Below are 72,089 nucleotides of genomic sequence, written 5' to 3'. Positions count from 1 at the left end.
CTGGTCAGTCTTAGAATGGAGCACACCGAGTTTTGTTTGTTTTTGAGTAGCCATACCCAGCAGTGCTCAGGAGTTAACCCTGGCTCTGTGCTCAGGAGTCCCCCAGGCCATGTTGCAGGGCACCATGTTGGGGTCGACCACATGCAAGACAAAGGCCTTTCCCCTGCCCTCTGTCTCTGGCCCAGAGACAGAGCATTCTGCATGGAGAGACACCTGCTACACTTTGGAAAGGAACCTCTCAAGGCGCTGTCTCGTGGCAAAGCAGGGCAGGAGTCAGTCAGGACGCCGCAGCTGGAACGAGATTGCAGTTCCTCATGCCCGAGCGGAGGCTGTGCAGACAGAAGTGGACGGCTTTGGTGTTTGTTCTCAAGGCAGACCCAGGAAGGCTCACTTGGAACGAAGCACAATGGGGAAGGAGAGAAGTGAACAGTGCAGTTACGGTAAGAGCTCCTTGGTGTTGAGTACGTACTTCAGGATACCACTGCTCTGGGGACTCTGGAAGAATTAAACCTCGGAATTATCCTGAGAGTCCCCAAAGGTAGTCGCCTTCATCCCAATAACAAACTGGAGTTGGAGAGGTTAAGCAGCTCGCTCAGCCGAAGAGCTGGTAAGAGGCAGTGCTGGAAGCTGGCGGGTGTAGCCAGGCAGGCAGTGGGCTCCAGGGCGCACACTCGCTTCCCTCGCTGTCCTCCCTCCCCTTGGGGGGCAGTCAAGAGGAAACAGACTCAGTCACTTAAGCCATTTGTTTGACCACACAACCTCCCTTTTTTCTTCCTTCCTTCCTTCACCTCTTTCCTCTCACAGCTGAGTATGGAACTTTCTAGAATGTACTAGCCACCCTCTCCCTTGAGTCAGCTGGGCTAGTACCTCCAGGTGAAGACAAACCTGTCATCTCTGCCCTCTCACTGCAAGCCTCTGGAATTTTCTGTGGAGACACTTGATTCTCCTTCTGTGTCGGGTTCCCCCTCTGTGAAGGCAGGTCTTTGATGCCTCAGACTGGAGGAAGAAGCTGAGCCTCATAGCGTGCTCTCCCGGGGCCAACCTCACCCCTGCTTCTAAGCAGCCAGAAAGGTGGCAGAAAGACACCACCTGGGAATCACCCGGACACAAAGGCCCGAAAGTGTGATAGCAACAGCTGGTTACAGGGCCCTGCAATGGCGACAAGGAGCCTGGCCTGAGGGTTGATTCTCTGGGGGTGGGGGAAATGTGGCATTTGTTCCCACAGCCGCTCCTGAAGACACGTCTGGCCGAATCCCAACTTTCCCCCTTGCCTGCCTTATTCAGAGTGAAAGGCAATGTCCAAGGGGCTCGCGGGGTGGAGTCTCACAGTTTTCTGCCCAGTTTTTATATTTTCTTACCTCTGAAGGGTCCAGAACCTTAAAACAGGCTTGAAGATAGTACTTACTGTGCTGAGTTGTTGTCAAAGCTGAGTAAATGCAGACTTGGCACTTAAGCATGGTGGATAACCCAGCAGTATAGCACTGCTTGTTAGATCAAAGGAACCATACTCCACTGATGCTATGAAATTGGGGGAATGGGGCCAGGGCGATTTCTTGGGTGCCCTAGTATAGGTGAGATGCTGGATTCTCACCCTGATGCCACACAGCCTCCTAGCCCCACTGGATGTGACCCCACAGGAATAAAGGAAAAGAGGGGGGTATCTGTATTGCTATTTGCACGCTCCTTTTTTCTTTTCTTTTTCAGTGGGGTGACATGGTGCGTATGTTTGTGCTTCAGGCGCATAGAGTTGCCTGCGAAGAGCCCATTCCTCCACCTCTGAGCCAATGTCCTTTCTGGCCCACCCCACCCCTCCTCCGGCTCCACCCCCGCTCAATAAACCCAGTTCTAATGTCAGAGTCCAAGGGTTTGTTTTCATTGGCCACCGTCCTTCCCTTGCTTTGTTTCTTCATCTCTCAGAGGAGTGAGAGCATTCAACACTTGTCCTCCCTCTGACTATTTCGCCTCCAAATTCTAAGTTCAAGTAGAAGGCAAGATTTCAGCTCTTCTTGGGGCTGAGTAATGTTCCATAATACAGACCACACTTCCTCATCCATGCATCAGTTTTTGGGCATTTGAGTTGTTTCCAGACCTGAGCAATTGTAAATAGTGCTGCAACGAGCCTAGGTATGTATAGATCTTTGTCAATGAATATTCTTGAGGTAGGTTCCAAGGAGTGGAGCGCTGGGTCATATGAAAGTTTGTTTTTCAATTTTTTTGAGGGTCTATGTGGGTCTTAGGGACTACTCTTGGTTTAGTGCCCAAGGGTTGCTCCTAGAAGTACTTGGGGGAAACTTGTGATACCAGGGATCAAACCCAGGCCTCCATAGATGATGCTATGCTTTTGTAACATGGGAGTTAATTGACTCCAGATAATATTTACTCCTGAGCATCCATCATATTTACCTAAATTAAGCCTCAGTTGCCCTTACTTCCTAACACCCCCAACAGGAGGGTCCCAGCGAGGGACTTGGATGAACCTACAGCAAGCACAAGTTACCCTAGCCATGAGCATCAAAAAAGGACAGCTAAGCATCATAAGAGTATAAATTAAGAGCATGGCCATGGAGCAAACTCTGTCATGACCCAAAAAGAAGTAACTGAATAAGGACCCCGCTGGGGTTAACCTGGCCTGAGAACTGTGATATGGAGTATATAGCAAGATGTCCTCAGGAAGAGCCAACCTTTAAGCGTAATGTATCTCTTACTGTGTTCATACAAAATGACTAGAGATATTATAAGAAGTAAATTTATTATGATTGCTAAAATGGATTACTATCTGAGGAAAGGAGAAAACAATACACTCTAGATGGAATCCCTTCCTTGGACAGATCTCCTAGAGATCTAGAGTGCTGAACCCCCAGACAGGATCTTGTCCTTGAATTAATCTCCTAGAATAACTTCCCCTGAAGGAGGGACTTTCCATCTCTTTGTTGTGATGACAATGTTCAATCCCACCTATGTGTACCCCCACTCTTCATGGTTTCTGTACAACTATAGTGTAAGGAGAGAAGGGGAGAAGAGATTACTATGCTGTAAAGGGGGAAGAAGAAACAACTACACAGTAGGAGAACGAAACTATAAGGAAGAGGTTGAGAATGAAATAAAAGGTCCCTGGTTACCAACAGCCTGGGATCCTGTTCCTCCATTTCCCCATTCCCTGTTCCTTCATTCATCTGTCACCATCAACTGGCCTGGGGAGGCAGTTCTCGGCCACCGAACACACATGTCCCACATGCCCACACTTTTTGAACTCACATCTCCCTACTGTTTCCCATAGAGGAACCAGTCAACAATCCTACAAACAGTGAATGAAGGCCCCTTTTCCACTGCATCCTGCCCATGCTGATTTGTCTCTGGACTTGGGATATGGGCCATTCTCTCTGCTATGAGCTCATACCTCCTTGTGGTTTAGATGTATATCAACATCGAGGAACACTTTTTTGGCAGGAGGAAGGTCATCACCTGTAGTGCTCAGGACTTAGTCCTAGCTCTGTACTTAGGGATCACTCCTGGTGATGTTCAGAGGACCAAATGGGGTTCTGGGGATCGAGCTTGGGTTGTCTGCTTGCAAGGCAAGTGCCCTACCCACTCTACTATCGCTTCGGCCTGAGGAAGACATTTTTTTAATGATTTTTAAAAATTAAATCACTGAGATAAACCCTTACAAAGCTGTTTATGATTAGGTTTCAATCATGCTACAGTATTCCAACACCCATCCCTCGACCAGTGTACATTTCTCAGCACCAGTGACCTTAGTTTCTCTCCCAGCACTCCTCACCCCGCCCTCAGCCTGCCTTTACCTACTTTTAACACTCAGTTCTTGTCCAGCGTGATCATTTCCAACTATTATTGTCATATTGGCCCCTTCTTTATCTTTCCTATACTCATTCTGCCCCACACACACTGGTGATAGATTCTAACCATTGACCAGTCCTCCTAGTTCCTGTTTTCTCTGGCCTTGGATGTTAGTCTTCTGCTATATATTCTTTATTATGCCACAAATGAATGCAGCCATTCTATATCTGTCCCTCTCCTTCTGACTCACTTTACTTAGCATGATACTCTCCATGTACATCCATTTGTAGGTGAATTTCATGACTATTTTTTCCAAACAGCTGCATAGTATTCCACTATGTGGATATGCTAGATGGATGGCTCCAGTCTTCCTCATTTCCCTGACCTGTCTGCTTGCCTCAGGAGCAAGTCTTCCCCCTGCTGATGACCAAGGCTGGAACCCCCGTAGGTTGCCTCACCCTAGAGCAGGTGAACATGTGTGCATGTTGGCCAGGATACATTTAGCTGCTAGGCCGTGAGCAGATGCCAGGGGGTGACGAGAGAAGGTATCTATGTCCCAGTTTGCTCAGGAGAGTTTTGGCTTATTTATTCCTGTGGCAGGGGGGCTCTATTATTAATAATTCTCCGTCCCTCCTTTCATACTCAAAAGGGCCAAAGTTAGAAAACCTTGATCATCCTTATAATGCTTTAAGAATTTTTGGGTTTGTTTTGGGGCCATATCTGGCAGTGCTCAGGACTTACTTCCTGGCTCTAGGCTCAGGGCTCACTCCTGGCAGTCTCAGGGGGCATATGAGGTGCAAGGGATTGAACCATGCAAGGCAAACACCCTACCTGCTATACTCCTTCTCCAACCCACCCTGGTAATGCTTTAGCCCCTGGACTGGTAATGCTTTCCTAGCTCATAGGCTGTGCCTAGGATGCCTCTGACCCCTACTCCCCTACCATGGCTTTTTCCTCTCTTCAGATTCATTCCCCAATGCTGGCCTCCTCTTATACTTACAAAGGCATGTATAATCCAATGTTACAACTTCATTATAGTTTTTTTTCTCACAATATCTGGAAACTATTTTTCTTTGGTTTTAGCACCTTGTATATTTACACTTCATTTATTATTCCCATTTGTCTCATCTTCTGGATACCAAATTGTGGAGCTGGCAGTATTTCCCCTGTCAGTAAGAAAGCATGGAGGCATGTGGGTATCCTCCTTCCGGTGTGGGCCCAAAGTTAAACAGGCTGTCAGTCCTTCATAACCTTAACTCCCTGCTGCCTTATACCCTGGTGCCATGCCTTCTCTAACTTCAGACTGGATTTCTCTAGTGCCACTTGTTCTTTTGGTGCCATTTTTCTAGTAAATGTATCAATAACACATCTTTTTATCCTTATGGAAACAAGGCAGATATTAAATAGATACGTGTATCCGCTTATGCCTGTTAAACAAATACTGATTGCTGGTGGTAGAACTCAAGGGATTTGAAGTTTATTATTGTTATTAATAATAATAACCGGATTCCGAAAAGGATTCAGTACCATCGACCATATCCACACAATTACTAAGCTCATTGAGGTTTCTCAGGAGTTCAAGATGCCGCTCTGCTTAACGTTCATTGATTTAAAGAAGGCCTTTGATTCTGTTGAGACGGAAGCGGTCATAGAAGCCCTAGCCAATCAGGGCATACAAACTCAATACATCAGGATCCTTCGTGAGCTCTATTACGGATTCACTACCAGGATCTCACCATTCTACAAAGAAGTAATCATCCATGACAAGAGAGGGGTTCGGCAGGGTGATACCATTTCACCAAAACTCTTCAGTGCCACCCTCGAGAACATCATGCGACGACTGGAATGGGAAAGAATGGGAGTGAAGATAGATGGTCGGCAACTACACCACCTCTGCTTTGCTGATGACATCGTTCTAATAACACCAAACATCAGCCAAGCGGCACATATGCTGACCGTCTTCGACCGTGAGTGTGGAAAGGTCGGACTACAGCTGAATCTTACGAAGACAATGTTTATGAGAAACAGCCTCATTCCTGACACTCCATTCGCTCTCAATGGAACCACCATCTCCGAATGCAACAGTTATATATACCTAGGTCGAGAAATCAACATGATGAATGACCTGGCACCTGAGTTGCGCAGGAGGAAGAGAGCAGCTTGGAATGCCTTCAAGAGCGTTGAAGAAATAACTAAGAGGACAAAGAACCTCCAGCTACGAGCACATCTCTTCGATTCTACTGTTATTCCTGCATTAACATATGCCTCAGAGACCTGGGCCCTACGAAAACAGGATGAGAACGCTATTCGAGTCTCTCAAAGAGGAATCGAAAGAGCTATGCTTGGAATATCACGTTTCACTCAAATGAGAGATAGAATCTGGAGTTCTGATCTCCGTCAGTGCTTAAGAAACAGGGATGCTATCTCGTTTGCCAAGGCATCAAAAATCAGATGGGCTGGACACATAAAGAGGTTTACAGACAATCCCTGGACTAGAGCCGTTACTGACTGGATTCCACGGGAGGTCAAAAGATCACGTGAACGCCCACCTACAAGATGGTCAGACTTCTTTGTCAAGACCCTGAATGATCAGTTTGAGGCTCTGCATGTTCCTAGAACGAACAGATGCCATTGGGCTACGCTAGCATGCAACAGGGATGAATGGAGACGTTACTGACATCCGCTCGAGTAAATTGATGAATAACAGGGGATCAAGTGATCAAGTGATCAAGTGATTGTTATTATCATTACTGGTCTTTTGGCCACACCCTGCCATTGTCAGGAGGTTATTCCTAGCTCTGTGTTCAAAAGTGACCCCTGGCAATACTTGACTGGCCATATGCAGTGCCAGGGATTCAAACCAAGGTCAACTGCATGCAAGGCAAGTGCCTTACCCCGTGCTGTCTCTCCAGCCCTCAATATGTTCACTACTTTTCTTAGTAAATTTTCTTTATTGGCCATACCTGGGTTTGCCCAGGATTTACTCCTGGTTGGAGTCGGTGGACTGGATGGGGTACCATGGATCAAACCTGGGTGAGCTGCAATGAAGCACCTCCCCTCATCTACTGTTCCTCCCTGCCGAAAGGGATTCTTTTTAAATGTACACTAAGAATGATTTCCTTGTGTACCAAACAGAATCCTAACAAATGAGCAGCACTTTAAGTCATGCTGTATTTAGCATTATTCAGCTACGTTAGCATCTAGAAAGTGGAAAATTCCAAACAAAAAAAGCAAAGAAGAGATTAGATTAATTTCCAAGCTGAAATATTTTTAGATATGACTCAGAACTTTCAACCAAAGAATGGGATCAGGAGCCCTCTTTCCCCAACCTGAGAGGCTAGTGACACGGCCCTTAGTGTTCACCTTTATAGGAAATCCCATGTGGTCAGAGATAATAGGAAAGGGAAGGGCCTGTCCAGGTATGACGATGGAGCACAGGTATGACAATGACTGACTTATGATGAGGCATCTTTGGTCCGAATCCTGGGACTTGTCACAGTTTCTGCCCTAGATATGGGGGACTGGCACCCCCTGGTAAGACCACATAAAGACACTTACTTAAAGAGATCACTGAGGAATACATTTCACAGCTAGTGGGTTTAGGTTGCCCTGAATTTACAAGACTCAAAATGAGACAGTCATGGCATAGTATATGAAGAATATGGAGTTATGAGTAAATTGAGCAACTAGTTATAGCTATCATAAAAGTATAGCCTAAAATTATATAGATCGTGCTCTGCATAATGTTTCCTGACCTTTCTAATATAAATGAAGTGGATATCTACTTTGTACCTTTCCTCTGTAAATTTCTTTCTCCCAAGGTAACAGTTACACTGAAATCTTTTTTTTTTTAATTTTTATTTTTTATTTATTTTTACTATTTGAGTCACATCCGGTGATGACAGGGGTTACTCCTGGCTCCGCACTCAGAAATTACTCCTGGTGGTGCTCAGGGTTCCTATGGGATGCTGGGAATCGAACCCGGGTTGGCCGCATGAAAGCCAATCCCTATCTGCTATGCTATCGCTCCAGTTCCCCTACCCTGAAAGCTCTACCTTTCTTTACTGTGTGTGTGTATGCACATGTGTGTGCACACCCACAGGTGCACACACATGCACACATGTCAAGGTTGAAACTGAGGCCACATACAACAAACACAAGTTCTGTCACTGAGCTATACACTCTCAGTCTTGTTCATATTTTTATCCTTTTACTACATAAGTACCTATTCAAAAATAGCACATTCTGTTGTTTCATATTCTAAACATAGTTTAAGTACACCAAGATTTTACATAAATGATACTGTACCTAATGTATCATCTGCAGGCTTTTTTTTTCTCAGCTCAGCATGATTTTTAGCTGACTTTTTTTTCCAGAATAACATTATTTTCAGGTTGTACCCATGTTGATCCATGAAAATTAAGCTCATTCTTTCAATGGCTATCTATTAGTGCATAGAAGAGGGTTTTTCTAGGCCTAAGACATATACCTGGAAGCAGAATTACTGAAGAAATTATTTAAAACTTGAACAATGAGGGCTGGAGTGACAGTATAGTGGGCAGGGCATTTGCCTTGCACGCAACTGATGCAAGTTCAATCCCTGGCATTCATATAGTCCCCTGAGCATTGCCAAGAGTAACTCTTGAGTGCAGAGTCAGGAGTCACACCTGAGCATGGCCAGATATGGCCCCTCAAACAAACAAACAAACAAAAAAAAACCCTTGAATAATGAGGTACCACCTTACACCAATGAAAATGGCATAAATATACTAGTTCCGGCAGGGTTGCAGTGAAGGAACTCTCTGACCGTTGTTAGAACCGTTGTCTGCTTCAACTTCTATAGAAAAGAATGTGAAGACTTCTCAAAACATTAAGAATAAAAGCTCAGCAATTCTGTTACTGAGTTTCTACCCCAAGAGCATTAAAACTTTCTTCCACAGAGACAGCACACCTGAGCTTATCACGGCACTATTAATTCTAGCGAACAGCCCAAACACTCAACAACACGTGAGTAGACAGTAAAATGATAGGTTATCACTCGGCTACAAGAAAAGATGAAATCTTGCAGTTCTCTTCAACCTGAATGGACTCAGAAGACACCATGGTAAGTGTAGGGAGTCAGAGGGTGAGCTAGGGAATAGACGATCCCCAGTGGAAATCCTCAGACGGTGCCAGGAGAACAGTGAACTGAGGCCTCGGAGGGGAGAAGAAGGGACCTTGGGACTGAGATGGAAAATGATCGACACTGGTGATTGGAAGGTGAATTAGCATTGCAAGCATAAAACAGTGATGTGGGAACTGTTGTAAACCATATCACCTCAATAAAAAACATGTTGAACAATACTATGACTGTTCTGGTGACCTCTCTATTCTAATTATATTTCTTAGTGCTAATATGCAATGGATTAAAAAATGCTTATGTGCATTTGTGTTCTAATACCTCCCTGAGGAAAACATAAATTTTTTAATATAGGAGGGTGAAAATTTATAGATCGAGATCCCTCGGGCCTAGAGAGAGAACACAGGGGTGAAGGCGCTTCCCGTGTACATGACCCGGTTCTATGCCTGGGACGTTCTATGATTTGCCTGACCCCCACCCCAGGAGTGGTCCCTGAGCACAGAGCCAGGAGTAATCCCTAATACCCTGAGCAGGGCCCAGTAAATTAAAAACATAAAAAAAAGGAAGAAGAGGAAAGAAAGTCACTTGAGTTTTTGTGAGACACGGGTAAAGTAAATGAGTGTACTTAGCACAGTGCAAAGCACCCAAGAAAAGCTCAGTTTTAGCTATTTGATTTGCCTTTTGTAAGATGAATGACTGCTGGTTCTTATTGGAAGATTGTGTGTCACACAAGTGGAGAATTTTAAAGACGTTCATCCCTTCCTGTGATAACATTTTGGGACATCTTATCTTTATGTTTTTTCTTTCAAGGTCTGTTGGCTCTTTTGAGCAGAATCTCAGTGCTGAGTCAGTGTGAAGATTTGGGGAGAGAGTGGTGGGGATCAACCTTCGTGGGAACCAGTTCTGAGGGAAGCAGGCAGCCTGGTTATTCAGGGTGCCTTCTTTCACCCCTCTATACTCATGCCATTCAATGCTATTGTCTTTTGGTTTCATATACATTAAGTTAGGAAACTTGTTTCAAAGATCCAAAATCCATTGTTTTTATGGCTTCAAGTCTTAAAATCCCACTTGCCTTTGCCAGGGGAATCCCATCTGAAATGTGTTAGGAGAAAACATATTTAAACAATTATTTCTTAGCAAATGGTCTGAGTTCAAAATGGCTCATTGAAACTCAACATAAAATTAAAAAAAAAAAGAGGGGGGCAATAGATAGCATGTAGTTTATTAAACGTCTCAGCTGATATTTAGAGTTGGAGGGGAGAACTAGTTAGCTTGTCGAAATTCATACTTGGGACCTTGTAAAAACACTACAAGGTTGAAACTAGAAAGTTGGGCCAAGTTAACATTCCTATCAATGATTAAGAAGAGTTCAATTTTAAAACAGTTGGATAACCAGGAAAGGGAGAAAAAATATGTGATGTTTCAGTGCCTGAGATCTGTATTTCATTTCAAATTGGTATTTCATTTTGGGGAGTGGGGTGAGGTGGGGGTGTTGTGTCCTATAATAAAAGCAAAATCTATCAATGTCAGAGCATTGAGGGGGGAAATAGAACAATGACTATAGTGCTGTAATTTTGAGATCATTTTGTTTAAATAAAAGCTAAAATCAAATTAAATAAAATCCCCACATTCTAATGCTGTGTTGTCATTTCTTTTTCACCCAAACCCAATTTTATACAACATTGGTTCCATTCATCACTCCTTTAAATGTTCTGTTTTATGTTCCAGTATAGAGAAGGAGGAGGATTTAGAAATAAAGGGCTGGGGATTTAGAAACAATTCTTGAGACCCTATTTTGAGCAGTACAACCCACAATCCAAATTCAGACTCCAGTGACTAACACAGATGATCAATCACAGTGATATTTCTTTTGTTCTCACCTTAGTTTTATTGATTGATAGACTCAACAGGAAAACCAGCAAAAAAGTCTTCATTTAAAAACAAACAATGGTCCCTTTGATGTGGAAGAAGAGACCTGGAGGAAGGTAAAAGTTGCTTTTGTTTTCTTCTTCCCTCAATCCCCATTCCCACCTCATTCCCCAAATAATAGTGAGTCACTATTCTTTTCTCACAAAGTTTCCACTGTACCTTTGAATGGATTTTGCTCAAGTGACTTTTCAATGTAAAAAAAAAAATGAAATATATGAGAATAGGTGTTTGCAAAATTAAAAATGTGAGAATTTTTTTTATTGATACAGGGATCCCCCAAACAAGTGGTTTCTGGTACTAGGGTTCAAACCCAGGGCCTCAAGCATGCAAGGTATGTGATCTACCATTTGAGCTATCTCCCAGGCCCTGGAAAAAAAATTACACAAATTAAATGAAAGGAACCTTATAATGAGACATGTTAACAAGAGGTAGGTAGAAAACTTAGAAAACTAAGTCAATATATTGCTCTGATATTTGATTTGATTCATTGATTGGGGGCGGGGCACACTAGGTGGTATTCAGGGCCTCTAATCTGGTGCTCCAGGGCTACTCGTGGCCTGGGATTGAGCCTGGGGCTTTCTTGGTTCCTGCACGTGCTTCAGGCCTTTAAATCATCCCCCTGGCCCCATGCTCTGGGGTTTTAAACATCCCACTTTACCCAAAGGCCTGAAAGTCCATGTCATCTCATGGCTGTACCTATCCACAGCTGCTTCCTCACCCTGGCCCCCACTTTCAGCCAGGACTTCAATACCCTTACATGGCTAGGGCCCTCATACCCTTGTTTCCAGTCCACTTCTTGGTAACCCCTGATCCCTTCTGGGTGCATTTTTAGTTCTTCCCTCTGAACTTCAGAAAAAGACTGATTTGCTTTTAAGCATGCCACTGAACCTCAGACTAACAACCCCGGCATTCATTTCTTACCTAGCTAAGCCTGTCCCAGTATTTCCCTCTTTGAAGTTTCTATGGGCCAGACTCTTCCTTTCCTTTCATTCGACAACCCCTAAGAATCAGCAGTGCCTTCTGCAAGGGAGTGACTGTTACAGTTGCTGGCATAAGAGCCCCAGCTTCTGCCCTAACAGATCCAAAGTCTAGTGAGGGAAATAGTCACCTCTCATTCTCTCTCTCAAGTCATCTCTCTCTGCCTCCTCTAACTCTCCCCTTTCTCAGAAGTGGAACCAAACTTCCTTCCCAGGCAAATTTCCTTCCGCTCTTCCAAGCCCCTTTCTCCCTGTAGGTCCCATTAATTTTTTTCTAATTCTGAAATAAGTGAGATATATATATGTGTGTATATATATATATATCTGAAATCTTTTGAAAAAGACACGAAGTCCATCACTGTATTTGGTTTCCGAGATCAGACGTGTTCAGGGTGGTATGGCCATAGACCATCACTGTATTTGGATTCTCTTTGATCAAAGACATGCTGAGTATGTCTGCTAATGTTTTTCAATTTAGAAGAGGCGGAGTGCTATCTTACATTTTTGCCTTTTGAAATTTGTCTTCTGTCCCAAAAATAATCAGTATTGGTGCCAGTGGCTTTGACATTCTTGGATCAGGTTGAAACACCCTGATGAGCAGCGCCTTCCTCTCAATTCTGTCAACATTTCTTTCTCAATGCTTTTGTTCTGGATTGCCTTCCAGGTACTTTCTATCTGTGCCCTGAAAAAGTCCCCCATGCCTAATCTTGAATGTTCAGAGTTTCATCTTAGCCTGCTGAACATAATACCCAGAAACTTATTTTTTATTTTTTTATTGGCCAGTTTAGAATTTGTGAGGAAGAATTTTTTGGTACTTTGAAATTCTTTTTTTTTTTTTTTTTGTGGCACTCAGGGGCTCCTCCTGGTTCTAGGCTAAGAAGAGACCCTTGGCAGTGCTCAGGGGAACATAGGTGGTGCCAGGAATCTGAAACAGCATAGCTGTTCGTGAGACAAGCACCTTACTTCTTTTAACCCAAGAAATTTTTGACATTTTCCTCTTGGAGTTAATCCTGGCTTCTTTCAGCCTATGTACTTCATTGATGCCAAAAACGTTCTCTCCTATAGTGGCTATCATCATTGACTTAACTTGGATCACTGTCATCCTTGGAGAATCCTGAGCGGATGTTGTCCATGCTCTACTTTTTCAGAAGGTGTTGGAAAGTTCCCCTTAGGAAAACATCTGGTGCCTCTTTTGAACATCGTATGAAAGGACAGTGTGCAGAGGGAAAAGCCAGAAAAGGTGATGAGCGCATTGCTAGGACTTTGCTTCCCCTTTGTTCTTCCCGTCAGCATTTCTTCTGCAAGCACCAGGCTTTGGGAGCAGAAAGCACAGCTCTGTCCTTGCTCTGTTGCTGCCGGAACCATCTCCCTATGAGTTAGTAGGGACGGTGTGTAGAAAATAAGAATAAATCTAGCCCACAGGGAGGTATGAAGAAAAGAGTATGTCCCTCCCTTCTTTGGGTCAGGGAAGGCTCTGGTTCAGAACCCTGTGTCCCAATGGGATACAACCTTTAATTCTCTTTTTAATTTAATTTTCTATCAAGGCGCTGTGATCTGCAGTTATTCATGATTGGGTTTCAGACATTCAATGTTTCAACACCAGTCTCATCACTGGTATCAACTCCCCTCTCCCAGTATCCCCAGTTTCCCTCTCACCTCCCCCTCTGTAGCATAGTTCACTGTTTCTCTACTGACCACCTCCAGAACTTCCCTCCAAGTTGCAGGGAGTGTTTCTAAGGCTGTGGTGGGGCCACCAGTTCAAGCTGATAGATCCGTGGGTGGAATGGGGCTGAGAGAGCAAGTGAAGGATTGCAGCGAAGGAGCCAGCCCCTCTCAGGAGCAGATTTGCCATCAAACTGTCAAGGGCAAGGGACCAAGTAACAGGCTCACTTTGAAGTGTGTCCAGATGAGGGGATATCTACCAAGGTGCCCAGGGTGCTCTGCAGAAGGTCTCTATGTGTGAGCACCTTAAAACAGAAAGGTGTGCAAATCTTAGTTTGGCAGCTGGGCTGTGCAAATTCCAGAGACAGATGAAACAGATGGGATCAGTCCCAGAAAAAGGGTATTCAGTGAAGCAGATCCGGGGGACAGTCATCAGGGGATCAGGTGCCCCAGAGGACACAGCTGTAGGACAGAGGCCTCCGTGTCAGCCATGAGGAGTGTGTGGAGCTCACTCGCTTGCACAGGACTGTGGGGCTGGGGTTGAAGGCTCATCAGACAGTTGGGTGGCGTGTCTCTGGGGGGATCTCAGAATCCGACACATCTGCTTTAAAGCGCCGGCCAGATATGATTAGTTCCAGATCCTCTGCAGCTGGCTTGGCGGCTGCCCTCTCACTGGCCATGGGAGAGGGGTGGAACAGTTGGCACCAAAGTGCCCACTGATCCCAAACAGCTGAGACAAAGCTAAAGAAGGGACAAAAGTTGGCAGTGAGGGATCTGAAAGCACAGAGCCAAAGGGTCTCTCTCTCTCCCGCCTTCCCTCCCTCTCTCTCCCCCTGCCCTCTCTTTCTCTCTCCTCTCTCTCTCTCTCTTTCTCTCTCTCTCTCTCTCTCTCTCTCTCTCTCTCTCTCTCTCTCTCACACACACACACACACACACACACACACACACACACACACACACACACACACGGCAAGCCTAGACCTAGAAAGGCTGTCTGTTTATTTAGTAAAACACATCTGACCAAGACCCAAGCATAGGCCGGAGACTGACTTAGAGCTTAGGCCTGAGACTGGTTAGATTCCTTCATAGAAGGCCAGAAGGTTCTGTCCTTTGGCATCAAGGTACCAGGCCTTCTCCCACCTGGTCATAAAGGATCCCATAGGTTGAGTAACAGGGTGAGTCTGAAAGAAACACAGTGATGTAACAAAGGAAAAAAATAGAAAGTGCCATTTGTTTGATTCAAAAAGAAAATGCCACTTGTTTCACTTCCCCAAGGCCTAACTTGGCAACCATTCAGGAGAAAAATGAACTGGGGATTTTCGATTGGGAACAAGCTGAAGATGAGGAAGTTGTGCCACAGTGTCTTCAAAGAAGTCAGCGGAGAAGGAAACTGAGCTAGAAAACAGCATGTCCAGATATAAAGGGAGTTGAAGTTCCAACTGGGCCCTGCAATGGGCAGGCCTCAGTCCAAAGCTTATCTCTACGCATCCTTGAAAGACAGGTATATGCACCAGCATGAAGCCAGAGAAAGACAATGAGGTTGTAGAAAAGGCTAGAAGCCATGTTACCTGATATTGTGATCCAAAGAGCTGGATGTGTTTGACTGGAATAAAAAAAGAAAAGAAAAGAAAGAAAGAAACAAAATCGGGTAAGAAATGTAAGTGTCTTCTAACACTTCAGGGAACATCTGATGAATGGAGCAGACAGATGGAAAGCCTGATCCTCCAGAGGGCAAACCGACAACTGGATTCCAGCTCAAGGCAAAGCCAGCATTTGAAAGACTCCAACCTGCTTGATACAATGAAGATGATTCCGAAAGTAGAAATCATCTATTATTAAATATGGTTAAGTAGAGTTTGGATGGTCCTGAAAAGAATCCCAACATATGTGCTTGTGTGTGTGTGTGTGTGTGTATGTGTGTGTGTGTGTGCGTGTGCGCGTGCGCATGCGCTGGGCAGGGCAGGAGCACTCAGGAGGGGCAGAGAAGTTGGGTTCAGGGTTCTCTAAGAACCATTCAGCGCTGGCCCATGGATGATTTCCTGTGACAACCCGAAGCGTTCCTGAACAGTGCCTTCCTTCACATTTCCTCCAGTGTGCTCCCACAGTCTCCCCACACACGACCTCATCATCACTTCCCTGCACAACTGTCCCCTCCTCATTCTTGGTTCATAAAACCTGAGTAGTGCCAAGTCCTTCTGATGTTCATTGACCTACTCATCGTCGATCCGTGATGGTTTCAGGGACAGGCAAATGCCCCAGCTTATTCAACAAGCATAAGAGTTCTAAGATTTTTATTGAACTTCTTAGTGGCTGTGAGGCCACTGACTGGTAAATTGTGAAGCTGGAGCTGCCAGAAGTCAGCATGTGGCAAGAGCTTGCAGGAGAATGAAGCCAACATGAGCAAGTAGGTGTGGGGGATGGAGAAAGAGAAAGACAGTCTTGATGATATTGCTGAATCTCTGGACTTTCCAGTTGCACCGGTCAATAAATTCCCCCTTTTGGTGTTAGATCTCTGCTCTGGGCGCCAAAGGAGTCTCAACAACATGTTTTTGCTTTCATTTTCTGTCTCTTCTCATTCTTACCACCATCTTATAGGGGTTTAGGACCTGTCAGATTCTCCAGTTCAAACCTCCTCAGCCTCCTTTGCCGCTGTAAACACCCAGGAGACTGGTATGTGTGCAGGGAGGACCAGGCACTGGGAGCTAGTGCAACTGAAGTCTGATTCCTGGGTAATGTGTTCAAAAAGGGATTTTTTCACTCCTCAAGGCTTTGCCTCTTAGTCATCCTCTCACACGGGTCTGTTCGGTGTGATCTAGGGGCGTCCCTTCACTTCTTTGTGTTTTAGGCGAGCAGCCTGGTCTAACATCTATTCACAAAACACCTCCCAACTGGGCTGGAAGCCAGCAGGTCTCAGAAGGACAGGGGCCATCTGAATGCGAAGACACTATTCACAGTGCCTGCCACTCAGCCCAGGAGACCATGAGCATTCCTGCAGATTTCTTCCCGTCTCAAATGCCCCCCAGGGAACCACCGATTGCGCACTTCCAGTTTGGCTTCCCTCAATATGGACAGACCACCATCCTGCTGCTAACACTCTGTTCCTTGTTCCAACATGCGATACCTAATTTAGTGGCCAGAGGGGGCAGATGTGCAAGGCCAGGTGCATGCCCAAAATTGAAAAGAAAGCTTTTTCTCCCATCTCTGCCCCTCGGTTCCCATCTCCTCCCCCACCCCACAACCTGTTATTAGTGTTTTGTGCACAGATTCAAACAAGTTTATACAAATTTAAGCAAATGTTTACATATCACCAGTTGCACTGTGATAGCCTTTGCACCTTGCACTTTGGCAGCTGTTTTGTTAGTTATGTGGGCCACACTGGCCACACTAGGAAGTTCTGGGGAGGGTGGCATTGTAGTGCCAGGGATAAAATTCAGGGTCTCCCACATGCAAAGCATGTGCTTTACTCTTGAGTCATACCCCTGGCCCCTCCACCTTGCTTGTTCTCCTGAACAATATGTCTTGGAGAAACTGAAATCATGTTCCATAGTCACCTACAAAACACCCTATTCTATTTCGTGGCTGCATACTCTTCAATAGAAAGCCTAAATGAATATTGTTTACATCAGAGCACCCTTTGGTTGCTTCTAATATTAGGTTTCTCCTAAAAAAAGTTTTCAATTTTCTTTTGGGTTCAGTGATATTTCACTTATGTTATGAACTATATGTCAGACAAATTCCTAGAATGAGATAGTTCTGGATCAGAAGATGTGTCTATTTTCCCTGTTGGCAGCTATTGTTAACTGACCCTCAGCCATGCTCACACACGTCAACTGGCTCATCAACTGTGGATGAATGTTTATTTCTCAACATAATATTTGACAGAATCTTTTTTTCTTTTTACGATTTTATACGCTTTATTTTCTTTTTTTTTTTTTTTTTTTTTTTTTAAATTTATTTATTGAATCACTGTGGGAAAGGTTACAAAGCTTTCAGGTTTATGTCTCAGTCATGCAAATATCAAACACATTTCCCTTTACCAATACTTATTTTTTACCATGAAGAACCCCAATAAAACCCCACCCCCCACCCCTCCCCGTCCCTGTGAAGCAGATGAATTCTAGTTAACACTCTATCTGCTTTGATTAGATTCATTGTTTCAATAAAAGATTCACCACTATTATTTAGAGTTTACCCCCCACCCCCCAAATCAGACATGCTGAAAAAGCATTGTGAAGTGATTTGCTTTCTACGGCTGGGTTCAAGAATTAAATGTTGGTTTTGGATTTCTGCTCTTTTACCTATTGACCCTGGAAGTATTTCTACTGAAAGTCAGATAGTTAAGAAATTGGTTTCTGTGTTCTGGAGTCCTGGCCGTGCTGGAGAGCCGCTCGCGGGGGGCAACCGGTGGCCTCGGTAGGGCGTGAAGGGCGGACCGAAACGCCCCCCTTCCCATGAGGTTTTAGTCGCCCCCACACTCCCGGCTCATACCTGCTGTCCACAAGGCTCCCATGTGGCCGCCATCTTTCTTTCCAAAGAGGAGAGGGCGAATGGGGCAACACCCTTTCCCCTCCGGCAGACTTGATGGCCTGGATCAATGCAGAGTCCGTTCACTTTTCTGCTCCAAGCTGCTGGGTTCTGCATTAAGTCCTTGTGCTTCTGGGGCCGTGGCCGTGCTGGAGAGCCGCTCGCGGGGGGCAACTGGTGACCTCGGTAGGGCGTGAAGGACGGACCAGAACGCCCCCCTTCCCATGAGGTTTTAGTCGCCCCCACACCCCCGGCTCATACCTGCTGTCCACAAGGCTCCCATATGGCCGCCATCTTTCTTTCCAGAGGGAGGAGGGCGGAAGGGAGCAACACCCTTTCCCCTCTGGGCAGAAATGATTGCCTGGATCAACGCATAGTCCTTTCACTTTTCTGCTCCAAGCTGCTGGGTTCTGCATTAGGTCATTGTGCTTCTGGGGCTGTGGCCGTGCTGGAGAGCCGCTCGTGGGGGCAACTGGTGGCCTCGGTAGGGCGTGAAGGGCGGACCGAAACGCCCCCCTTCCCATGAGGTTTTAGTCGCCCCCACACTCCCGGCTCATACCTGCTGTCCACAAGGCTCCCATGTGGCCGCCATCTTTCTTTCCAGAGAGGAGAGGGCGACGCTTTATTTTCATAAAGTAGTTCACAATAGTTCATTACAGATAATATTCAAACACCCACTCAACCAGCAAGCAGCTTCATACCACAATAAGAGGAAAGTGTGTGAAGGTTGTTGTATTTCATTCTGGGGCCATTTAAGCCTGTACATACAAGAATACAAGCAAGTATGTTAAAACCAGACACACGTGTGCTACTTTAGGTACATTAATGGACTAGAGTATAAGAGGTCGCACAGCCACAAATGTGTCCACACACTCCAGGAAATACTGCATCACTCTCTTCTGGGAGTTTTATTTTATAGTCTCTGGATCTTGGCCGTTGATGAGATTACATGGCGCTGGGGGCAGTTTGTGGGTGTGGCTGCCAAGCTACTGGAAAACTGGGGATCTGGGGGAGGAGGTGCAGTCCCCAAGCAGGCTTGGACATCTCAGCTACCGGTCCCGCATACCTGGGTTCCTCTGTCGGTTCCTTCATGGGTGAGGCTCGTCTGAGCATGTGGAGAGTGGCCTATTTGACAGAATCTCCTATTAAATATTAGGATCTTGGGAGTCTGAAGGAATGACTAGTGCCAGAAGTGCCTGCCTTCAAAGTGAGAGGCCATGGGGCTAGATTCCCAGTGCTGCCCATATCCCCTGAGTCAGTTTCTAGAAGCTCTGCTATATGGGCGACTCGGCACCACACACAGAGAATGCTCTCCAGCACACAGCCAGGTCTGTGAGACCATGACACCCACAAATGGCTGAACAGTGTGGCCAGAGGGGTGGCCTCTGGCAAGTACCACAGTCAGAATATGAGCAAGCACTGCCAGGCAATGAGTACAACTCCAGATGAGCATGCGTGTGTGAATGCCATGAGGGGCCCCAGTTCATTACAACAGTAGCGACTAGAGGAAGGGAAGGGGTATTTATTTATTTATTTAATTTTTTTTTATTAGTGAGACCATGAGGTACAGTTGTAGACTTATAAACTTTCATATTTGGGTTTCACATCTACAATGATCAAGTACCCATCCCTCCACCAGTGCCCATTCTCCACCACCAATGAACCCAGTTGCCCTCCCACCCCCCATCCCCCCCACCCTGCCCCACCTCTATGGCACCTTTTGCTCTCTCTTTCCTTTAGGGTGTTGTGGTTTGCAAAGAGGTATTGAATGGCCATTGTATTCGGTCCATAGTTTATTTTCAGCACATGTCTCGCATCCGAGCGAGTCCTCCAAACACCTTTTACTTGGTGTTCTCTTCTCCATCTGAGCTGAGTTTTCCCCCAGCATGTGCTGCCAGCTTCCAAGCCGTGGAGCAGACCTCCTGGTACTTATTTCAACTATTCTTGGGTGTTCATCTCCCGTTCTGTTACTTCATATTCCCCCAGATGAGTACAGTCTTTCTATGTCTGTCCCTCTCTTTCTGACTCATTTCACTTAGCAAAATACTTTCCATGTAGAACCACTTGTTTGTAAATTTCATGACTTCATCCTTTCTAATTGCTGCATAATATTCCATTGTGTAGATGTACCAAAGTTTCTTTAATCAGTCATCTATTCTCAGATACTCGGGTTTTATCTAGATTTTGGCTATTGTGAATGGTGCAGTAATGAACATACAAGTACAGATGTCATTTCAACTATACTTTTTTGCCTCTCTGGGATATATTCCCAGGAGTGGTATTGCTGGGTCGATTGGGAGCTCAATTTCTAATTTTTTGAGAGTCGTCCATACTGTTTTCCAAAAAGGCTGAACCAGTCAGCATTCCCACCAGCAGTGAAGGAGGGTCCCTTTCTCGCCACATCCATGCCAGCATAGGTTGCTTTTGTTCTTTTGGATGTGGTCCAGTCACCGTGGTGTGAGATGATATCTTATTGTTGTTTTGATCTGCATCTTCCTGATGATTAGTGATGTAGAGCATTTTCTCATGTGCCTTTTAGCCATTCGGATTTCTTCTTTGAGAAAGTTTCTGTTCATTTTGTCACCCCATTTTTTATGGGGTTGGATGTTTTCTTTTTGTGGAGTTCAACCAGTGCTTTGTATATCCTTGATATCAACCCCTTGTCGGATGGGTATTGGGTGAGTATGCTTTCCCATTCTGTAGATTGCCTTTGTATTTTTGTTACTGTATCTTTTGCGGTGCAGAAGCTTCTTAGTTTAACATAGTCCCATTTGCTTATCTCTGGTTGGTCAGCGGCATGTCATCTTTGAAGATACTGTTAGCCTCAATATCGTGGAGGGTTTTGCCGACCTTGTCTTCAATGTGCCTTATGGATTCTGGTCTGATGTTGAGGTCTTTAATCCATTTTGATCTGACTTTTGTGCATGGTGTTAAGTTGATGATTTTTTTGCATGTGGTTGTCCAGTTATGCCAGCACCATTTGCTAAAGAGGCTTTTGGGAAGGGGTATTTAAACAACACTCTGATCTTGCAAATCTACTCCCTGCCAATGTTAACTCACTTTTGTTTTGATTTGCATATTGCGTGGATTTGGGGAATCTTTCTGTGTCTGATGTCCACTTGTGTTTCCTTTCTTTTTATTTTCTCAGTGAAGCTAGATAGTTTTTATTGGATGAATTTGCTTAGATAGATGTGGAAGGAGAAAAAAGAGAAACGATGTGTTCAAGAGAGAGCATGGGCTTCTCCAGAGTGAGGAGGCGAAAGGCAAGCCGGAGAGATAGAGACCAAGCAAGACACACGTCCAAGAGAAAACACGGGCTGGAGAGCGAGCGCTTTTTCTCCAGAACTGTTTGTTCATGGCCTTGATCCATTTTTTTTTTTAGTTTGGCAGTTGACTTTCTACCGGCCGGCCCAACATTGTACCTTCTATCGATTAGTCCAACATTGTACCTTCTACTGATTGGCCCAATATTGTACCTTCTATTGATTGACTCTTTACATTCCACAGAAATGTGCCTCATTTTTTGTAGGGGTGGAGTCTCCTGACTGGTAAGCTATTTGGTTGACAGTGTGGATATGACATTTCATTTTATTTTTAAAATTTTATTTATTTTTGTTTTTAGGTCACGCCTGTTGGTGCTCGGGAATTTCTCTTGGCTCTACATTCAGGAATCACTTCTAGCAGTCTTAGAGGACCACACAGGATGCTGGAATCAAACCGATTTGCTACGTGCAAGGCAAGTGCCCTTCAGCTGTACAATCTTTCCTTCTAGTGCTTGGTCCTACTTGAGGTCACTAGAGTCCACTGAGCAGTGATTTTTTTAACCTTCTTTTTTATCTTGTTTAATTCACCAGTACAACTTTGAATCTTCCTTACTTTTCACCCTTTGAACGTTGCTAAATCTTAAACATTGTTCCCTCCTATTTCACTGATGAGAGAAGAGAATGATCAGAACATTCATAAATAGGAAGTTGAAAGTGGCTAATAAACAAAGAAAAGAATTCAGTCTTGCAAATCAGAAAAAAACAACATGTTAGACATCAGTTTTTAATTCCATAAAATTTGCAAAAAAGTCACCAGTGTGAAACCCATATTACCATAATCTGCTGGCAGAAATGTAAATTCAATACTATTGGAAAGCAACTTACTAGTAACTGACCATCTTTGTTTGTAAACAACTTTTTATTCATTATGGCATGTGTAGGAATTGATTCTCTGGATATAAGCACAAAGATAAATACATAGAGGGACAGAGAACATAATTAGCCAGGAATAGCTTCTGAACAGTGCTGGGTGTGACCCATTCTTCACCAAGAGTTGAACAGTAGAGATGTACTTCAACACAGCATTGCTCTAAGGGAGAGGGGGATAATTGGTTGTCCTACACATACACCACAATGCCTTCATGCCCAGGGAGGCAACTCGGCTAGACACGTAAAACTCAAGATGCTTAATTACCTGGGTGGAAGTGCTACACTCAGTAAGGGCAAGATCCAAAATGGCTCAGACAGTGAGATCACAACTCATAACAATTAAAACATAGACATTTGGTTTTATCCAATTAAACTCATAAAAATGGATTAAAAACTGGAAAGAGATGTTCAGTAATGGGTTTAGAGACTAGGTGAGGGATAAAGATTGATCTAGAGATGGTGTAAAGACAGGGGTGGAGCATCATGAGCGCTTTGGCCGTGGTGCCATGATGTATTGTAGTACTGATGTACAAAATGACTTTGTACATCAATACTATAAACCTGAATGTTATTGTAACCATATTACCTAAGCTATAATGAAAAGGGTTTTTCGGTTTTTGGTTTTGTTTTTTAAGAACATTGCACTGCTCAAGACCCCAAGGGGACTTCCTCTTCCCTACCATTTGGGGTTTCATTTACTCAGTCTTGAGTACACCTGCCCTTCAGGATGACCCCAACAGGCCTCCAATCATCAGTGGGCATCCCACCAACGCCCTGCTCCTTAGTGGGCATGGTCAGGTCCCGCTCACATCCAGGGCCCTTTCTTGGTTCTGCACCTTCTGTTGCTGTCTCTGTCATTTCCTTTGTTGTGTTCCTCTTAACGCCCAAAGCTTTCTTATCTCCAGGGCTGGAGTGATAGCATGGCAGGTAGGGTGTTTGCCTTGCACGCGGCCAACCTGGGTTCAATTCCCATCATCCCATGCAGAGCCAGGAGTAACCCCTGTGCATTGCTAGGTGTGACCCAAAAAGAAATTTAAAAAAGCTTTCTCATCTCTGGGAGGCTCCATCTCCACGTTGGCCTTCACCTCACCTTGAACTCTCAGAGCATGTCCTGGTCCTCCTTGGCTCCCTCAGGCTCCAGAGATCTGTCCCCTAGCTCTACTATAGATGCTGACATTGACTGCAGGGCTGACAACTGCAAAGACAGTGGGGGGTGACCTTGTCCCCTCCATCCATGGGATTGTCGAGGGCGAAATGCATGCTCTAAACTTAGGTGGGGCACTTAAAAAGTTAGCGCTGTCGGTGCTCGCCTGAGCCTCCCCAACTCTGAGGCTTCAGATTTCTTTGGTCTGAGGCCCAACCCGGAGCTGATGGGTTCTGGAAAGCTCCCTGGGTGATTCTAATGGCTCCGAGCACTTTCAGGCCTCAGCCCTTTTGGCCCGCACCCATTCCAGCACTTTCCTGTCTGGCTTCAAGGCAGGAAGTCCTTTGCAACTGTGGGCCTGAGACTCCACAGAGACAGTCTTGAGATAAATCCTTTGACATCAGCGAAAGCCTTTGTTGTTTTTCAAAGGTGTTTACTTTCAGCTGAACTGACCACTGCACTGGAGGCGGATGGCCTGGCGGCCGTTTGCCTTTCGGGAGAGAAGCCCAGGGCAGGCCCGCCAGAATTCTGGCCCCTGCTGGTACAGCCAGCTGATCCCTGTGATTTGTTTGCTGGGAAAATGCAACATGTAATTTGAATGTGCTGGGAAAGAGAATTGTAGGTGGACTGAAAGGGAAATTCCAGCCACTCGAAAATCTCTATCAATGTCCTAGCACTCTTGTCTCTAAAATAACCACAAGGCAGGAATAATAATAGCAAACCATTTTCAACACTGTTCCCGGGGTGCCCTTGTGAAAGGTTTTACTTGGCATGTTGCATCTAATCTGATTGACCTACGAGACAGGTGTTCATAATTACCTTTGGTTTAGAGATGAGGACATTCAGGCACTGAAGTTACAACCAACTGTGAATTCGTGAGTATCAGATCTGGAATTAGAAAGCTACCAGAATTTCTGTCCTTAATACCGCTCTAGGACAGGTTTCTATTTCAAAGGAAGATGAGATTTTTCGAAAATAGGTCCAGGTGATATTATGCCTCTAAAAACATAGATAGTCTTGAAGCCAACATTACCACAGCTTTAATTTTATTTATTCACAAGTTTGGCTTGGGGCCCACACCTGGCGGTGCTCAGGGCTTACTCCTAGCTCCGCATTCAGGAATCACTCCAGGCAGGCTCAGGGGACCAGACGGATGCTGGGATCCAACTTGGTCTGCCACCAGTGAGTCAAGTGTCCTATTTCTCTGGCCTTTTTATTTTTTTTAATGTATTCAAGGCTTTTCACATATATGAGTACACATTAAGTGCTTTTTAGTATTTTAGTTTTATCAGTTTTAGTGAAAATTATTCCCAAATATACATGAACTCCCAAATACATATTTCAACACACACACACACACACACACACACACACTGCTCCCCGACAGCACACTAGGCACAATTTAGTCTTTTTCCTGTTTCTTGTTTTGTGGGCTACCCCTGAAAGCGCTCAGGGCCCTCTCCTTACCCAGAACTCAGGGGACACTCCTAGCAGTACTGGGGATCTAAGGTGGCGGGGTGGTCAGATGCACGCAAAGCAGGCGTTTTACCACCCCCACCCCTCCTCAAACTATTGGAGAGTCCGAATTTAACTTTTTTCTTAAAGGCTCTCTGCCAGTTATATGGCTACTGACTCCGACTTCCTCAGGTTTGCAGATCTTCATTCCCCTGCGCTGCGTGCCCATTGACCTTTCTGTCGGGCCCTCCTAACCCTGCAGACACATCGTGCCACACTGTGCCCCCTAACCTGCAGCTCCCTTTGGGGGAATTCCTCTGGGGAACTCCTGGGAACTGCAAAGGACTTAGCTCGTGCCGGAGAAGCCCAAGTTCAGGAGGAAGCAGATAGGAGGATGAGCAGAAGCCAGAGGTCGGCAGGAGCACGGAGCAAGAGCAGAAGCCAAAGGTCAGCAGGAGCATGGGAGCAGGAGCAGGAGGGAACCAGCGTAAAGGTCAGCAGGAGCATGGGAGCAGGAGCAGGAGGGAACCAGCGTGGCCAGGGGAACGGCCGCGTCCCTGCCAAGTTCACGCGGCGCCCAAAGCCCTCGGAATTCTAAACAGTGTGGAGGCTGGACGCGCTGCCGAGGCCAGCTCCAAGGCGCCTGCGGGTGGAAAATCATCCAGGGCTGGAGGTGGTTGAAACAAGGCTGCCCAAGGGAGGGGCAGGGCTGCAGAAGGGAGGGTGGCCGGAGAGGCTGAAGTCCTGGGTTGAGCTGTGGCATCCTGGTCCCTGTCCTCCTCCACAGGTCTGGCTCTGCCCTAGCTGACTGGGGAGTAGGTCTTTCGTGGTTCTCATGAGTCTGAGAGGTGGGAACTAGGGGGTAGTGGTGGAGCTCCTGGTTTTCATCATTGCTTACAACCTCGCCCCTAATGTTAGGGGGGAAATTCGAGCCGCTCCTTGGAATCCAAAGATTCCCAAGGAAAACACTTGGCTCGGCCCCGGAACGCGCCTCTCCATCCTGTGAGATGATTGTTCTCCTATTTTTAGTCCTTCTCTTTCCTCCTGGGCCGTCCGAGGCTGCCAACTGTCACTTTTTATTGCCGTCGAGTGTGCTGGCGATTTCCAGGCTGTCTCTCTTGGTTATGAAGGCTGCTCAGAGACTTGGAGCCTGGTGCTGGGAGCTTGGTGTCATTTGGAAAAATAAATTAAACAGGCGATTGTAAGGAATAGCTTCTATAGTACCCATACTCAGCGGGGCAGGTTTAAAAAAAAATAAGCAATGAAAATATTTCACTGCACTTGAGCTTAAATGTAGACACTTTGGAAATGTAATTTAACTGGCCAGGCCCTTTTCTTGTTTTCTTTCTTACTGTTGGTTCAAGTTTGTGAAATTCTTACTAAGAAACCCTGAGTTCTGAGGAATCAAACGCCCTGCAGTCCGTGCAGGGGAAAGCTTATTTTGAGATGTTACACAGAGGCCTGCGAGAGAATGTGCGTGGTCTGGTGGCTGTGCTGGCTCGGCTCGTTCTTTGCTTCTCTTCCTCTGGTTGCTGGCCTTCTAGACGTCTTGGCCCTTGCTTGGTGTGGGCTCTGTTTTCCTGGCTGGCGGCATCTGTAAGGTTTCCCCTTTCATTTTGCTCCCGCCCGGCCTCTCTGGGACCTCCCGGCGGCCATATCACTAACGCTTCCTGACATTGCATGGTCAGAGTCAAACTCATCCTCATCTTAGCCTCAGGGTTTCTGAGATGATGATTGGTCCAGCAGGAGCCACCTGAGTGCCCTGGGTGGAGGGTTGGTCAGAGGGCAGGGTAAGAGGAAGGGCAGGTCGGCCACACCCGGCCACCCGCACTTACGTCTTTGAGGTGATCCAGGCAGTGAGCAGTGACTGGGCCTTTGACCCAGCGAGCAATTTCCGGGTGGTGTATTTTGACATCATTACTTTTCCTCTTCTTTGTTATTCTCCGTTCAGTTGGGAACAGTGCCGGATGGTTTATTACCTCTCACCATCTGGAGTTAGATCATCAACTCTACCCAATCCTTAGGACCTTTGTTGCATTTAGGCAGAACCATATAAATGCAGGGCGAGAGAGATAGTCCAGCAGGTAGGGAGCTTCTGTTGACCCAGCATACCCAGCTTGGATCTGTGGCATCACATATGAACCCCTGTGCCCCGCTGGGAGGGATCCCTGAGCACAGAGCCAGGAGTGAGCCTTGAGCATATCTGGTATGCCTCGTCCAGTCCCCTCCTCTGAATGAATAAAAGAACCATACCAATCTATTAAAAGGCAATTCTACCTGGGGCTGGAGCAATAGCACAGTGGGCAGGGCGATTGCCTTGCACGTGGCCAACCTGGGTTCAATTCCCAGCATCCCATATGGTCCCCTAAGCACCACCAGGAGTAATTCCTAGTACAGAGTCAGAAATAACCCCTGTTCATCGCCAGGTGTGACCCAAAAAGCAAAAAATAAATAAAAAAAAATAAATAAAAATAAAGGCAATTCTACCTTTAAATTCTCCTATTATTTCTAAGTATCCCTTAATTCATTTATCTGTGTAATGCCTTGGTTTGTATTATAGTGGACAATTCCCATTGAATTTTTTACATTAGCTGAGTTGTTTTGCTATTTCAATGGAAGGCCACACGTAGTCCCCTTCTATATCCAACAGGAATGCTTTCCTGAAGGAAAAGTCATTCAGGTAGGGACCATTTGATGCTTTGTCTAAAATACTACTTCCCTTCACCAAAGTATAAACACAAGTCATCCACTCACGTGGAAAAGGCTATTATTAGATTTTCCAAAGATGTCAAGTGTTAGAGGAAATTTTTCTCCTAGGCCAAGACAAGAATAGTCTTATTTTAAAAACAAAATGCAAGGGCCAGGCAGACAGCTCAAAGGGCTAGAGCGCATATGCCCTGACTTCGATCCCTGCCACCATATGCCCCTCTCCCTCACTCTACTGGGGTGCCCGAAGCCCTGGTGGCCCCCAGGCAACACAGGGAGTGGTTCCATGGCCCCCCTCCCTACTGGGAAGGGTTGTTCAATCTTAAAGTAGGTAAGTAGTGTTCTTACTTGGAACCCTCTCCATAGTAGTTTAAGTTAATTTGGGAAAGGGAAAGTAGCTTTTGAAGAATCTATAATTCAGACTTTTCTGGAATTTGAGTTTGCTTTTTTCTCTTAGCCTAAACTAAACAAGGTGTTGCTGTTTATTATCATAAAAATGTCAGACATTAAATTTGAACCTAGCTCCTCCATGAGCTCTATTGGCTAATTGTGTTTGTTAATCCTGCATTTGGTGCTTATAATGGGATTCTTGGGGCTGTGACAAAGAGAGGAATTCTAATGGTTCCTATAGGCTAGAGAGCATGAGCCAGAAAAAACAAACATCTAATAAAACACTTAGGAGGAGAGGGCATTACCAACAATGAGCTTCTTTTGTTTCTAATTCTAACTTCTTTTCTTTGACTCTATTTCTAATCTTTTTGTTTAATGGCATCTAGAATCACTTTGAGAAGAGAAATACTCTAGATGTTCACCAACTTTTTTGCTTGATGCTGAATATAGTGTGTGTGTGTGTGTGCGTGTGCGTGTGCGTGTGCGTGTGCGTGTGCGTGTGTGTGTGTGTGTGTGTTCAAGTGAGTGACTACTTTTCCCAACACTATTTGTAGAGGAGACTTTCCTTTCACTCTTATATGCTCTTATCCCCTTCGTTGTAAATTAACTGTCCATAGTGAAAGGATTTGTTTCTAATTCCTCCATTCTACTCTATCACTCTGTGTATCTACTTTGACCCCAGAGCAACTCTATTTTTATTATTACAGCCTTGTAGTAGGATTCCTATCTTCCTAGGATCGCTTTGACTATTCTGGGTCTTTTGTGAATCCATACAAATTTCAGTTACATTTTGTGTGTGTTCTTGAAGAATTTTAATGGAGATTGTATAACACTTTGGGTAGGATGATCATTTTAATAATGTTAAATTTTTGAATGGACTATAATTTTCCCCCTTGTATCTTTTTCTATTTTTTGTTTGTTTGTTTGTTGAGCCACACCCAGTTGTGCTCAGGACGGACTCCTGGCTCTGTAGACAGGGATCACTCCTGGCAGGTCTTGGGAGAGCATGGGTGGTACCAGAGTTGGATGGAACCTGGGCCAGCCACATGCGAGGCAAGTGCCCCACCTGCTGCATGATCTCCCAGCTGGACTAGAGACTTCCCCTGGAGTTATCCATCCTTATTTTACTTGACCTTCTTCGGCCATTGAACTCTTCCTTCCATTTCCCCTTTTAAATCCCTGATTTTGGAGACATCACTCTGTACGTTTGATTTTTCAAACAGATGTTCCATCCTGCCACTTTCAACCTTCCTCAATGCCCTGATCCTCTTAGGTTTTTGCTGAGGAGGTAGTCTTTCTGGAAGGCCCTCCAATTTTCTAAAGGACCCAACTATCACATATATATCTAGATAGAGGCTGATGTGGCTCCATACCAGAGATCCCAAGAAAGTGGCTTAAATAAGTTGGACAGAGTAGACCAGTTTATGCAGAAGCTTCATGGGCTCAAAAGACATTCAGGTATCTGTCTTTCTGCTCTGGGATCCTCTGCGGATTCTATTTACAAAGCAGAGACATCACCTCTGCGGCGTCTGTATTACAGGCAGGTAAAAGGAAGGGAAGGAGACGAGAGCCTACTCTTTCTTCTGGACTTTCCTATTTTTTTGTTACTTTTGTTTTTATTGTTATTCTTATTGTTGTTGTTGTGTATGGTTTGAGGGATTTACTTGGCCATGCTCAGGGACTTGGCCTGGCTCTGTGCTTGGGGGCCCCTGTGCAGTGCGGGGGATTGAACTGGGGTCAGCCTCATGCAAGGCAAGGACCTTACCTCCTGTGCTATCTCTCCAAGCCCAAACTCTGGGCTTTGAAGACGTCTTTGAACCTTCTCAGAACATTTTCATGAGAAGTTAGCCACACAACCACAATTAGACTGAGGGACAGACGACAAAGTAGCTCATGTCAAACAAAAATCACCATTTTGCCACAATTAAAGGCAGGTCTGGACAAGAATCACGAGAGTGCGTTCAATCATAGAAGAGATTGTTCTTCAAAAACATTTATATGATGTTAAAGCATTTCCCCACAGACCGTGTGCTGGTCACAAAGTGGGGACTGGTCATTCTAAATTGTAGAGACCAGACAACGCTTAGACAGAGCTGAACTGCTCTAATAGGGAGCAGGCTGACATTGATGTGAGCTGAGTGAAACAAGGCATTATTTACATGCCATTCATTCTGAAAAAAACTTAACTGAACCAAATTATCATGCACCAAACCAAAATTAAGGTGCAGTCTATGAAAGGCCTGGCCTGCACTTCTTTGAAAATGTCAGTGTCATAAAAGATCATGAAAAAAATCGATGAACTGTTTCCGATTAAAGGAGAATATGGAGATAAGAACAACCCAATACAATCCATGAGTCCAGACCAGAAGAGAAGCAAAGACTGTGAGAGGCAATCTGCAGACATTGGACAAGGTTGGTGAAGATGTTTGAGAGGGAGAATGGGAAACAGCTTGATGGTGGAGGGGTGAATGTTTTCTTCTCTATCCCCAGAGCCAACATCTCAGCTCAGACTCAGCCTTTCTCCCTGTGCCCCATACCAGCTTTTTACTAGTATCAGTTCAGAACAGAAAGATTTTAATTTCAATGGATAGTATAGTTAGTGCCCATTGCCCTTTCCTCCCAGACTGTCCTCCATTTTACACCAGAGTGATGTTTTATTGGATGCACAAATCTTATTGTGCTGTATTCTCTGTCCTAGTCATTTAAGCTGCTAGCATTGAAAAAATTCAGGGTGGTAACTCGTCCTGTAATAAGTTTCTCCCCAGCTGTGAAGTTTCTATCTCTTTTATTCACCTATAAACTTTGTTATTTTCTATAGAACCTAACAACAACAAAACACTCCTCAGGGTTGATGGTTTAGTAACAGCCACCTTTTATTTCTCATAGTCCTGGGAAGGCTGGGAAGGCCAAGAGCTCAGTGTTGGCTGATTTCGCGTCTGGCAAGAACTCACTTCCTCTTTGACAGCTGTCTTCCACTATCTCCTCCCTTTGGAGAAAGGCAAGGGAGCCGTCTCAGTCTCCTTTAGAAGGCCAGGAATCCCATTCATGAGTCCCCCCTCCCCCCCCCCCCCCCCCCCCCCCCCCCCCCCGCCTCAACACTCAAAGGCACACCTCCTAATCCCATCACCTCAGGGTCAGGATCCCAACAGATTACTTGAAGGACAAATTTAGGTTGGTAACACCGCTAATGAGAAAACGCAAGTGGTTACTATTGCCTATTTCTACTTTGTTCTATGAGCCCCTCTTCAATTCTTCAATGTGACTCCCCCTTTCTGTGGACATGTAGGCCATTTCCCTCCTGCACTCCCCCTCCAAGAGTTTCTGTTTGACTGGCCCCTTTCACCTCAGTTCTCAAGACCTTACAACCAGAATGACATAATGAATACAAGCAGGGGATGAAACAAGCCAGCGGGAGGGGGAGTTATTTTCAGGCTTTTACCTAGTTTGACTATTATGTGAAATGACTCCATTAAACTCTTTTATAGGAATTAATTTTTCAGAGAAATAACTGTTCGCTGTTTGTGCCAGTTCTAGGGAAAGGGCAAATGAAGATGGGCTCGTTGGCTGACTTCCATCCCCAAATGTCCTGTGAGGCTATTAGCTGCCGCCAGAGAAGGATCTCATTATTGGAGTCAGAATTATTCAGTCAGCTGCCCCTTTCCTCTGTCACAGCTGGTGTTGAGAGTCAGAGGTCATGAGCCTTCCTGGTCTCTACAACTTTCTAACCCTCACTGAGAGAAAACTGTGGCGTTGTTAAAGTAAATGACCCCCCACCCCCTGCTTCCCACCCAGGACTCCCAAGAGAAATTTCCTTTGTAGTTTAGAGTTTCCTGGTTAAAAAAAAAAATCTCAAGATTTTCCTTGTCCAGGTGGCTTTTCTCCCATTTCCCATCTGTTGAGTCCTTGTAATTTTTCCAAAACATTATTTCATCAATTTGCTCAATAAACAAAGGTGGCTCATCTCACTTGTTCTCACGAACAGTACAGTTTCCCAAGAATTACATTTAGTGATGAGTTGACACAATTCTTTTCCTCTGGACTCAGCAAATAAGATTCCAGCAAACAAACACTCATTTTGAATTTCAAGACAAAAGAGTCAGCTATTATATATTAGTATCTAGCCCACAGATGCATGCCTACACCCCAAATCGCATCTTTTAGTTTGTTTGTTTCTTGGGACCCCGCACCTGGTGCTGCTCAGGACTTACTCTTGCCTCTGTGCTCAGGAATCACTCTTGGCTGTGCTTTAGGGGACCTATGTGGTGCCAGAAACCAAACCAAGATTGGTTACATGCAAGAAAAATGCCTTATCCCATGCACTGTCTCTGTTGTCCCCAAGTCACATCGTTTTTTTTTGGAGGGGGGCTGGGGATTAATAATGCATTACCGTTTATAGTCTTTTGGTTAGACTAAGTCACAGATTCCATCTACGTTCAAAGGTGGGGTAAGGGATTATACAAGAGTGTGTATATAAGAAGGTGGGGAATCATAGTATTTTTAAATAATTTTTTATTTTATAAAGTAGTTCACAATATTTGATTACATTTAATATTCAAACACCAATCCCATCACCATTACACCTTCTCACCACCATATTTCAAATGTTTCCATCTCAAACCCCAACCCCTGCCCCAAAGCAAAACCAAAATAATAAATTTTGTATTGTTTATTATGAAAAATCGCTGAAAATGCTACAAAAAGGTTTCCTTAGAGGAAAGAGTGTGAAGATAGTTGTAGATAGTTGTTTTTCACCCAGAAGCCATTAAGCCCTTCTATAAGAGATTACTAATATGTTGTTAAAGGTTGAGTCTTATGTACTTTTATATATAATATATATATACATATCTGTAAAAATATTTCCCTCTAAAATTGGTTGCCTCCTACTTTGAACCCCATCAAATGTGGTGTGGACCCTTGGAGTATGGGCAGAGTGTGTGGTATGAATTGTCACTCAAATTCGCGACCATGTGATCCAGGAAAAGGTTGACTCATGGGTGAGGCTTGGCATGTGGAGAGTGGCCATGAGCATGGAGGAGGTTGATTTCTGGAGGTTTTAGGCTGCCAGGGCTGGGTCCCACGGGGTGGGGTGGGGGTTTCACCCGCCCCCTTCTGGGGCACCCCAAATGAAACAGTCTGGCGCAGGGGTCTGGCCGAATTCACATCTCTAAGGCATCAACTTGAACTCTGGTCATTCAAAAAAATTTTTTTTCCAGCATGGAAGCTAGTGAGCTCTTTATTGTCATTTATTAAGCACCAGCTTAATGCAGAACATTTCAGATCACTCTTCGATAATTCGTTTGTCCCCCACCCACCCCCCCGGTCCCAATTCTGGTTAGAGATTTTCAAGTAAAGACATGCTGTTTTCTGTATAAAACTTTACAAAATAAAGGCAAAGAACTGTGTACATCTTGCTGGAAAACGCTTCCCAGGGCTATGGAGACAGTGTGCCAATGTTCCTTTCACTGGCCAGGACCAGAAAGACTCTTGTTCATGAACTGTCTCTTCACGAAGCAAGTTCACCACTTACTGGGCTTATCGTTCTGAGGGTCAAACACTTTCTCACAGAGTCACAGGCCCGTCTCCTACCTCAGCTGCTGCAAGTAGGCCCGCATTACCACATCTTCTTGTTTGTTAGCTGGTTTGGCGTAAATTGCGTTCAATGGGAAACCAGGTTCTCCAGAAATGGGAAAATTAGTGATTCCCAGGGTATACATTTCCTTCTCACCTTGGCTTTTGGAATTGCACTTCTGGAGTTTCTTCAGACACTCAGAAATGTAGAGAGTGATATATATCAAGGTTCTGTCAGCTTCATTCTTAATTTCATAGTTTTTGAAGAAGACATGACTTTGAAGTGGTAGATGGCTTCATCCACAATATTTGTATCTTTTGTCTCCTGAGGGGCAGGTCCCTTGAACTGGCTTCCAATGGCAGCAGGACCATGTTCCTGACGAGCTTGGTGTCAGGGTCCCTGAGGGAGGAGTGGTAGGCTGGCATCTCAGCTGCGCCCCGCTCTCTGAAAATTTTTTTAAAAATCAATACTATATTAATATTGTGAATGGTGAAAAGATTGGGTGTAGAGTTAAAAATTGTGGAGTATTCTGCCCTTTGCGTTCTGTCAAGTCCAGTGGAATCTTAATCTCTAAATAAACAAAATATCCCTTGTATGTAGGAAAGAGCACCTACAGGACTTGTGATAATTTTGCATTTCAGAGGGATATTTCTTGTCATTTTCTACCTTATCTGTGACTCGGTGTATTCTATTTCTACTTTGTGAATTGTAAAGGCCAGTTATATCTTAAATTCTTGGAGTAAATGAAATAACCTATTACTCATGACAGCAGTAATTTCTAAGCTATAAATTCATTTAGTATGAGTTATTATACTCTAAAATCATCCAAGATTTATAAGGAGAGCCCAGAAATTCATGAATAAAATGAAGTGACCTCTTACTCTTCCAATGAGTCACAACTACTTCATTAGAGTCTTTGTAAATTTCCAAATTGCCAAAAATCTTCTCTGAGATATTCTCAAATACAATAAATTAGTGATAATGATAGAATAAGGCATATAGTATCTGCTCTAGCCATCTCATAGGTGAGTGAGAAACTTAGGAAAGGATTAACAGGGAAAAAGTATGAAATGTGATTCTACTATTAAGTCGTTAAGAACCATTTCTTCAGTTGCAGATGCAATCAGAAAACTATAAATCTTGAGGAACCATCTGCCATTATTTTCTGATAATAAATAGACATAAATTCTGCTCACAAACCAGGAACTGTTCCAAAGCTGGGTTTCATTATTCATGGCCAAAGGGAAATCATCCAAGCTTGGAAACCTGTCTGAGATTAGCTATCTAGGGCCTGGACTTCAACAACCTAATTGCACCCGGTCCCCTATGCCTTATTTAAACTACTAGAAGACATCTTTTACTAAGTCCTTACTTTACGCATTCTCTGAAATAGCAGCTTTTGACTGTAACCAACCACACACTGCCAGACACTGCTATATCCAGGAGGACTGAGCTGCTTATTAAGACTGCCATCATTCTGATCAATCGCAGACATCCTATGAGACAGAAATTATTATGATCACAACGCTTATTTTAAAACTAGAGGATTGGGGCTGGGGATGTAGCTCAGAGGGAAAGTGCGTGTTCTGCATGTATGAGGCAGTCTGGTCTCTGGCAGGGCACAGGAATTAGGGAATTGGGAAATTAAGAAACATTCCCAAGGTTGCATAGCTAATCATTGCTAGAGTCAGTACATGAACTCAGACAGTCTAGCGCCAAGCTTTGTGATCTTGATCTTGACACTATTGACAAGTGTCTGTGAATAAGGGCCAGTGGAAAGCTACAGATGAGGTGTGTAAGAGGATCAGATGAGTAGAGGGGGGTCCAACAGGGAGATGGCACGATTCCAGAATGGAAAAGTCCTGAATAGAACATTTATTTGTAACTCGATACTGGGATACTGGGGATTCGAACTAAAATCACTGTTAATATAGCTGCATGCAAGACAAGGTCCTTACTTCCTATGCAATCTTTCCAGCCCCTGTTGTTTCCTATTTTAAAATCACAGAAATAATTTTCTGTATTACTGTCACACATATGAATTGAAAGACCATTCAAGTAGATGTGGGTTAAAAAAATAGGCATGCCTTTTACAGATGAAGCAAATGCAATAGAGAGACTGCATGAGTTGCTCAGGGTCAGCCAGCTTATTCATTGACTCATTGGTTCATTCATTTCAAGATGTCATGAAAATAAACATAGCAGGTCACTTTACCTTTCAGAAATTTATATATCTACCATAAAAAATGGGCTGGAGCGATAGCACAGCGGGTAGGGCATTCGCCTTACAAGCGGCCAACATGGCCGACCCGAGTTCGATTCCTCCGCCCCTCTCGGAGAGCCCGGCAAGCTACCGAGAGTATTTGATATGCCAGACAAAGTAACAACAAAGTCTCCAATGGAGACGTTACTGGACCCGCTCGAGCAAATCAACGATCAACGGGAGGGCCTTTACCTTTACCATAAAAATATTTTAGGGAAAATAAAAAATTATGAAACAGCAACATTATTATGAAAGAGATTTGAGAAAAACGTCAGAGAGCTCAGAAACTTCTCCCAGGGAAGACCTTGAAGTCTTCCCAGGAAAAGAGGCATGTGAGTTGTCTTGAGAGATGCATAGGAATTTAGCTGATGGAGACTGGGAAGGCAGTGCAGTTGTTCAGACCAAGTGTCAACTAAAATCCTTGTATCCTGACTCAGCTTGTGCTCCCTGTCCACACTGCCCGGGAAGGAAATCCCAGTCATGGGGATGCAATTCTTGGTTTGTTCTCAGGGAACAGGGCTGGCAGCCCATCCAAAGGGCCTGAGGGTGTACCTGTACTACTCAGGCCCCAGGGAACCTCAAGACCACAAATGGCCTTGCTCAGGGGACCATATGTGGTGCCAGGATTGAAGCAGGGTCACTGCATGCAAGGCAAATGCCTTAATCCCTCTATTATCTCTCTGGCACTTTGGAAATTATTCTCTATAAAAATGTTCCAGATCACAAATCAGAAAAAACATTCTTGATCTGTGGAAACTAAAAATTTTAAGACACTTCTAAGTTTTTTTGGAGAGGGGTGGGAGGGTGTACCCTTGGCAAAGCTCAGGGCTTACTTTTGGCTCTGCGCTCAGGGATCTCTCCTGGTGGGGCTCTAGGAATCATGTACAGTGCCAGGGGTAGAATCTGAATCGACCTCATGCAAGGCAAGGCCCTGCATGTTATACAGTCTAAACACTTCTAATTTCTTAATACAAGATTTTATATTTACTCTTCCTGATTTCATTATAACTTGGAGCTTTATCGAAATTAAATGTAGAAGATATTTGAACCTATCCATTGCTTAAAATCTTATTTATTTATTGAAGGGGTTTTGGACCATACCTGGCAGGGGTCAGGGATTATTCCTGGCTCTGTGCTTAGGAATGACCATTGGTGCTGCTTGGGGGTCACTATGGAATTCAAACCAGGGGATTCAAACCAGGAGCATGGTTGATACAGCTGCATGTAATATAAATGCTTTACTTCCTGTACTATCTCTCCAGCCCCTACTGCTTCCTATTTTAAAACCCACAGACATAATTTCTGTATAACTGTCATAAATTGCAATTATGATATTTTTTCTTAATGAATTCCAGGATAAATGATCTTAAAATTTTTGTAAATCTCATTTATGATTGGTGAGAGTGACCACTATTTTTTTTTTTTTTTATTATTATTATTTTTTTTTTTTTTATTAGTGAAAAACCATGAGGTACAGTTATAGGCTTACAAATTTTGTGCTTGGGTTTCAGTTATACAATGATCAAGTCCCCATACCTTCACCAGTGCCCGTCATCCATCCCCATGGGACCCAGCATCCCCCCCCCATCCCCCCCCCCCCGTCCCATCCTGCCTCTGTGGCAGGGTATTCCCCCTTGTTCTCTCTCTCTTCTTTTGGGTACTGTGTTTTGCAAGAGAGGCTTTGAGTGGCAATCATGTTTGGTCTATCGACTACTTTTAGCATGCTTCTCCCACCCTGGGAGGGCCCTCACAACACCCTTCATTTGGTAATCTCTTCTCTATCTGAGCTTCCTTTTCACCTAGAGCCTGTGGCTGGCCTTCCATTCATGGAGCAAAATTCCTGGTACTAATCTCAGCCATTCCTGTGTGTCACTCTCACTTTTTGTTGCTTTATGTTCCCCAGATGAATGCAATCTTTCTGTGTCTATCCTGCTCTTTCTGACTCATTTCGCTTAACATGATACTTTCCATGTAGTACCACTTGTATGTAAATTTCATAACTTCATCTTTTCTAACAGCTACATAGTACTCCATTGTGTAAATGTACCAAAGTTTCTTTAACCAGTCATCTGTTCTTGGGCACTCAGGTTTTTTCCAGATTCTGGCTATTGTAAAGAGTGCTGCAATGAACAAACAATTGCAGATGTCACTTTGACTATACCTTTTTGCCTCTCTGGGATATATTCCCAGGAGTGCTATAGCTGGGTCAAATGGCAGATCAAATTCTAATTTTTTGAGAGTCGTCCATACTGTTTTCCAAAAGGGTTGGACCAGCCGGCATTCCCACCAGCAGTGAAGGAGGGTCCCTTTCTCGCCACATCCGCGCCAGCACCGGTTGCTTTTGTTCTTGTGGATGTGGGCCAGTCTCTGTGGTGTGAAATGATATCTCATTGTGGTTTTGATCTGCATCTCTCTGATGATTAGTGATGTAGAGCATTTTCTCATGTGCCTTTTTGCCATTCGAATTTCTTCTTTGCGAAAGTTTCTGTTCATTTCCTCACCCCATTTTTTGATGGGGTTGGGTGATTTCTTCTTGTGGAGTTTATCATCCTCAATGGGGAAAAACTGAGACCCTTCCCCCTAAGGTCAGGGACGAGACAAGGATGCCCACTCTCTCCACTACTGTTCAATATAGTACTGGAAGTACTTGCAATAGCGATTAGGCAAGAAAAAGATATTAAGGGCATCCAGATAGGGAAAGAAGAAATTAAGCTCTCACTATTCGCAGATGACATGATACTATACTTAGAGAACCCTAAAACCTCTACCAAGAAACTCCTAGAAACAATAGGCTTGTATAGTAAAGTGGCAGGCTATAAAATCAATACCCAAAAATCCATGGCATTCCTATACGCAAATAGTGAAAGAGAAGCAAGTGACATCAAGAAAACAATCCCATTCACAATTGTGCCCCAGAAAATCAAGTATCTAGGAATCAGCTTAACTAAGGAAGTAAAGGACCTGTACAAGGAAAACTACAAAACGCTACTTCAGGAAATAAAAGAGGACACGAGGAAATGGAAAAATATCCCCTGTTCATGGATGGGGAGAATCAACATCATCAAAATGGCAATACTTCCCAAAGCACTATACAAATTCAATGCAATCCCTATAAGGATACCCATGACATTCTTCAAAGAAATGGAGCAAACACTCCTGAAATTTATATGGAACAATAAGCCCCCACGAATAGCTAAAGCAATTCTTGGGAAAAAGAAAATGGGAGGAATCAACCTCCCTAACTTCAAACTCTACTACAAGGCAGTAATAATTAAAACAGCATGGTACTGGAACAAAAGCAGAGCTGCAGACCAATGGAACAGAGTTGAATATACTGACATTTCCTCCCAAACATATAATCATCTAATTTTTGATAAGGGGGCAAGAAAAGTGAAATGGAGCAGGGAAAGCCTCTTCAACAAACTGTGCTGGCAAAATTGGACGGCTACATGCAAAAAAGTGGGCTCAGATCTCTGCCTAACACCATGCACAAAAGTAAGATCAAAATGGATTTATGACCTCAACATCAGACCAGAATCCATAATGTTTATTGAAGACAAAGTCGGCAAAACTCTCCATGATATTGAAGCTAATGGTATCTTCAAAGATGTCACGCCACTGGCTGAGCAAGTGAAAACAGAGATAGACAAATGGGACTATCTTAAACTAAGAAGCTTCTGCACCTCCAAAGAAACAGTGACCAAAATACAAAGACAGCCTACAGAATGGGAAAGGATATTCACCAAGTACACATCCGACAAGGGGTTGATATCAAGGTGACCACTATTTTTTAAATTCAAATTTCTTCTGAGTTGCGCAGGAGGAAGAGAGCGGCTTGGAACGCCTTCAAGAGCGTCGAAGAAATAGCTAAGAGGACGAAGAACCTCCGGCTCTGGGCACATCTCTTGGATTCCACTGTTCTTCCTGCATTAACATACACCTCAGAGACCTGGGCCCTACGAAAACAGGATGAGAACGCTATTCAGGTCTCCCAAAGAGGAATAGAAAGAGCTATGCTTGGAGTATCACGTTTCACGCAAATGAGAGAAAGAATCTGGAGTTCCTAGCTTCATGGATGGTCAAGAAACAGGGTTGCTGTCTTGTTTGCCAAGGTGTCAAAAATCAGATAGGCTGGACACATAATGAGATTTGGAGACGACTACTGAACTAGAGCCGTTACCGACTGGATTCCACGGGACATCAAAAGACTGCGTGGCCGCCAACCTACAAGATGATCAGACTTCTTCGTCAAGACCCTGAATGATTGGTTTGAGGCTCTTCATGTTCCTAGAATAAACAGACGCCATTGAGCTACACTAGCACGCGACATGGACGAATGGAGATGTTACTGGCGCCCATTCGAGCAAATCCATGAGTAAGAGGAAGTCGAGTGATCAAGTGATCAAATTTCTTTGGCAATACGTTTATTAAGCTTCCTCTTAAGAGCAATGATCTATTTTACTTTATGTCAGAATCCTATTTCTTTTTCTTTCTTTTTTTTTTGGGGGGGGGTCACATCCAGGAATGCTCAGGGGTGTTTCTGCCTCTGCACTCAGGAATTACTCCTTGCAGTGCTTGGAGACTATATGGGATGCCAGGGATCAAACCTGGGTTGGCAGCATGTAAGACAAACGCCCTACCCGCTGTACTGAGGCTCAGGCCTCAGAATCCTATTTTTAGCACTTGCAGCAGTTTCCCTGGCTTTGGGTGATTGCAAAAGATTTAGGTAAAAATAATGGTCTTTGTGATTTTTAAGTTAATATTTTCATTCCAATTTTTTCCAGATGAAATGGTTTGTTTCTGTTCTGGGGTCACATCCAGTGATGATCGGGACTTACTCCTGCCTCTGTGCTCAAGGATCACTGCTGGCAGGGTTCAGGGAACTATAAAAGATTCCAGGAATTGAACCTGGGTCAGCCACATGCAAGGCAACTACCTCACCACAGTCCTGTTTTTCCAGACTCCAGATAAAAATGGTATCTAAGCTGGTAGCCTGTGCTCTGAATAAATGTGCTAAGGTAATGGATGCCCTGAGCAAGTTTATTCCTCTTTAGAGAATGAATTGGGAATAGGATACAGCGGGGGCTTGTCTGGTTCTGGAGATAAAGCCTTTTCCTGATTTAAACATAGGTGCCAAAAGGTTGATTGTCCTTCGGGTAACTCAAACATGGACCTGGTCTTTTGTCGAAACTTAGAAACACAGAGAGTACCTATTCCAGTTCAAGTGGGACTTCAGAAGAAGGATTATCCTCCAGGGATGTGTTTATTACCCAATTAAATTAGCCTTGACCTCATGCCGAGTCAGGACTTAAATGCACCCAAGAACCCTTGCGCAGAACCATCAAGCTGTGTCACCTCCCACAGTGCAATCTGCCTCCCAGTCCAAACACACAAATCACATCGGAGCCTTGGAGTCCTGCCCTCCCTGTGCTTGCTGCTTTGCCAGCCCTCCTCCTGCCAGCTTCACCCCCCCCCCCCCCATTGAGTAAAGGTCCCTTCTTTCCTAGCTGGTTCTGGTGACGTGCCACAGTTGGGGGAATGTGGATGCTTGCATTGCCATTGAGCAGGCTCCAAGTTTGTAGCTCCTCTTCTCTTCCCATTCCATCTATCAGTGTGCACTGTCTGGGCAGGTGGATGAAGATGCCTGGTAAGTGCCTCCAGACAATGGTGCCCTTGGAGAGAGGATTATAATTGGCAATAAATATTTGTGTAGCAATTACTCTATGCAAGGCACTGTCCTAAGGTCTTGACATGTATAGCTTGTTGAATCCTTCCAACAACTCCCTGAAGTCAATGCTATATTATCCCTTTGTTTTATAGACAAGAAAACTGGGGCTCAGGAGGGTTACTCACCTGCCCACGGGTCAAGTGGCAGATATTAATGATGCGTGTCTGACTCCGGCGCCAAGCTTCCTGCTCTATGGCTCATATTCCAAGACATGCCCCGTGGGCTTCTAGTGATGGCAGGGATGGGGGTTCCACTAATAGGGGGAAAGAAGGGTGCTCCCCACTGTGGATGCATGCAATTCTTTAGACTTCTCTAGACTCCAGACCAGTGTCTGTTCTCAGCCTCTTAGTCACTTGGATGAGAACCTTCTCTGAGTTTTACTTGAGTCAGTGCTGCCTAAGGAAAAGTCACCTACTTCTTGACCTGCATGCACAGGTCAGTCTCCAGCATAGAAGAATCTCTGGGATTAGGAATAAGGCCAGTACGGTGGCGCATATATGCAGCATGTAGGAGGCTCTGAATTGAATCACCTGTACCACATAGGACTCTGAGCACCCACATCAGCCAGTCAAGTGTGGTCCCCCTTCTTTCCCTCCAGCACCACTGGGTCTGGCCTCTTAAGAAAAGTCAAATCTGTAGTGATGTAGCTGCCTACTGCATATCTACTATTTAGTGTACGTTAGTTATTTCTGTCTCCTCCCATCTCCATCAAATAGACACTGAGCAAATACTCTAAACTATGGAAATCTGGTGGTAAGTCAAATAATCCAAATGCCCACCTTCATAAAAATCATATTTTTATTCCCTTTTCATTTTAGTGTCTGGTAGAATCATTACTTTGAGGAGAAGGGCAGTTTGGGCCACATCTGAGGGGGGATGGTGCTCAGGGTTTACTCCTGGGTTTGTGTTCAGGGATCATTCCCAATGGAGTATAGGATTATATGGAGTGCCCAGGGGATTGCGATACCAGGAATCAGGCCAGGATTCGTCACACGCAAAGCAATCTCTTAACTTCTGTGTTATCTCTGCAGGCCCAGAAATCATATCCTTTACATTTTATTGTTATTGTTACTGTTACTGCGTTTAGCATATCGATTACGTCATGGGTAGCTTGCAAGGCTTTGCCGGATGGGCGAGATATTCTCAGTAGCTTCCCCGGCTCTCCCAGAGGGGCAGAGGAATCGAACCTGGGTTGGCCGACGTTACTGGGCCCGCTCGAGGAAATCCGAGCAGCAGGAGAACAGAGCTACGGTGTAGTTATTGTTATTAGTGTTGTTGTTTTGGTTTTTAGGCAATGCCCAGTGGTTCTCAGGGATTACTTCTGGCTCTGCACTCGGGATTTGGGGGACCACATGTGGTACCAGGGATTGAACTCAGGTCAGTCATGTCCAAGGCAAGTGTTCTACCCATTGTACGATTGCTTCAGCCCCTGATTTCCCCCCCGCCCCCATGATTAAAAGGAAGCTGGTTTACCCCACTTAACTGAGATATCATAATTTAAAGTATTCTTAATGGTAGTTTCAAGCATTTATCATTCCCACCACCAGACCTTTGGCCTAGAAATCATATGGTTCAACAGAGCAGTTTAGCTTCTTGGAGTCACACTTCTACCACATCAGAAGAACTTGCACATTGAGTAAGTACTTGGTGAGCCATGCACTTGTCAAGGGATCCTGATCTTGGTTGGGTGTGTCTAAGGCTCCACTATGATCATTTTGGAATTCTTACAAGCTGCGGGTCAATGATAAAGCATATGAGATCAGTCAGAAGGAGAGGGACAGATAAAGGATAATCTCTCCTATGTGTAAGTTAAGGGAGCAACAAATGGCCAAAGGCAGCAGTACCTGAGTTTGTCTACACGACCGAGTTTACCGAGGTGGGGGAGGAGGTGGCAGTGCTTCGATGGGAGGGAACCTTAGGACACTGGTGGAGAGAAACAGACCTGGAGGTGGGTGTGGTGTGGGAATGAAACTATCATTAACAGTAGTGTTAATTATAATGCCTCTATAAAATATGGGGAGGAAAGTTGTCAGGATTAGTAAGACTCAGAAATGACAGCTGGTGCCTTTGCTTTCTTTGCGCATGGAAAGTAACTTGCATAACTATGCCTGGAAGACCCTGGGTCAGTTAACTGGAATTTACTGAGTCCGGATCACATGCCGCAGTCAAGAGGGATCAAGGGCTCCATGTGCTGGTAGTAATAAGGAGTTGGTCTTTGGTCTTCTCAGGGTTCCTGGTTCTGTTCACGCTGTTTGACTCAGGAATGGGGTATAATCCAGCTCTTCCATGTTCTTTGGAGCTGGGGACCTAAGAATGTGTGTTTTTGTCTCTCTGATGAGGATGGGTTGAACCTAGTTCCTCAGGAGAGTAAATAAAACTAAGGAGAGGAGCAGGGGAGGTGAGTGAACAAAACTGACCAAGAGAGAAGAACCTTGAAGAGTTGGAAGTTCTGGTGCCCCTTATACTTGATGTGTACCTGAATTGCTGACCTTCCTAAAGTTTAGGGGAAATAATGTCATTGTTGCTCTGCCTAACCTAGTTGAGTTAGTTGGGTTTTAGTTCCCCGTAAGGGAAAAAAATTCTGATGAGGTCCATAGAGATAGCTCAAAAGGCTGAGCATATACTTTGCTTGTGAGAGAGTGGGGTTCCGTCCTCGGTACTGAATGGCCTTCTGAGAGCTGCCAGGAGTGATTCCTTCATTATTGCCATTTCCAGTTGTGGACCAAACTCCCTCCAAAAAGAGAGCATCCTTGGGGCTGGAATGTGAGTCATTGGTAGAGCACTTATATGTGTGAGGCACGATTTGATTCTCAACTCATGCCCCCCAGAATGGTGCCCAAAGGTCTGAATTCCACTGGGTGTGACCCCCACCAATAAACAAACTAATAAATAATCCTCTTGAGGACCCCTGGGAGAGGAGTATTTAATTCATAAATGTGAAGTGGATTGATTTTTTTTTTTGCTTCTAACCATGGGTTTGGAGGTTCCCTATTCACTAAAATGCTACCACATAAAAGGTCTGTCCCTATCATCTATCCTTGGAGATGTTCAAAAGTCCATTCTTGGAGACTTGTGTCCAGTGACTCTTAAAGAGCATTTTATAGAATAATATTTACTCAAAATGATCTACTGGAAACAGGATTACAGGGATTAAAAACCAAGGGAAAGTTGAATGCTGTCTCAGACAGCATTCAAGACAAATTAACATATTGAAGGCTCTGAGAAGACCTGTGCCAGTTAAAACTGTTTAGATATTTTCTAAAAATATTTAAGGATCTTAAATTCTCATACAATAAATATACACACAATGTTAAACATTTGAACCAATTAAATCAGCAAATATTAAAAAAATCCACTGGCTCTGCTCTGTATAGGGTTTGAAGAGGTAGTAATAGGCATGCATTGTTTGGAGAAGTATAAATTGCTATATAATCTCAGGGAGAGAGCTGATAATATCAAAAAATGAATGCACTGTGACCCTACCTTCCCATTTATGCAATGGCGTCTTTCGGTAATGCTTCTGCAGCTGATGAGAATATCCATTTCAACCCTGTTTCTCTCGAGTAAAAGATTAAGATAACCTTCATAGCCATCAATAGTGCACTGATTACATCATTCATGAGTCATCCAGGTGGTGGGGATAAGTGACTGTTAAGAAAATTAAAATAAAGCTACAGGAGATTCTCAATGAAGGAACCCAACCCATCACAGGCCTACAAATTCTACTGAGGGAGAGTGGTACAGAATGATAAGAAGTCTGGAGCATCACCATGTCTACCTGAAGCAGAAAATGTTTGCATCAGGTCAGGATGATGGCCATAAGGTCCCGAGCCTGCTGTCAGATTTTTTGGACCCACACAGGAAAGAATGCAAGCACAAGTTAGAGAAATAAAGAAGATGTATCTTTTATACATCTATCTTGGTTTGGGGACCACGCCAACCTGTGCTCAGTGCTTGCTCTAGGCTCTTTGCTCAGGAATCACTTCTGGTGATGCTCGAGGTACCATGTTGGTATTGAACAAGGGTCAACCTCATGCGAGGTCAGTGCTGTCATCCTCTGGCCCAAGACAAGACCTATGAAGGAATAGTAGAGACTCAATAATCAGAAAGCAGGTGGACTCAGCCTTGTGTGTAGGACAAACACGCCCACTCTAAGACTGAGTGCAGGACTATTTGCACCATCTCTACACAAATGTCTTGTGTATGTAGATAGAGAGATAAGGCACTTTAATAAGGGCTGGAATATTCATGATATTTTCAAGGAAGAGGGATGGAGAATTTCCTGAAGTCAAGGTACCACCCAGATTGTGACCAGACTTGGTCATTTCCAGGTTTGTTATGACAACTGTAAACGGTAAAAACCAGTGGGTGTAGTTTTATTATGCAAATATGTTACAATTAGCTGGAATTGCAATCATCTTTCAGTCCTTCATTCCAGCTTCTCTTGGATCCAACCAGTCCAAGAGTTTCCATTGTTGTCACCTCTCAAGTGTTTAAACCTAGAACATATTAACTCTTGACAAAAACATCAGGTAGTTCCTACACAGAACAGTTGTTACTGCACAGACATGGTGGACATTGCATCAGAGGATATTCTTTTACCAAAAGTGACTGCCTTTTATTATTTTTTTAATTTTTAAATTTATTTTAATGCACACAAAAGCCACAAGTGTTAATACAATTCTAGAGTTGAACTTGATTAGACAGCAAAGCTCCAAAATTAAAATCAATTAAAAAAATCAATCTTCATGTGAAAATTGTTGTATCTTATTATGGGTTTGTAAGTTATTTTCTAAGAATTTGTTAAGCTGTTTGCTGCTAGTTGAGCCTTCTGTTGTTGTTTTTGTTCATTGAGTTTAGTTGACTTCTATGTTACTTTCCAACTGATTTGCTGTGGTCCTCCTAGAATTTCAATATTGATGGTTAAGATATATATCCAGCCACGCAGCCTGGAGACTTCAGGATCTAGGGTCTGGGCCAATATGTTGACATAGTGGCAGATACGGGAGCATGGAAGCCAGGGCTTCTGGTTGTAGCTGTCCAGGGGAAACTTCCTACTCAGACTCTGAAAAAACACCAGAGTTCTCAGTCTGGGCACTGGGGTGTCTGAAATTATTCGTAGTTTGGTGTCTGCAGAAAATATTCATGAAGTGTTGGAGTTGAACTCTTTTTAGTTATTGAATCACCGTGAGAAACAGTTACAAAGCTTTCATGATTGAGTTTCAGTCATAAAATGATCAAACACTCAACCCTCCACCAGTGCACATTTTCCACTGCCAATGTCCCCAGTATCCCTTCCGCACCCCCACATGACCCCACCTCCTGTCTCTGTGGCAGACTATTTCCTCCTTGTTCTTTCTTGACTTTTAGTCACTATGGTTTGCAATCCAGGTACTGAGAGGTCATCATGTTTGGTCCTTTACTTTCAGCACACATCTCCCATCCCAAACAATCCCTCCAACTGTCATTGACTTAGTGATCCCTTCTCTATCCCAGATGCCTTCTCCCCCAGCTCATGAAGCAGGCTTCCAACCATGGAGCAATCTTCCTGGCCCTTATCTCTACTGCCCCTGGGTGTTAGTCTCATATTATGTTACTTTATATTCCACAGATGAGTGTAGTCATTCTATGTCTGTCCCTCTCTTTCTGACTCATTTCACTTAGCATGCCATGGAGTTGAGCTCTTGGCATGACTGCAGTAGGGGGGTGTGGGTGTGGTTACCGGGGCTTCAGCAGGAAGGGTACTTGGCCCACCCACCTCTGGAGAGCACCCTGGGGTTTTCAGCTGTGATACCCGTGTTTCCATGAATCTTGGCTGTTTGGCGTGCATCTCCTGAGTGATTTGGTCGGGAATAGGTAGCACAGGGGCGGTGGGTGAGTCAACAAGTTGGCAGATGTGGGAGGTGGGCATAGCTGTGGGGCTTCCGGAAGTATGAGGGGAGGGAGGGGAGGCTGCCCACCTTGACTTTGAGAAGACACCTGAGTTCTCAACCGGACTCAAGGGTGATGAAGCTACTGACTTTTAAGTTAGTGTTAGAGCTCAGGTCATTTGTGTACAACGTGCACACTGTCTGTTTCCCTGTCTCACTCCCCTCATTCCCAGGATCACCTCCCTGAAGGCAGGAGAATCAGAAACATCCCTACTACCTCCTGGCTGAGCGCAACTCATCCAGATGAATGGGTGTTTTCCCCAGGAGGGAAGTGAACCATGGGAGAGACTTGTGCTTGGCATGCTAGCATTTGTGAAAGCTGTTCACCTATAAATAAGATGTTTAGAAATGTGCCCTAGGACTCTGGAAGACACTGGAAACTTTGATATTGTGAAGAACAAGAGGTAGTGAGAAAAAAATCCTTGTTAATTTTATCCTCTTCTCTGTTGTTTGAATCTTTTATTATATGTAGACATTGAAATATCCACACCTATATATTAAGATATACATATATATACACATATATATGGTGTCTTTCTCCTTTCTTTCTCTCTCCCTCCCTACGTCCATCCCTCCCTCACTTTCTTTCTCTTTCTCCCTTCCTTTTTCATCTCTTCTCTTTCTTTCTTTCTTTCTTTCTTTCTTTCTTTCTTTCTTTCTGTCTTTCTCCTCTCCCTCCCTCCCTCCCTCCCTTCTTTCTCCTTCCTCCTTTCTTTCTTTCTTTCTTTCTTTCTTTCTTTCTTTCTTTCTTTCTTTCTTTCTTTATTTCTTTCCTTCTTTCTTTTCCCTTCCTTCCTTCCTTCCTTCCTTCCTTCCTTCCTTCCTTCTTTCTTTTTCTCTCACTTTCTCTCTTTCTCCCTTCTTCCCTCTCTCTCTCCGTCCTTCCCTCCCGTCATCCCTTCCTGTACCGGAGAATGAACAAGGGCTTCACATGTATGAGCCATATATTCTACCACTAAGCCACACCCCAAACCTACATTAGTTTTGAAAGTCTAGAAACTGATTTGCTTTAGTCTAATCCAATAGCTCCTAACTGTCTAGTGCCATGTCCTGTCCCATCACAGCATCTAGAATGTACTTTGGGAAACATTTTTTTGGTTCCCTTCAATGTGTCATTTTTTTGGTTCCCTTCAATGTGTCATGTTTCACTTTGGGAAACATTTTTTTTGTTTCCCAGTAACTTCCTTGTTTGTTTCTGGTTTTAGAAAATTTAGACCTTCAGGGGAACCTGCTGTACCATGTTGATGTGGGCAGCGCCCGTATAATAGAGTGAGTTCCGCCTATTTCACCGAAAGCTGAACCGAAGAACACTCCTGATTCACATGCTCAGTGGGTGCAGATCAAGTTCTTTTTTCCCAGATGACACTCCCTTTTAGCACCTCAGGAAGTGCATGCTGGCATCCACGCGAGACTTGTGGTTTTGTAAGATTAGTGTTTTCTAACTAGAATAACCAGTTACTGGGAGTACTGTATCTGATACTATAAAAGGTACTTGCTAAGCCCATCTCTGCTTTGCAAAAGTGAGGTTATTGTTTCCATTTTACTGGTGAGGAAGCTGAAGTTCCAAAAGGACCTTGCCCAAGGCTACGGCCTTGGAAAGGTTGGATCTCAGGTTTAAGCTCATGTTGGCTCTTCTTCAAAATATCTGTCTTCTCCCTCCCAAATTCTAATTTCTTATTCTGTTTTGCAGTCTCTGGTGTTCTATTTACTCAGGTGTTTTTTCCCAACTTTAAATGTATCTCAGGAGTCTGGGGAGACAGAGTACATGCCTTCCATATTCAAGGCCCTGAGTTTGATCCATGCCCTCACCCAGCACAGCTGGGAAGTCCCCCACAAATGACACTTCGAGTATGATTTTTTTCACTTCTTTGGGGGCTTTACCGAAGGCTGTCAGAGATTGATAAAAATGCTACTAATGTATCCCGTACTAAAGCTGTATTATCAAGATTACAGTTTTATCCATTCTATTATGGAAGAAATTTGCAAGAAAATCTTGCCTGGTTGGAGCCTACCAGTATTTTACCGTTTCAGCTGAAGAAATGCAACTGTCTAGACCGATTAAATTAAAGTGCAATTCAGGCTTGGAAAAGTTTCCTGTCTAAAGGAATAAAATGTTCAATTTCTCATATGTGAGCCCTGGATATTCTGGCTGTCCCAAGATGTATTTGGATGTCTGCCGTTATTTTCCAGCTGGATTGCCTTTGTTCCTCAAAACAGGGGAGGTTTGTTCGTCTCTGCAGCAACTAATCTCTACCCAATAGTCATCGTGCTCCCCAGTTTGAGTTACATTTCTAGGAGCTGAGCTACAGATGTCTTTTGTCTGGGGATGGAGGGCATCCATGCGGCCCATGACCAAGAGGTTCCGCAAGCATTTGTTTTGAGCAAGTTGCCCCGTTCATCAGCCTCTGACTTAAGACCTTGGGCATGAAATGAGAATTTTTCAGCAATTAGTTTGGCAGAATGTTTTGCTTTTGAGATTGTTGGAGCCACCTGTTAAAATTCAGTAATGCTCATTAGATTGTTTTCATTGTGTTTCTTTGGATTTTGTTTTTTATCATATCAAGCTTTTCTTTTCTTTTTAAACAGTTTTCAGCCATTTGAAATATGACATAAATGCATGTTTTCCGAAGGATCTTCCAGAGGAAGACAGTCCCCCAAGATCTTCTGCAATTAAACCCAAAGTTTTATAATAAATAAGTTTGCCAACAGCTGTGTTCCTCAGTTCCTCTTAGGGTATCTGAAGCAGAAGAAGCATAGCGAATATGGAAACATTTTGAGGTAAAGGACTAGATACTCCTGAGATTTTCTGGAAAGTTTAGCCCACACTGATGTGCAGTATCCATGAACATAGTACTGATGTGCAGTACCCAGGTCACTAAACAAGTGAGACTTCCCTGGACAAAGAAACTTCATTTCTTTACAAATTTATTAAGAAATAAATTTGGAGAATTTGGGGGCCCATAAGTGCTCAGTGGCTACTCCTGGTTCTGTACTCAGGAGTGATCCCTGTCTTCTTGGTGGATCATTTGAGGTGCTAGGAATGGAACAGGGGTTGGTTGTCTGCTAGGCAAGATGCTTCCCTCCCAAACTGTCTCTCCAGCCTTGGTTTATATTCCCTTTTTTAAAAAAAAATGGATTTACCACGGACATGTAGTCTATATAACTTCAGGGGTGTGTATCACCTCTCCATATCCACTGTCCATCATGTGCACTGCCTCACACATCCCTGCCTAACTCCCCACCTTGGGGTCCCAGTGCCCTCATGCTGTCAGACTGATCCCTGGTCAAATCCTCCCTCAAGTCCTCCTCAGAGTAAGCTTTGCTGTCTTCTCTCTGGACTATTTTTTAAAATGAAAACATTTATTTATTTCTGGCTTATTTCTCTGTGTGTGTGGGGGGGGTGGTCACACCTGGCGGTACTCAGGGTTTACTCCTGGCTCTGCACTTGAGGGACCCTATGGGGTGCTGGGGATCGAACCAGGGTTGGCTGCATGCAAGATAAGCATGCCAACTGCTTATCACTCTGCCCCCTTCGAGACTCATTTTAAACAATTTTTTTGTTCGTTTCATTTGGGTGCTACCTCTGGTGGTGCTCAGAGTTTACTCCTGGCTCTGTGCTCAGGGATTACTCCTGGTGGTGGTGCTCAGGGGGCCATATATGATACTGAGGATTGGCCCAGGGTCATCTGCCTTTAGTTTTCCCCCAATCCTCTCTCCGTTTCCAGATCCCGTTCATGGTACCATCGTCCTTTTGGCTCTCCTCTCTCCTTAGACTTCTCTCGCCTGGGACCGTGTCCGGATACAACATTCCTTTACTCTCCTTCTTTGCTCCTGCTGCTTTTCAAGGAGGGCCCCTGAACACTCGGGTGCCCTTCCTAGGTCTTGCATAGGACTGCGAACAGACACCCTTGAATGGGAAGCTTGGACCCCCTGACCCAGGGGAACCCAGCGTGCCAGCAAACAAATGGCCAGTAGGCCAGAGTGGAGTCAGTACTGCAAGGATTTTGCGAGGCCCTTGTTTTGCTCTTTGCTCTCCCACTTTCTCCTTTTCAAGCTTCTTTTCTGCCTCAGGAGAGCTGCAGAGATGAGGAAATGAAGTTTTCTAGCTTTTTCGCCTTCCTCTGAGTCCTGTAGGTAGAATCTCTCTCTCCTGTCTCAGCAGCACTCTTGGAAAATTGAGCCAGTGGGACCGACTTGCATGACCCTTATGCTCTGCGGTCTTCATCTCTGGTTTTTGTCTTGAAGCTGAAAAATGCTTTGCTAGGCGACTCCTGGCATGAGTGACCATCGCTCTGCTTATGCTCAGAAATCTTGCTCTGAGATCCCTAGGCACCAAGGATTAACAGAGATTGTCTCTGCTATCATCCACTCTGGGCTATCATCAATCAGCCAATTGGCTGTTCAATGCCAAGTGAATGATCAGGAGTTTTCATTTTTAAAATAAAAAGTACCTTGGGGCTGGAGCGGTAGGCCGCAGGCAAGGGGCTTTGCATGAGACTTACCCCCATTTGAATCCTGGCACCTCACAAGGTGGAGTGATTCTAAATCCTGAGCATAGCAGCTGGTGCAGCCCCCAACCGAACAATAAATAAATCAAGTACTTTTATACCTCCAGAAAACTCCTCCGTGATTACTATAGTCTATTAGCATTATGATTGAAAAGCTAAACTTGTTGTAACCTAAAAAATGAAAAAACAAGAGAGCCATTGTTGGTGGGTGAGGGGTCCTATAGGGAAAGGCCCAAGGTCTGCCCCTTGAGTAAGTTCCTGACCCCCATTGCTGCTTTCCATCAAAGAGATTCTGGGCCTCTGTCTAGCTGTGACTCCTTAGCTCAGTTGCTAAGGACAACCACATTTTGCTGTGAGTTTTGAATCTGTCTTTGTCACTTCCTAAAATGAAGATGCTCAAAGTTTATTTCAACAGCAATGGACTAATTGGTCATTTTCTTTAAGGGTTAGTTGGTATTATTCTTGCCTCATTACCATCTGCTTAAACTGTTTTTATCTTCAATGCTGGCATTTTGAAACATTACGCCATGAAATAAGACTTTTCTCCTTTTTAAAGCTAGTTATTCTGTCTCTAGTCTTGTTTGACTCTGAGTTTATTTGCTACACTATGCTATAGCACAGCGGTAGGGCGTTTGCCGTGCACGCAGCCAACATGGCCGACCCGAGTTCGCTTCCTCCGCCCCTCTCGGAGAGCCCGGCACCGAGAGTATCTCGCCTGCACGGCAGAGCCTGGCAAGCTCCCCGTGATGTATTCGATATGCCAAAACACAGTAACAACAAAGTCTCCAATGGAGACGTTACTGGGCCCACTCCAGCAAATCGATGATCAACGGGAGGGCCTTTACTATTTCCAGATTGATTTTCCTTTTATTACTTTACTCTCCATCATATTTTTGGCAGAAAATTTTTTTAATAACATATTTGAACAAACGTATTTCCCAAAACAATTTATATGATGATTCTATTTTATCTAGAAAGCATCAACACCAGCATTTAAAAGTGTGTGTGTAATATTGTTTTATCATTTATCTAAGAAAGGAGAGTAACCAGGGACATTGGTGGTGGGAAATGTACACTGGTGAAGGGATGGGTGTTGGAACATTAAACCCAACCGCAAAAAAGCAAACAAAAAAAGTCAGCATTTAATGGGCAGGAACATTATTTCTTTATTTTTGCTTCTTCTCCTTCTCCTCCTCCTCCTCTTCCCCCCTCCTCCCCCTCTTCCTTCTCCTCCTCCTTCTTCCTCTTCTTCTTCCTTACAAAGTTGTTCATGATTGGGTTTCAGTCATATAATGTTCCAGCATTCTTCCCTCCACCAGTCTCTTCTTCTTATTGGACGAACATGATGCTTTGTTTTGTATGATCCTGCTGATGTTTGTCCATTTGGGGTACAATGTTGATGCATGGCATCCATCAGCAAAGGGACAATATACTTCCAGTACTGTCCCTAGGTCCCTTCTCAGTTTCTGCACCCTTCCCATTTTGGTATCCTCAGTTCCGTGGTCAGAGTCTAAGGCTTTGTTTTTACTGGACATTGTCTGCTTCCTTCCTTCCTTCCTTCCTTCCTTCCTTCCTTCCTTCCTTCCTTCCTTCCTTCCTCTCTCCCTCCCTCCCTCCTTCCCTCCCTCCCTCTTTCCTCCCTCCCTCCCTCCCTCCCTCCCTTCCTTCCTTCCTTCCTTCCTTCCTTCCTTCCTTCCTTCCTTCCTTCCTTCCTTCTTCTCTCTCTCTCCCTTCCTTCCTCCCTCCCTCCCTCCTTCCCTCCCTCCCTCCCTCCCTCCTTCTTCTCTTTCTTTCTTTTTTTTTTCTATCCCACCTACAAGTAATATAATGCCCCTATTTGTCTTTCTCCTTCTGACATTTCAGGTTTCATAACTCCACAGGCAACCAAGCAGTTTTGTGTATAGCACAGTTTCTTTATCCACTCATCTGTCATTGGGTACTTGAGGGTACTTGAGTTGTTTTCTTATCTTGATTATCATAAATGACACTGCAATGAATATAGGTGTGTTATATCGTGTTGAAGCATGTTTTGTGTGTGTGCGTGTTGTTGGGATAGACACAAAAGAGTTGAATGACTACATCATGTGGAGGCTCACCTTTTAATTTTTTGAGGACTCTCCGTACTGTTTTCCATGGGTGCTGAAGTAGTTTACCATCTCAGCAACAGTGGATGAAGTCTCCTTTTCCACCACATAAAATTGATATTTTTGGGAAACAGATACAGTTATGCCAATTATGCCATTTGTAGAGAAAGCAAATGTATCATTCTTGTTAAGCCTTTACCTTTTGTTACTTTTTACAAACTGATGAGTTTAAAATAAATTTATTTATGACTTTGCTTGTCCTTCTTCCCTTGTTCCTTCTTTCTCCTCATTTCATCTTCATCTTCCTTCATCCCTCTTTGATGCTGTAACTGAATCAAATAAAATAGTCTTATAAGACACGGTGTGTGCACTCACAATTCTCAGTGGTTTGTTTCTGCAAAGGAAATTCCTGACTTGGACTCTATTTGAAAATGGGATGTGAAAGAGGAGGGGAAATCAGTTTATATTTTATTATTTTATCTTTGTCTTTTTACCACACCCAGCTGTGCTCAAGATTTCCTCCTGGTTCTTCACTCAGGGGTCACTCCTAGCATGCTCAGGGAACCAAATGAGGTGCCAAGAATCGAACTCAAGACCACTGTGTGTGCAAGGCAATCATCTTACCTGCTGTTATCATCTCTCCAACCCACATCGGATATTTCTGAGTGAGGAATCTTTTGCTGTTATTTGCCTGAGTTAGCATACTCTCTTTGTAAAGAGTCAGAGAGCAATATTTTAGGATTTATGGATGGTACAGTCTTTGTGGCAATGATTCAGCCCTGCTGTTGTAACAGGAAAACAGCTGTTGACAATATCTGACAGAGGAATATGGCTGTGTGCCAGTAAAACTTTTAAATGAACACTGAAGTGTGTGTTTTCCATGATCTCCATTTGCCATGAGATAATATTTCTCTTTCTCCCTGTCTGCCACTTAAAAATATAAACATCATTTTCATCTTGTAGATCAGATAAAAACATGCAGAGGGACAAGTTTGTCCTACAAGTTCTTGTTTGTTGACCTTTGGGTGGGTCAAAAGACTAAGATCCTCTTCTACCAGCTAACCAAACAACCAAACAACCTAACTAAACAAACAATCACAGATCTACCAGCCAACAAATCAATCAACCAACCTGCTAACCAACCCACCAACCAATCAGTCAACCATCCCACCAACTCACCAATCAACCAATCATGGCAAGAAGGAGGAAGGGTTGAAGAAAAAAGGGCTAAGAATAAACGCTGGTTGTCTTATAAGGAAAACTTCCAGAAACTTCCACAGGATACTTCTGTCCCCATCTCCTAAGTCAAAATGCAACAACAGGGTGACATGTAGAAAAAGAAGCTAGGAAATAATATGTGTCCTCTGGGAACCCATGTTTCCAGCTTGGAAACCGAGGATTCACGAACTTTCCTGTGAGACATGGATCACCTTGATTTGTGCCAGTCACTCCTTGTGGAGCTTTCCATTCCCTGGCCTTGAAGCCAATCCTCAGTAATAAAAAATAAAAATCCATTCTATATCTAATTTTTTAAAAATACTTTTTTTTTATTTTTAGCTTCCCCTGGTTGACCAAAGATCTTTCCAGTCCTCACTGGTTGGTGACATTGGCACAATGTCACCGAAAAAAAAAAACTGCTAAATTGGAGTGATTGCAGGATAGCTAAAAGTTGTTATCAAGGACTGAATGAAAAGAATGTTTAAAACAAAGACCCTGACTGGAATCTTATCTTGAATCAGATTACCCTTCCAGACAAAATAAGCCTCAACCACAGGTTTGAGTCTGTGGCCACAACTCTTAGTTCTTGGGGGTTGGCCTTCCCAACCGTCTCTCAGGCTTTTAAAAAAAGTTAAACAAATCCGTTCTCACCACATAGTTAAATTCTGTGCACAAGGGTCTTGTGTACATCCCGTCAACACCAACAGTTCTGTGGTGATTCTTGCATTCACTCCTGGCGCTGAACTCAGGGAGCTGTTGCCTCATCTGGCCTGGGTGCCCATCCCCATCCTTCTCTCTCTCTCTCTCTCTCTCTCTCTCTCTCTCTCTCTCTCTCTCGTTTCCTCTGCTCCCTCTGCCTGGTGGCTCTGCTGGAATATTGCTGGCAACACATCTTGCCAATGATCCCACTTGAACACAGTTCCTTGGAGCACCTCCGGGATTCACCAGCAGCACAACCACTTTTCCAACCCTGCCAGAGTCCCCTCTGAGGTGTAGCATCTGGGTCTTCAGGCACGGAATGTCAAGGTGACCTGTGTACTACACCTGTACTCTGAGCCATTTATTTCAGCCTCTTGGGGCTCCCTCTATTAAGCAGAAACTGTTTTTCAACACAAATTCTATCACCGTAGAAAAGTAACACAGTAATATTAGTTATTACTGCAATTACTATTGTTGCTATTACTACTATTATTATCATTAATTTGTTTTTTGGCCACCCCTACGGGTGCTCAGGGCTTCCTCCTGGCTCTGTGCTCACGATCACTCCTTGCTCTGTGCTCAGAGCACCGTACAAGGTGCCAGGGACTGAACTCAGGTCAGCCCTACACAAGGCAAACACCTTACCCGCTGTATTATCATCTCTTTAGTTCAATATATTTGCTACTAACAGAAGAAATAAACCAAACAATATACCAACTAAAAAAGTAATTCAACATGGGTTAAGATGGGTAAGATTACTTACAAGGAGTTGCTCCCCACGAGCGACTTTCCAGCACAGCCATGGTCCCAGAGGCACACAAACTAATCTCGGAACTATGCGGCTTTTGGCAGAAATCCCTCCAGACTTAATTAGTAAAATATCAGAACTCCAAAATCTGATATCATATGGTCTTCATAAACAGCAATAGAAAACAAATTATTACACGATGCCTTTTCAGCAGGTTTGATTGTTAGGGGAGAGGGGGGAAATCCAAATAATAATGGCGCATCTTTTTTCAAAATAATGAATGTAATCAAAGTAGAGAGAGTTAAGCAGAAATCATCTGCATCACAGCCATGGGAAGGGGTGGGATGGGGGGTATATTGGGGTCCTTGGTGTTGTAAAATGTGCACTGGTGAAGGGATGGGTGTTCGATCATTGTATGACCAATACTTAAACCTGAAAGCTTTGTAACTGTTCTCAAGGTGATTCAGTAAAGAAATTACATAAAAAAAGATTACTAACAGAAGAAAATAAACCCAACAACATACCAACTAAAAAGTAATTCAACATGGAGGCTGGAGTGATAGCACAGTGGGTAGGGTGTTTGCCTTGCGTGCAGCCGACCTGGGTTCAATTCCCAGCATCCCATATGGTCCCCTGAGCACCACTAGGAGTAATTCCTGAGTGAAGAGCCAGGAGTAACCCCTGTGCATCGCCAGGTGTGACCCAAAAATCAAAAAAAAAAAAAAAAGATAGAAAGAAAGAAAAAATTTCAACAGAGGTGAAGGTTAAGGATAGAGCTAAGATTGGTTCTATTCCTGTCACTGCACGTGGTTCCTCAAATATCATCAGAAGTAACCTCTGCTCACAGTCAGGAGTAAGTTCTGCATGCCACAAGCTGTGCCCCACCTCTGAAAGACTTAGGTATAGGGAAACCTCTTTTAGTTGCGTGCCAGCAGAGCATTTAATATGAGTTACTATGTTAGCAAATATTTCTGTAAATACAGCTTCATCAAGATCCTGAACGATTGGTTTGAGGCTCTTCATGTTCTTAGAATGAACAGACGCCATTGGGCTACACTAGCACACGACAGGGACAAATGGAGACGTTACTGGCGCCCGCTCGAGCTAATCACTGATTAACGGGGAAGTCAAGTGATCAAGTGATCAAGTTGTTTTATTCTCGGGGTGTCAGGGAAGGTGCCAGGGATCAAAACCCGGGTTCTTACATACAAAGCCATGTCTAGCCGTCTGTGTACTCCACCAGCCTCTATAAACACCTGTCACACATGCACTATGCGTGCAAAGTATAACACCTGTTGTTCATGCACTACACATGCAAAATATAACACCTGTTGTACATGCATTATACTGTCACTGTTACTGTCCTCCCGTTGTTCATCAATTTGCTCGAGCGGGACCAGTAACGTCTCCATCATGAGACTTGTTGTTACTGTGTTTGGCATATCGAGTATGTCACGGGTAGCTTGCCAGGCTCTGCCGTGTGGGCGAGATCCTCTCGGTAGCTTGCCAGGCTCTCTGAGAGGGGCAGAGGAATTGAACTCGGGTCGGCCATGTTGGCTGCGTGCAAGGCAAACGCCCTACCACTGTGCTATCGCTCCAGCCCATGCATTATACATGAAATTAAATTTCCTAAAATATTTTCAACTACCCTTATACATTTAATATATTTTCTGAAATCTTTTGTGAAACATTTCAAGTGAATGATGGGCAACAAATACAAACCTAGTAAGGAAACCCTTTCTACATGGCAAATAACTTTCACTAAAACTTTCACTAAAATCTACTGAAAGTAACTTACCCACGTAGCAAATTGGAGCCTCAGACATTGATTTTTTTATTTCTGGGTCACACCTGGCGATGCTCAGGGGTTACCTGGCTCTGCATTCAGAAATTACTCCTGGCAGTGCTCGGGGGACCATATGGGATGCTTGGAATCGAACCCAAGTCAGCCACATGCAAGGCAAACACCCTACCTGCTGTGCTATCGCTTCAGCGCCCCCCCAGACATTTTTATGTTATTTTATGAACATATTGGATGTTTCACAACTTTCAAATGAAAATCTCAGAGTAGGAATTGATCATTTCAAAATGCGTCATCAGAGTCACACAGCTCATTTATTAGGTTCTCTTAATTCAAACTTCTTTATATATATATTATATATATATAGAGAGAGAGAGAGAGAAGTAATATATTTGCATATATATAAAATCTTGCTCATTATCATCATTATCATCATTGTTATTATTATTGGGTTTTGTTCACACTTGGCGATGCTCAGGGGTTACTACTGACTCTGCACTCAGGAATTACTCTTGATGGTGCTGGGGGGACCATATGGGATGGCGGGGATAGACCCCCAGGTCAGCCACATGCAAGGCACTCTAATTCAAACTTGTTAAGTGACACACCCAAAACAGTCCCCAATGATTTCAAAAACTTGCTCCTAAAACAAACAGAAAACCAGCAACACTCTAAGTTTCACTGGCTCCCCTACCAATGTGCTTTCCTTGACCTTGCTTCTCCTAGGAAGCCAAGTCACTCTTCTGTACCTGAGGATTCTGTGACACAAATTATCTGAAGATTGTTAAGACAGGGCCCCCTTTCCAGGATGATTTTATCTGCTGTTTGCTTGGTTCTGGCTGCTGTGTCACCGAGGGGAAGGCTGTCATGGGTCTGGGGATTGTCTTTCAAATTTCACCCAGATCCTATTTTTATCATAGCCTCTTTCACTTTTTAACACATGGTGTGGGTAGATGGAATTCTGTGGTTCCCTGGGACTGTAGCCTATCTTTTCACAAAGTGATTAGAGTTAATTGAATTTTCCATCCCTCTCCCATTATACAACTCTCAGCTTTCTTTTGCTCAGGATTGTGTTGTATGGTGACAGACCCAGCCTAGGTCTTTAATTGTTTCCTCTTCTCTGGGGAACCAAGAGGGCTTTATCTGGAAGCATAAGGACTATCCCCCTCCTAACCCATCTCCCTTCTCCCCAGTTAGGTGTTGCCCTGTGGCTGACTCTGGCCGTGATACAAGAGTGGACTGACCTAGAAAATTTCCCCAGGTTTCATCCTCCACCATCTCTGCTCTCTCCAGCCTGGAGGCAGAGCTTCTGGGAACATTTGAAAAGCTACCTAGAGAAGGTGCTGGAGGCCAGGATCAGGAGACTGGGTGGTAGGAGAGTTCCCTGGTTTTCTAGATTGAGATCTAATCAACTTGTAACATGATCTTGGTCTCCTGTATACAACAGAAGGATTCCATTTTTTGTAGGCATTATGAACTACAACTGCAGCACGTCTAACTACACCCATTACTACTTGCATTTTTTTTCTCCCTTGTAATAAGTATTTCTAAGATTTGCTCTTAGCAACGTTCAAGCACATTGGACAGTATTACTAACTCTAGGTTGGGTATTCTGGCCCTAGGACTTACATTATAGCCACGATTTAGGTGTTGGTAACCCCTTCAGTCAAGTCACCAGGTACCTCTGCTCCCACCAATGTTAGAGCCCGTCCTGGATGAGGAACATCACTGATGGATTTGATCTCAGTGAAATACCTCCCTCTCCTCCCACCATTATTGCGAGGCCTCCCTGGATGGGAAACATCACTGATGGATTTGGATTCAGTGAAAGACAAATCTCCATCACAATAGTAAAGTTATTGCATAATTTTGAGGCAACCTTCATGGAAAAGCCCACTAACCTCAGTCTATTGTCAGGATGCTGAAAATCTTTATAGCTGGTGAAGCAAGAAGAATTCTGAATTTTCCTAGGATGCTGGTTAACACCACATATTTTGGGGCCAATTTCAGGGAAGAGTTTGTGAAACCATTGTGGGACAAAAGGATTCCTTACCTTGACTTGAAAATCAAACCTAATAAACTGATCTTTTTGAGTTGCGACTGAGGCTGTGAGAAGTGTGTGTGTGTTCTTCAGATAACTATATTTTTAAAGCATTCAGAAAAACAATAAAACCAGTCACTCATTAACAATTAAATCAGCTGCACATCCACAAGATAAAAATAAACCTATTGCACAGCTATAAATATTCTTGGTTCTGTGATCAGATAGAAAAATTGTCTCTAGGTCCTAATAAACAGGAAATTACATGATACAATGGACAATATCCTCAACAGACCAAGCAAGAGGCCAGCATGCTACCTAAGTTCTAGCAAACAGAGCCAGAAATGTAGTTAAGGCCTTCATAGAGAATGACTCCAAGAAAAGACACCTTTTATTTCCTGAAAAAATAAACATTTCTTGAATGTTGTAAAAGGATGTTTCCTTACAGAAGATTGGCTTCAGTGCACTCTTTGTTTGTTTGTTTGTCTATCTTTTGTTCTTTTGACTCATACCCAACGGTGCTGAGGGCTTACTCCTGGCTCTGTTCAGGGACCATAGACAATGCAGAGGAAGGTACCCAGCCAGCTGCATGCAAGGCAAACAAGTTAATTCCTGCACTATTTCTTCAGCCCTGTCCCTTTGATTTTAACTGTACATTTTGGGCACCTGAGGCCGCTGAAGGCTGTAGGTTTCAGACAGGCTGGCCAACTCCTAGCTCAGGTCTGCAGACAGACAGACAGCTCCCCTGAAAGGTGCAGGTCCTCAGGATTAGGGGAGAGGCCGCACCCCTCCCTTTTCTCATTCTCCCATCCCAACCAGCCTGTGAAGTAGGAGTCACAACTGCCTCAGGATACCCTATTAGCTCTAAATGGAGTGATACACAGTCAGTTCTGAAAATGAAACTACACACGAGTCTTTCTTCTCAAATGGATTCTGCAAATCTACCATCTTGCAATTTATTTCTTTATTTTTATAAATTTATTTATTCAATCACCATGAGAACAGTTACAAAGCTTTCATGTTTAAGTCTCGGTCATACAATGATCAAACACCTATCCCTTCACTAGTGTGCATTATCCACCACCAAAAACTTCAGTATACCCCCCATCCCACCCCTACCCCTAACTGTGTGGCAGATAATTTCCACATTACTCTCTCTACTTTGATTACATTCAATATTTCGACACCAGTCCCACCATTATTATTTGGAATTTTCCCCCAACACTCAGACGTGCCGAAGGGGCAACGTTAGGCAATATGTTTTCTATTGCTTATTATGAATGGCATACAATGTTGCGCAGCCACAAGAGCGGCCACATGATCTTGGAATCCTAAAATTTTAATAATTAGGTCTGGAGAGATTTCTGGCAAGAGCCACTTGGTTCGAAGATTCCGAGATTCGTTTGTGTGTCTCTGGGATCACGACCATTAAGGAGCTTAATAAGTAGCCGGAGGGGTCATTCATGGGCGGCATCTTGGGTCTCATTGGGACAGGGGAGGAGAAGGATCCACCCCTATCCTGTGAGGCCCCTATCCTGTGAGGCCCCGAGTATTTCATCACTGCTGGCCCGTGCCTGGATTGTCCAATGAGCTCTGTAAAACGGCGGCCACCATACCCTCTTCCAATTTAATGCTGAAACCTCTTACTGAGTTCCATGAAAAGACAATTTTAAAAAGAGAAAGAGAACAATAAAAAAGCAGACTTTAGATGGTAAATAACTATCTAGAAGAGAAACAAAGGAAATGAGTGGATTTGGGAACTTGGTGTCAATCAACATGGATAAGGCAGAGGAGGGTGTGGGATAGGGTCCTATTCATAATGTGTCAGGTAGCAGTTCTTGACTGCACTGCTAACGGATAGAATCAAGCTATTTTCTTCAGTCCATGCTCAAGTTAGAACCATGAGCCAAGCTTCTTGCCTTAGAAGAAAATAATGCACACGTTTCCCATCAGGTGGGTCTGGCTATTAATCAGGAAGTGAGGTGGGAGCGGTCAGATAATGAAGACTTCTGATTAGTCCCTTATTTACATACGAGATCTGGTTGGTCATCCCACAAACCCTCACTTATGTGTACAGGATGTAACCAATCAGGGAGCAGAAACAGGTATGGGGCAAAGATATAGTTATTCCTATAACCTCAGATGTCCGTGTATGGTGGCTGTTGTTGGGGGTAGGTGCTATTGTTAGGGTACAGCATCTGATCCCAGTAGAAGTCTGGAATTAGACTACTATTGAAATATTTATGACTGCTGCTGCTGATTTCACATCGCAGAGATGTACGTATGAATGCTGTATCTGATGAATCCTAACACTGAATTTATCTGGTGATCAACTCTTGCCCACCATCCACGGAAGCTAGTCAGATCAGCCGCAACACAGCGGTTCAGTCAGGATGGCCCCAAGTGCATCCCCTGCCCATCTCAGCTACTCTCCATCAAATGCTACCCCAAGACTCTGAGAAAATACACCAAACTATTCGTGAAGCCTGGATGAGGAAATGCCTTCTGGTTTCTGTTACAACAAAAAGTCTGAAAACCAGTTAGTAAAGACATTTCTAAAAAGGAACACATAAAAAAGAAGGAAAAGCACAAAGTCTAAAAATTCTGAAAGCCCAAAATAAGTTGTTTTAAAGAGATCGAAGCTTTCAGAAATAAAACCATCTTCTCCTTTTATCTTTCTAGTATTACTGCATCTTTTGGTGCCCAGGGATGGAACACAGGGCTCATACGTGCAAAGCATGTGCTTTCCTCTGAGCTGCCTCCCTGACCCCTGGCTTCTGTAAGCCTGTCCTGGGTGTCTTGAGTGGAGGTGATGGTGCCACTGCATCCACAGGTGTAGACTCTACAGGTCGGGAAGAGTTTTATAATACAAGAAAGCACATTAGCTTCCTGCTGAAACGGGGTTGTGGCAGCCCATCCTCCCGCTCAGAGCACTGAAGCAGAGCCGTGAATTATATTTAGCTGTCACTTAAACAGGTCTGGCTTACCTCCGATATCAAGCTGTGTGTGCTGCAGGGCTTGCTGCTAAGTGAGCTGCGCTGGAACAGAAGAGCCTGGTAGCTTCCGCGAAATCAGCAGCATGAGCTGAAGCTCTCCTGCATCCTATCTTCTCACTGCTGAAGCGAAGAAAGAAACCATTGGATCCCCCCTTGTCTACTGGCAGCTGTCAGTTCTGCTCTTGTTCAAGACAGATGAGAATATTCTAATATCGTGCTGAGCTGAAAAGCAGACCCCCAGTGAAGGGGGTCTTTCCAGCTGAATAGATGGAAGAGAGTGTGGCAGGAGCAGGAAAGAATCTGGCGGGCATGCTGGAGCACGTTCACTGAGGCTGCAAGCTCCCCCAGCTCACATATGGTGAAGTTTCACTTGCAGGAAAATCTCCTTAGAGAAAAGGCTCCTAAGCCTGCAATTCACATCCAGTGCCCACAGATGTAGCCATAGAGAGGAAGGAAGAAAGCGTGAATCGGGGCTCCCTGATGAAGGAATCTGGGAAACATGATGAAAAGTGGAGGCCAGATGCAAAGGCCTTGTAGGATTTACTTATCTGAAAGGTCCCGAAAAGGCAAGACTGAAGGGGACAGAGTGGGTTCTTTCCTGTCAGGGCCTGGGAGGGAAGACAACCTGGGGAGTACTTGTAGGACTTCCTTTGGGAGTGAATGGAATGTTCTAGAATTAGAACTGTGGAACTTTGACCAACATAGTGAAAACACCAAATCTCTCCGAAGCACACATTTTAACAGGGTGAGTTGCATGTTCTATGACACATTCCTCAATTTTTAGAAATAATACAAAAACACCAGCCCATCTATGGCGCTGGGAAATCACTCAGCAGGCTGGGTGCTCTGAGAACCAGCACCTTGGCTTGAGTGACCCCTGAGTGCAGGGCTGGGAGAAGCCCTAAGCACTGCTGAGGGAGGTGTGGCCCAGAAACCAAACCCAAACCTATATGGAAGGTTGCTATCTGAGAAGATCGTCTAATTGCACCTCTCATGCAAAGAGACAACAGCACACAGTGGGCATGGTGGAAAGGACGGGGGAATTAAAAGCAGAAGCAGGACACCAGAGGCAGGACCTCTGAGTGACCCATTCGAGGAGTTGGACAGAGATGAATAGGTCGTAAATCACAAAGGCATAACAAGAACAGGGCAGGAGAGCAAGTCAGGTCAGGTTCCTTGAGCAGGAACGAAAGGGGGTCAGAGAAACAATTAGTGAATGTGTATCTGCTACTTCAAACAAATTGCAGTCATCACTGATTGTGCCAACTGTGTTTATGGTAGTAACGGCATTAGCAACCATTGGGTGTGTTTTTAGTTGAAAAATGCCTCCCTAGAAGTGATGTAGCTGGTAGGTGGCCTATAGAAACTCTTAGTAAACTCGTTCAAGGCTTGACCCATTTGTGGTGCTAGCCAGGTCAAGGCCACATGCATGATAAAACTGGGTTGTCTCTCTCACACTTCTCGGATGCCCCCTATTTCTTGGTCGGATTTCTGAAAGAGGAAAAGCTGGAAATCAATATGGTGCAAGAGCACAGCAGAATCGAAGCGAGGCACGTAGAGTTGAAAACTGTCTGGGCTGCGAGTCTGGAGAGGCTGGAGTCAGCTACCTCACACACAGGCCCACAGGCTCCACCCAGCTGGAATCTGGGAGAGCTTAAAGGGCTGAAGTGCATGCTTGTGTACTGGTGCTCAGCCCTGCGTGGAGCCCCTGAGGCTCCCGGTAGAGCCCTAATTGCTCAGGGCCGCGAAGTGCTGCATTGCTGGGCCTGAACACTAAACTATCAGGTTCATGAAGCCTGGATTGGAACCGTGGGGATTGACCCCAAAGCTTCCTAGCACAAAGCCCTGCCCCTCCCATCCAATCTTTATGCCTGCTGTTTTGGATTATTCACATATCAGAGAAGGGAAAGAACAAGATGGCAACACTAACAAGACGGGCACCATCAGGTTCTTATGCTCTTGTTTATTAACTTATTGATTTATTATTGGTGGGAGGAGGGGTGCTCGCTAGTGATGCTTGGGGCTTGGAGGGTCACTCTAGTCTAGCAGTGCAGACCTGACAGTTCAATATTCAAGCCTGGTGGTGCTTGGGGGCCACCTGGGACACAAAAGCAGTGTGTGGGGAGGGGGGGTACACACCATGTAGTACACGGGATCCAATACGAGCACATTCAGGCTTCTTTTGGCTCCGTGCTGGGTCTTCTGCCAGGCAAAGCATGCACACTGCCTTTCAAGCTCTCTCCTGTGACCCACATCACTTATTTTCTGTTCTTCTCTTTTGGAGTGGTAATGGCTTGCCAAGTGGGGGACACTCCCAGCAATGGCCACCTGTGAGTGATGTTCAGCCAAGGCCCGAGGGTGTGGTGTTATTCTAGTCTTGTGGTGCCAAGGATTCTTATGGGCACCCCAGTGGTGTTAGGGGGCCTCTGGGGCTGCTTGAGGTAGACCACAAGGTGCTAGGAGTAGAACCAGGAATTGGAGCTCCCTCACCCCTGTACCATCTCCCTGGGCCCCATTTTATGATTGTTTTGGAGCTGCACCTGGGATTCGGGGTGGGTGTGGGGGGAATCACTCCTGGCAGTGCTTAGGGGACTAGGTGATGCCTGGAAGGAGTTAAATCCAGAGCAGCACCCATGCCAGCCAGGTGCCCGACCACTGATCCACACAGTGGGTCTCTTATTCATGCTCCTTTCCGGGCATCTTCAAACTGTCTTGAAAGCGTTGAGCACATCTCGGCCATGTGTGTGAGGGGACACCACCACAATCACAAGACACACGGAGGAAATGACGGTGGAGGGCTCCCATCCGCTCTGAAGGAAGCCTCGAGCCCTGGGCCCTTGAGAGCGAGTCGGGCTCTTGCCCACAGGGGACCCTCCTTGGTGCCAATCAGAACTCACAACGCCCAGAACATTCGGGAACCACTGCCGCAGCTCCCGGGAAGGGGCTGATGCGCACCTCATGCAGCTCAGGGAGGGCGGAGGATTTTACTTAAATGATTCCTGGCTTGACGACTTGTTTTACCAACTTGCACCAAGCACTTTGCTGTGGCTGATATACGCATAGATAAGCGAGTCCCCGCTCTCACCTGCCCATGCGCAGGGACCCTCCGGTCCATCTGCTAACGCACAACTGGAGATGCTTTCTGTCTGGTTCCAAACCTTCTTTTCTCTTGATTTTGCCTCCTGCTGTGTCCTTTGACCCACTCTGGCCTGCATGTGTTAGAACTTTCCTAGCTCTGGCCTTTTCACACAGGAACAACCTCTTCATTCTCTCCCAAATTTCATCTCCAAGACTCCCCTCATTCCCTTCTTTGCTGCCTGCTCAGACCTGCAGGACGCCCCAGAGAGATGACAAGATGACTCTCTCTCTCTCTTTCTCTCTCTCTCTCTCTCTCTCTCTCTCTCTCTCTCTCATTTCAGAATGATCTAGTCCTCTAGATGCTGGTGTTTGCTACCATTTATTTTACTTTATTTTTATTTTTTTGCTTTTTGGGTCACATCTGAAGATGCACAGGGGTTAGTCCTGGCTCTGCACTCAGGAATTACTCCTAACATGCTAGGGGGACCATATGGGGTGCTGGGAATTGAACCCCAGTTTGGCGCATGCAAGGGATACCCCCTACCCACTGTACTACCACTCCAGTCCCATTTCTTTTCTACCTTACCAGATTACAACTTCCGTGGTCTCAGACTAAGCAGAGGCCAGATCTTACCTAGGGCCTCCTAACTGCTGGCATAGAAACAAAAGAACCAAGAACTGGGCAAAGCCTTGGAGACACCAGCAGTGATCGAGAGCCTTCTCTCCCCTCCCTTCTGGACAGGAGCCTCCTGCTATCTTTACTGAGCTATGAGACACACAGTCCAGGCAAGGTGGGGCTCTGCTGTGCTGGACTGAAAACTCTATTTTGCTCACTGTGACTGTTAAGGGAACTTTCGTTAACTCGTTCACACTGACGTTGGCAGTCCTGGTGGAACAAGCCTGTCATGGTGAGGCATTTGTTCCCTGGCTCTGTAGAATGGAACGTCACGTTCTTTTAATTGTCAAAATCAAATGAAATCTGACTCATTCCTTCTCTAAAGGAGTTGGCAGGTGCAGGGCTGACCTAAGCCAATTTGCATATTCCCAGTTACCTTCCGGCATTACCCACCATCGATCCGATCCGGGAAGGCAGGTGACAGGTATGACCGCACCTTCTCCCCAAAATGAACGTTTCAAGCCGGGGTTCTGCCACATACAGAGACATAGATTATACAGTGAGTACAGAAACACTCCCAAACTTGTTGTGCAGGTTTGGAGAAGTCCCAGGCCTCTCACTGTTACAGCCGTTGGAGCGTCTTATTTGAAAGTTTCAGCAGAGCCTCAGAGCATACAGGGCCAGGAGTCCTTAAAGTTAACCTGGAACTCCAATAAGCACCTCAGGACTCGTGCAAAATCAGAACCATATGCTCTGTGGAAAGGTCGTAGGACCAGTCCTCTGGACTCCATGGCCTCTTGGCCTCCACGAGCTGTTCACTTGACTCACCCACCTTGCTTGTCATCCACTTCTCCACCTAGCAATCTTTCCCAGCCTCCATTCAGATCATACACAGGTGGGATATACAGAAACCAAGTCAGGGAACACACAATTACAATGGAATACAAATCCTGAGACTCTGGCCAGTAGGGATACCAGGTCAGAGGTGGGGAGGAGGGAGAGTTTTTGGGGAGGGAAGGATGTACGAGAAGGGATCACAGGACAGTGATGGAGGGACACTGGCACTTTGGTGGTAGCTATGGTGCCATAACACTGGACACCGAAACCATAGATATGAACACTATCATAAATCATGTCACCTTGATGATAAATTAATAAATAACCCTTCCCACTCCTGCAAAGAGAACCACTGAACTAGAGGCAATTAAAAACTGATCATTTCTAATCTGGACAAGAACTGAGTACTGAAAATAGGTAAAGGGACAAACATGATAACCTTTCAGTACCTGTATTGCAAACCATAATGCCCAAAAGGAAAGAGAGAGAGAGAGAGAGAGAGAGACAGAGACAGAGACAGAGACAGAGAGACAGACAGAGACAGAGACAGAGACAAGAGAGTCGAAGACAGAGAGAGAGGGAGGGGAGAAAGAGAGAGTGAGGGAGAAAAAGAGGGAGGGAGAGAGAAGAAGGGACAGAGAGAGGGAGGGAGAGAGTGAGAGAGAGAAAGAGAGAGGGAGGGAGAGAGAGGGAGGGAGAGAGAAACAGAGACAGAGACAGAGAGAGATAAAGACAGAGAAGGAAGGGGAGGGAGAGAGGAGGGAAGGAGAGAGAGGGAGGGAGAGACAGGGAGGGAGGGAGATGAGAAAGGTGCCTGACAGATGCAGACTGCGGGAGAGGCAGGAAGGAAACTGGGACCCAGTGGTGGGAAATAGACCCTGGAGAAGAAACGGGTGATGAAACATTGTATGACTCTCAGATCTGGGTTTCAGTATCTGAGGCTTATGATCTATTTCTATTGTTCCTACTGTTGGTTTATTTCTCCACAAACCACAGATGAGTGAAATCCTCCTGCATTTGTCCTTCTACCTCTGACTTATTTTGCTCTTTGCACATCAATATTAGAAACATGAGTGTTTTTTAAACTTGTTACCTGAACTTTAATTTTTTAAAAAGTATATTTTTGGTTTTTTTTTTAATTTTTATTTTTTTATTATTATTTTTAGTGAAACACCATGAGGTACAGTTGTAGATTTACAATTTTTTGTGCTTGGGTTTCGATTATACAATGATCAAATACCCATCCCTCCACTAGTGCCCATTTTCCACCACCATGGATAATATCCCTCCCACCCCCATCCCTCCCATCTCACCCTGCCTCTGTGGCAGGGCAATCCCCTGTGTTCTCTCTCTCCTTAAAAAGTATATTTTCATAGTTTGGGCCACACTAGACTGTGCCCAGGGCTTACTCCTGGCTCCGCACTCAGGGGTCACTCCCGGTGTACTTGGAGGACCATACTGGGTGCCAGGTATCAAACTGAGGTTGACTGAATGCAAGAAAGTGTCCTGCCCTCTGTATTATTGCTCTGGCCCCTAATTAAAATTTTTTAATTAGAAAATATTGACCTTGTATAGAAGGAAATGAACCAGAACTCAGTAGAACTAATGCTTCAATCTTGAAGAAAATCATTTCATGCAGCCTCATACCTGGGTCCTCATGACTTCTGGTCATTTCAAGAAATCAAATTTGCTCTCAGAAAAAATAATTTGAAGTGATTGGTCATCATTGAAAATACACAAATTGATTAGATGTGGATCGGGTCATAATGCATCTTCCACTTTAGTGGGATGTTAAGGATGAGTGGAGAATGTAAATGATAATAACTTTAATTCCCTAAGATTGATTTAATCAGTGGAGGCTGTATTAGCATAAGAATGATAGTTATTTCTAGATCTTATTTTTTAATTCAGGAGTTTAGTTTATAGTTTGCTGCAGGTTGACTTTAGGTTGACCTTGCGACCACTCACTACTTTCGGACTAGCCACTACTTTCGGACTACTTTCGGGGGCTGGAGTGATAGCACAGGGGGGCTGGAGTGATAGCACAGCGGTAGGGCGTTTGCCTTGCACGCAGCCAACATGGCCGACCCGAGTTCGATTCCTCTGCCCCTCTCGGAGAGCCCGGCAAGCTACCAAGAGTATCTCGCCCGCACGGCAGAGCCTGGCAAGCTCCCTGTGACGTATTCGATATGCCAAACACAGTAACAACAAAGTCTCCAATGGAGACGTTACTGGGCCTGCTCGAGCAAATCGACGAACAACGGGAGGGCCTTTACTTTACTTATTTTTTAATCACCGTGTCTTATTTTCTGATATAAAAACAGACGCACAGAAGCACAGATGTACTTGATACCTAAATTTCCTCCTGATAAATTTGTTTTCTGTGTCAGCTAATTTAAAAATCTTTGTGCTCAAGTAACTAAAAGAATTATTGTGTTTAAGGGGGAAATGGGAAACAATTACTGAAAGAAATAGTTCAATCATCTGTGGCATTATCGAATAAATGCAGAACCTCTCAAGATGAACCACTTGAAAGGGACCATAAATATTTGCTGTAACAAGTGAGCTTTGATTTACTGGTCAGTTTATGAACACAGCTTCCAGAATCCATAACAATCAATGGAAAGAATAGATGAATGACTTCCTAGGAAAAATGATTTAATAAAGTTGTAATTTTCCCAAGTGCATACATGTAGATGGGCTTCACTTACTTATTTGGTGGTTTTTAAGGTATCCATGAACTCAAACATTCTCTAGTAATAGGTTTGAGTTGTCAGGGATTCAGAGAGGCCCAAATGCCTCTTCCATTATTTTCTCTACTTGTGGTTTTGGTTTTGAGGCCACACATGGAAGTGCTCAGGTTTTACTCCTGGCTTTTCGCTCAGGGATCACTCCTTGGTGTGACATACAGGATGCTGGGGACGTAACCTGCGTTGGCAGCATGCAAGGAAGTGCCCTACCCACGCTACTATAACTCTGGTCCCTAAACCTCTCTGTTCTGTTCTCAGTTTATTTCTCTCACAGCACTTACATGATGTGAGACTGTTTGACGAATGTGTTCGATGTGATTTTTGTCAGCAGGTCCAAGTTTCCTGCTTGACTGATGTTCTAAAAGAACAGGAGACTCTCTCATAATAACTCACCTTTGTCCTATCAGCAGCAGCTCTGGTGCTTGGCCCCAAAAAGATGTTCAATAAACATCTGCTGGATGAAAGAAGAAATATCCATCCCAAATGGTATTGTTCTAAAAATACCTATTAGAAAGAAAATAATTGACATTAGGGTTTTTGAATTTTCTTCATTGGCAAAATTCAATAGACTCTTAAATTTTGGTTATTGATGATTCCAATTTATTTTTTTATCATGAAATGTCTGTGTGCATTGTTAAGATGTCTGCATGTGGTAAGGTGGCATATTCTGATTGTGTTCACACGTTTTCATGTGCTTTACATCCTTGTACTTTAAGAAAAATGAATAAAAGGAAGCTCCCTTCCTGTAATGAGACTCATCCGCAGAAGCCAATCTGCACAGCGTACATTGGAGAAAGATTGAATGCTTTTTCTCTAAGGCCAGGAATGAGGGAACGATGCGCCTTTAACCACTTGTACTGCAACATACTTCAAGAGCAAGCAACATGCTGCAAGTCCTAACCACAGCAAGCAGGTAAGAATGGGCAACTAAAAATATTCAAATTGAAAATGAAGTAAAATCACTCTGTTACATCTTATATGCAGAAAATTCTAAAGATTCCTCCACCCCATTACCAGCACATCAGGTGAAGGGCTCAAGAATCTAATTTTAATAAACACCTCAGTGATTGTGATATAGTGATATAGTCTTGTGGGTTTTCATTGGGACATCACTGGGGCAAAGCAAGGGACGCTGGTCGTCATGCTCCTGGAAAGATGCATGTCATGTTTGGGCAAGACCTTGTTGGGAAGAGAAGTCAGGAGGTCATTTTGGTGAAGATAACCACTTCTTGTAACATGACTAATTAGTCCATCCATTCCCTGCGCCCAAATCCTCTTCTCCTGCATTCACTTCAAAGAGGGCGTGGATATAAAGAAATTGTTTAGGCT

General features: G+C 44.4%; 1 pseudogene; it reads right to left on the bottom strand.

Moving 5' to 3' along the window:
• Positions 1-33,353: 33,353 nt before the first annotated feature.
• Positions 33,354-33,888, bottom strand: LOC130020538 (actin-related protein 2/3 complex subunit 3-like; annotated as a pseudogene).
• Positions 33,889-72,089: the final 38,201 nt, after the last annotated feature.

The sequence above is a fragment of the Sorex fumeus genome, unplaced genomic scaffold (genome assembly GCF_029834395.1).
Source record: "Sorex fumeus unplaced genomic scaffold, SorFum_2.1 ptg000002l, whole genome shotgun sequence".
In the NCBI taxonomy this organism is placed as follows: Eukaryota; Metazoa; Chordata; class Mammalia; order Eulipotyphla; family Soricidae; genus Sorex; species Sorex fumeus.
This window is presented reverse-complemented; position numbering and strand designations above follow the sequence as displayed.